Below are 62,763 nucleotides of genomic sequence, written 5' to 3' on the forward strand. Positions count from 1 at the left end.
CAGGTCGACTTACAGGTCTGATCGGTGTGGGATTAAGCTTATTTATCTTGCATTTATTTGCACAAAAACATGCGTTCTTCTTGTTTGCGTTAATTCTCAGTCGTCCAGGTATGATCCACGGCAAAAGAAAGATTCAACATTTCGCTTTTGTCACTTTTGTCCCAATTTTTCGTTTGCCGTGGCTCATACCTGGACGTTTTAGGGATCACACAAACAAGAAGAACGCATGTTTTTGGAGTAATACACCTGTGGATGAATAAACGCAAGATAGATAAGCTTAATGCCACACCGTAGAACAAAACAATAACATCTCCATGGGGAATCCTCTACCAGAAAAGTCACATACCGTACCTTTAACTTCTTGGATTTGTTCATCAAAGCTGCATATTTACAGCAGATCCAATAAATAATGCAATATACAATTTTAATTAGCATTAACAAATCATTTTTCTATGTTAAGTGATGTGTTTAGATGCAAATTTACATCCCATAGCGTCTGTAGCTTCTCTTCTTCTTCTCTTTTCGCCTTTTACCTTGTACCGTACACACAGTAACATTCAAAGAGCGCTCATTTGCACATTGCCACTTTGCCTAATCATCCACAAATAATGACCCTGACTGAAGATGTGGGGTCTTGCACTACACTCACTGGCCCACTTGCCCACACGACTGCATGTCCCTTCTCTCTGTCTAAATGCCACACAATTATGAGTGGCTTCAGGTTTGGCAGTAAAAGACGGCTAGGGGTTGTTGAGCGCTGTGAGAATGCCTGCGTGTGTGTGTGTGTGAACAGAGAAGTCATCTTATTTACCCACCTTGGTGTTAGGGGTGGCCATCGTCCGCCCAGCTAAATGCCATGCAAATGCTGCCGCCGCCGTCAAGCTGCCAATCACCCCGTTGTTGGCATTCACGGCATGGCGCTGGAGCATTTACAACGCCTGTGATCTTTATTAAATGAGAAATAACCCTACCCTGTCCAAAGTCGCCTGCCCTCCTCCTCCCCCCCCTCACAAAACTCCCCAAGGAAAAACACGATGGAGTGAAGACATGGTATTGTGTCAAAGGGAAGATAAAGAAAACAAAGGGGTGCAATGTGTGTGTGTGTGTGTGTGTGTGTGTGTGTGCGTGTAGGGGTGTGTGTGTGTATGTGTGGGGGTGTGCGTGTGTGTGTGACTCCCAGAGAACAGGCTCATTATGATGATGTGATTTGCTTGAATGGCAGCAGTGGCTCTCGTCACTAATACCAGCTCCCCTGAGCCACCAAACAGCGCTTTATTAAACTTTATGAAAGGCTTAGCTGTCCAATTTATGAGCCTGCCTGCTGAGGACATGTGCGCACGGAGACACAGGGAACGCCACCGTGGAACATCACATGAGAGAAAACTTTTACCCATGGCACTACTTTCTGTCGCAGCCACAAACAAAAGTGGCAAATGTTATTGTTGGACAGGATCAAACAGCGGAGTGATGTTTGTGTTTTGTAATTGAGAAATGGGCAGATTATTGAACGCGGGATGATAAAATAATCTGTTTTAAATCAATCAAGGCAGTTTTATCCATCAAAAATGACAACAAGTGAGAGGTTTTTGTTTGTTGCTTTTGTCATATCAATAGCAAAAAGCAGAAAAGTCATTAGAATACTTCAATTAGCTAAGTTTTTAGTCCTTGAGCAAGACACTAACCCTAAATATAAAGAGCTTTGAGTGCCCAGTGGAGGTAGAAAAGCTTGGTATAAATTATCGTTTACTATTCACCCAGATATCGTGTATTATTTTTAAATGACACAATAATAACAATGCATTAATTCAGGGGAAGTCAAAGGGCTTTATAGCTGATCAAGGACACGCAGATGGAGAACACATAACATATTTACACACTGGTCTAGGGCTGTTTAATACGAAATTTACAAAATCAAATCAAAAATCAAATTAAAAATCAACATGTTTCCCTCACGTTGCTCAAGATTTTTCACATTAATTTGAATATTAATTTACCAAACACAAGAGAAACTGTTAATAATCACCTCCAAAGTCTGAACTCTGCTCCACATGCTTTTTCCCGACAAAGGACAGTCTGTAGACCTCTCCACTCAAAAGACCCGAGCGGATCACTGACCATTAGACACGACTGAACCTGAAACTTGATTAAAACTCAGTTAATTGCTCAACCTTATCCTGGTCCCCTGTTATGGAGGAAATGTGCATGAAGTAGAGGGACAGTTAATGGGATTCATAGAACAACCATGCACAAGAATCGCACTACAACCCGTCTTTGCAGCTAATGGACAGTTTTCAATGGTTTTGACCCATACCAGTGGACACAGCCAGAATAGTTGCGCTAAGGCTGTTGATGTTATTTGTGTAAACGCGCTGATTAGATTGCCTATGGAGCTGTGGGCCCCTTACTCACATCTCCTTCCTGGTGACAAAAAGCCTCATTAACTCCACTGTCTTTGCTGACATTCTGTTATCACACAGCCGCAGACGTGCACGCAGATAAACACATGCATTTAATATTCACTAAAGTGTTTGTGTTGGCAGCGGGACAGGCAGGCAAACGCGCCTCTCTCTCTCCTCTCTCTGTTCTCTCTCTGTTTCTCTCTCTTTCTCACACACACACACACATATACACATACACAGATCCCTCAGCAGCAATTAGTCCTGCCCCACAAGAGCTGCATCCCTTATCACACTTAGGCTAAGGTGCAAATTAAATTTACCTTAATGCGCTGTGGGCTGTCACTGAGAACATGTCAGGGCTACGCGGAGACAAAGGCAGGTGCACGCTCACACTCTACATGCAAAACTCATTTCAGGCCGCCTGCTGTGAAAGGATCATCTCATTATGAAACCTGCAAAGTTCAAATCCACTCTGTGCTTTGACAAGTAGGAAATCACTCAGAACACCTATAATAACCCCACAAACCTGAGAGCGTATTCTACTGGAAGTGGTAGATTTCAGTGTTCTGACGTAGGGGGAGTAATTAGATGGAGTATAGGCAAGAACACGGCACAGAATACTAGGTTTACGTTAAATGTTTCTTATGGGAATTTCAACGTACACGACTTTATAGCGTCTAGTGAATGAAATGTGATTCTTGACAAACAGAGCTGCAAAATGTATACATGAGGAGCATAGTCTTAGTGCTGTAAATGAAATGACTGTCAGGATACTGTACTGGGAAAGTGTTTAGGATTTGTCTGAACTTGCTTTGCATCACCACAAGGGGTCAGTAAAAATGCAAAACACAGAACATATTTACACACGTGTCACTTAGACCACTATAGCTCTTTTTTTAACCATAAAAATCATGTTAAAGGAGGTATCAGCATGTACTTTTGCCCCTTTTCACACAGCTACCTCTATTTTACAAATCCATCCTTATTTTTCCATTGATGCATCAAATAAGTGTGTAATACCAGTTTAAGTAGAAGAAAAATATAAAAACGAATGTACTTTTGAGGAACTTTTATGCAAGTAAACAATGAAAAAACTATCTGGCCAGATCGTAAACACTTTAAATTACAGATATGAACAATAATCAACATTTATACAAAAGATTATGCAGATTGTACTTAGGGTTAGGTTTTTACAGCTCTTCCTATAAAAAATGTCAGGCGTTTTTGCAGCTAAGACACTGATATTTTTTGGAAAGTCTACTAAAGAATATCTGAAGTTCTGCAGCTTCTGAGTTTGTATCTTTGGTAAAATAAGTAACATATTTAAAGAGGCCCATGGAAAGTCCACAACCGCAAATCTATCACGACCAAAAACAGCTAAGAATAGTTGGGATTTTGCTTTATTTTACTTGCTTTATCGTCCATCCATCCATTTTTTTCCTCTTATCTAGGGCCAGGTTGCAGGGGCAGCAGTCTAAGCAGGGACTCCCAGACTTCCCTCACCTCAGACATGTCCTCCAGCTCCTCCGGTGGGACCCCAAAGCGTTGTTATTGTTTACTAGTCTAATAATGTTGGTACAAACTTCAACATGTGGCTCCTTAAAAGAATAGCTTGTCATTGTTAACTTTGCCAGAGATCGTTGCTGGAATTACACTGTTTTAATGACTTGTTTCTTCTGTTTCCATCGGCCCGTGGAGGTGGATGGAGCTTTTCCTGCATCGCTTTCGACGAACAGAGTCTATAGGGCACGGCGGTCATGACATTAAAGCCTCTGCTGTTCTATAATCAGTGTGAAACTCGCTGTATTCTCCATGATGTTACAACTGAAGATATGTAGGCCTCTGCCAGCTAATTAATCTGAGCGATCTTATCTAAACCAAGTCTAGTTAGCGCTGATTAACCAGTGAGATGTGTGTTAACCCTTTTCCTGGATGCATCGCTGTAGATCGGCCTATAGGTGCACGTCAAAATGGCTCCTCCACCTCAGAGAAAAACTGATTGAATAAGTGAGCAATGGCAAAATGACAATGTAACACTTAAATCAATGGCACTCGGCTGCTAATGAATGACAAGGCTAATTGCGGGAACGGCTTGTAGCGCTCTGGTTTAGATAAATACTCCGACATGTGAAGTGCTTTAATTATCCCCGGCGTGTTTGTGCCTGAGCGCTGCTTCACTCGAGATGGCTGCTGCCGCCGAGCTGAACGAGACAAGCTAATTAAGAGTGATTTCCCCGCTCCCCACTCATTAATAACACAACAGCAATTAAGAGCAGCTAGCAGAACACGGTGCATTAGGTGCTAACAAGATTAGCCTCATGGAGCAATGGGTTTATCACTGAGACACACACGCAGCAGCAGCAGCTATCTAAGAACAGGCACAGATGAGAGGAGGCTTTTATTGAATGGGAGAGGTATGAGAAGGTGTTGGACATGGAGAGATGGTGCGAATATAAGGAGAAACCTAAGCTACTTCAATAAGTTTTGTAAAGGGTGGGGTAGGCGAACTTCAAAGTAGATTCTCTGCTAAGTTACACAAAGTGCTCAACTATTGAAGATGAAGATACACTGCCTCTGTCCTTGATGTACTGAAGGCTTCCACATTCATCCTTTTAGATTAAAGTTACACCTCTAGTCTCTTTGGTAACAGGCAACAGTGAATTGCATTTAGGCTCAATATGTAAGTTAAAGCACTTCTAAAGCACTTATCTACATTATATATGTGTTTTATTGTACGCAGTAAGCTTATTTTATCAGGGCAGAGGTAATCTCATTTTTTTAATTTATGTTTTTTTTTTTTTTAATCTTTGGTTTGCAGGAATCTTTACCTATACCCTGTCCCTGTCCTTATCTTTACCTACTGATCCATAGACAGTCAGTACATAAACTGGAATTGGAGCAGGGCCTAGTATTTGTGGATTTCTTAAATGTTAGTCTACATCCATTGGCCCTTTTAAAATGAAAACAGATTAGTGCTGTTCCTGGAGGAGCTTAACTTCAGTTCAGCAGTCCCTCCTTTTTGAGAGGGCAGCGTTTTGTATCTATAGGAACAGTCTGAGCTAATGCAAAGTGCATGTGTGAAATAGCCTGTATAAGAGATGTCAGTCACACTGACTTTGCGTTGCTGCTGCTGCAGCATGGAGCTCTTGACAGGAGACTCAATCAGGCACACTAAAGCCTGCCTCTGCCTCCTCTGCCGCTGCCACACGACTTTTGTGTCGCTTAATCTCCACTGCAGGATGTAGAGGAGCCATTTGATATTGTCTTCCCTGGTGTTTTTCATTATCGCCGTCTTACTGCCGTCTTCTGGTGGCATTACCCCGACATTACTGGGCTCGGCAGCCCCCGGATTCACCGCACAATCCAGACGCAACTTCCCATCTTGTCTGAAACCCCTCTCACATTTGAAATCCCCTTCGCCTCTGCGGATCTGTGCATACCACTTTCTCTTTTATGCCTCTGGGGACTGTACACAGTGTGGTCAGCTACAGGAGGAAGACGCAGTGTAGTTTTGACTTAATTACGATGTATGACAGGAAGACACTAAACCAAAATGACCCTGACTGTGGACGGGTCAGCGCTGACCAGTACTGACACTGTGTCCTTGGGAAAGACACTTGACTTGTCTTTGCACATGTGACTGGCAGCTGTGACTATGTGAGTTTACATCCACTGAGTGTTGACATGCATCTATGGTGTGAAAGTATCTTCAATATCTTCAATATCCTAAATGTGTTAAGGTATTTCACACAAATAAAGGCTTTCTTTTTTATTGTTTTGTAAGTATCCAGTGTGAACATTGTCTTTTTAAGAGAAAAAACACACAAAGTGAATGATTTCACAGTCATACCTATGCCTGCAGAGACTTTTCCGTGCACTAAAGGCCTGGTTCAGAGCGCGTGTCAGAGGTTAGACACACGATCGAGTATAAAAGCAGCATGGCTCCCCATTGAAACTGACCATGTGCAACCGGCAGCTTTTACCAAGTGATCCCTGATATAAAGAGATGTGCGTCCTCTCGCTCCATGTCGCTCAGAGCGTCTGACTCTGGCAGAGGAGACTCAGCACACAGACCAACAGCTCCCGCCCCTGGGATGTACAGTCAACACTGCTGTTCCGACTCTTCATATTGATATTTGCTAACAGCCAAAATTACTTTTTTGGGAAGATCCACCTGGGACGTTGTATAAAATAATAACTTCTGGATCAGGTTAACTTCTTGTGGCCTTCCTGCTTTTCCTTTATTATATTTCAAAATGAAGTTGCGTTACAAGCTGCTTATTGAGACCTTTTGTGTCTAACTCTGTGATCAGATGTGCACGGCTTCATGGGAAGTAATTACGCTGAACTATTGTGCATCACTCCATCTTTACTACAGGTTCACTAAACACTCAAGTACTCAAGAAATACTCAAAAGTACCACATGAAATAATCTACTTAAGTAAAAATATTAAAGTACCCGTTTCAAAATGTACTAAAAGTAAAAAGTAAAAGTATTCTGCGCAGATTTTGAGATCTAATGAAGCTTCAAATGTGGTGATTGTGACAAAGATTTGTGCCGAATTTTGTTCAACAGAAACTGAATCGATTTTTTTATTTTTTTTTGTATGTTTTTCTTGAAACTACAAATGTGTTAAAAAAAACAAAACCTTAAGCCTTTTCAGCAGGTCCAATACAAATACTTTCACTTTTCAGTCCTGTTCAAAAATATTGTGGAGTAGAAAGAAAGTACAGATACTGCTCTCAAATGTAGTAAAGTAAAAAGTATCCGCTTTAAAATGTACTTAAGTACAGATACCTAAAATGTATACTCAAGTACAGTACGTTACTACTTTTACTTTATTTTCCACCTCTGATGAAGACTTTTCCATTTAATAACATTTTTTTTCTACACTATCAATTGGCAGCATTTTTGCCACTACACACACACACACACACACACACCCCTACACACCCCCACACACCCCTTTACACTGCACACACACATTTACAGACACACACACACATTTACACTGCACACACACACATTTACAGGCTCACACACATTTACAGGCACACACACATTTACAGGTATACACACATTTACAGGCACACACACATTTACAGGCACACACATATTTACACTACACACGCACATTTACAGACACGCACATTTACAGACACGCACATTTACAGACACGCACATTTACAGACACGCACATTTACAGACACGCACATTTACACTGCACACACACATTTATAGGCACACACACATTTACAGGCACACACACATTTACAGACACACACACACATTTACAGACACACACACATTTACACTGCACACACACACATTTACAGGCTCACACACATTTACAGGCACACACACATTTACAGGTACACACACATTTACAGGTACACACACATTTACAGGCACACGCACATTTACACTACACACGCACATTTACAGACACGCACACATTTACACTGCACACACACATTTACAGACACGCACACATTTACACTGCACACACACATTTACAGGCACACACATTTACAGACACACACATTTACAGACACACCCCTTTACACACACACACACACACACACACCCACACACACATTTACACTGCACACACACATTTACAGACACATACACATTTACACTGCACACACATTTACACTGCACACACACCCACACACATTTACACTGCACACCCCCCCACACACACACCATGCACACACGCACACACCCCTTTACACTGCACACACATTTACAGACACACACACATTTACAGGCACACACACATTTATAGACACACGCACATTTACAGACACACACATTTACACTGCATACACACACATTTTCAGACGCATACACATTTACAGACACATACACATTTACACTGCACACACATTTACACTGCACACACACCCACACACATTTACACTGCACCCCCCCACACACCATGCACACACACTGCACACACACACCTATTTACACTGCACACACACATATTTACAGACACACACACGTTTACACTGCACACACATTTACAGACACACCCCTTTACACTGTACACACATTTACACTGCACACACACATTTACAGACACATACACATTTACACTGCACACACATTTACACTGCACACACACCCACACACATTTACACTGCACACCCCCCCACACACACACCATGCACACACGCACACACCCCTTTACACTGCACACACATTTACAGACACACACACATTTACAGGCACACACACATTTATAGACACACGCACATTTACAGACACACACATTTACACTGCATACACACACATTTTCAGACGCATACACATTTACAGACACATACACATTTACACTGCACACACATTTACACTGCACACACACCCACACACATTTACACTGCACCCCCCCACACACCATGCACACACACTGCACACACACACCTATTTACACTGCACACACACATATTTACAGACACACACACGTTTACACTGCACACACATTTACAGACACACCCCTTTACACTGTACACACATTTACACTGCACACACACACCTATTTAGACTGCACACACACACATTTACAGACACACACACATTTACACTGCACACACATTTACAGACACACACACATTTACATTTACACTGCACACATACACGTTTACACTGCACACATACACATTTACAGACACACACACACACCCCTTTACACTGCACACATTTACAGACACACACACCCCTTTACACTGCACACACACATTTACAGACACACAGAGAATCCCAAAGTGTGATCTACATTTCCCCCTAGTGGCTGTTGGCTGGTATTACATGTACAGTTATAATATCTCATGTGTCATTATGAGTCTGTTTGTGGTGGAAGCGGCTGGTTTCCACAGCTGGTTTGGTCTTTGTTTGGTTTTACACATATCTCTATGGTACATTTTGATTTTAGAAATGTCAAATGAACCATGGACTTGAGCTGTGATGGGCAGTGTCACAGTTTAGTTTAAGAAACTTTCAAATTAATGTGCAACAATGTAAAATAAACTCACATCATGCAATTATTTAGTCAACTTATGTTTACTGGAATGTAATTACACATGTGGAATTTAATATGTACATTAATATTTTGTCTTTTTCACACTGACAGACTTATTTAAGACATCACCTGCATCAGTCCATTGTCGACTGAAGGAGCTTCAATGGACCCGACAAGGATCTATTACTTAAGAAAAAAAGGCAAAGTTCTGTCCATTCTACATCAGAAAAGCCACTGTTTGCAGCCATAATGTGGGTTTACATGTGCTCCTTCTGAAACTCCTTCATGTAAGTGGCCAGAGCTTCAGTGTCCTCCAGAGTGACCGCGTTGTAAAGGGACGCACGGATTCCCCCAACTGACCTGCAGAACATAAGAGAAGACATGAACTATAGAGCAAACATATCAAAGGAGTCATTTTTAGACATTTTTTATTGATTTCAGACACATCAATGTTCCTCAGGGGATAGAAAATATCTAATACATTTACAAAGTACACATTTTAAATCGAATAAAACATTTAATTCGGAGAAAATCATGTCCGACCTGTGTCCTTTCAGCGAGATCATTCCACGTTTTGCTGCTCCATCAAGAAACTTCTTTTCCAAAGCCTCATCTCCTTCCTCTGTCCTCAAGCGAAATGGTATATTCATTCTACTTCTGCAGGACTGATCCACGGGGCACCTGGTAAAACACGGGCCATTTAGATTCATCTCTTTTGGTGACAGCTTTAATGATGTCGACCTACACGTAGAAACCATCTGAATTGTTGATTATGTCGTAGATCAACGAGGACTTCTGATTGTTGAGGTTTTTCATGGCGACGCTGCCTCCGTAGTTTTTGATCCACTCCAGAACCAGACACATGATGTAGATGCTGCAGATGAATGAAAAGAAGTCTCTGTGTAAATGCACGGCACGTTTTAAGATTTAAATATTTCAAATAATGACAAAATAGTACAAAATATTACAACGAAACAACAGTTAAGTCAAGGTCATTGGGCGGAAAGTGTCATACAGTGGTACAATATTTATATTTTTAGGACAAATCATATAAAATGGGGCAATATGGATTTTTTTGTCTTGCTGTTGCGGCTGATAAGTGCTATTTGCCAGTTTTTATCCACAAAAAAAGAGTTGTAGTTAAGTTCACAGCTAATGCCACTGTATATCGAAATATTACGATATACACGAAGATATACTGTAAATTTCGGACTATAAGCCGCTACTTTTTTCCCCACACTTTGAACCCTGCGGCTTATACAACAGTGCTAATTTATAGATTTTTACTGCCTAACGGCCACTGGGGGTCACTCTAACAGTAAATGCATAAGTGAAACATGGGGAAAGATTATGAACTGATGCTTTTCAGACACAATTTTAAAAAAGAAAAAAAAAGAAAGAAAAAAGCGTTTCCTAAATTAAAAAAACAAACAAAAACCCTTCAGTGTACCATCTTCCTGTGTAAATATCACAACACAAAAACCTGCGGCTTATATTCAGGTGCGGCTTATATATGTACAAAATTGATTTTCTTTTCAAATTTAGCTGGTGCGGCTTATATTCAGGTGCGCTCTATAGTCCAAAATTTACGGTAATCGCCCACCCTTAGAAAAAACTATCATTGTAATAATTTATACTTTTGTTATATTTATACGAGGAGGAGATTTCTGATACCTGAAACATGGCGGCGTGTTGTACAGGGAGTTCATTTCTGCCTGCACCTTATAATCCAGAACAATCGGACACTCTTTCAGGGCATGGCCTAACAAGTCCTCTCTCACAATCACCACCGTCACTCCAGCACAGCCCACATTCTTCTGAGCACCAGCAAATATCAAGCCAAACTGAAGAAGCAAACGGACAGTGAGTCACAACCAAAACAGCGCAACGTATTTGAAAAGGCCAATGTCTTTTAAACTAATCTCTTTATATGTATTCAGGAAGGACAGCTACTATCACATCGACTACAGTCACGTTTCATCAAAGTTTTTTTCATTCCTCCCAGTTTTCGTATTCTTTCGATCATGTGTACGGTATTTGCACAGATTTAATAATAAAGCTCCATCTAATCTTGACAACCTTTAGGGAGTTTATGTGCTTTTCCTTTACAAACATGATATTTCTTTCTATCACTGACCTTTGACACGTCCACTGGTCTGGACAGAAAGTTGGAGGACATGTCGCTCACAAGAACAACCCCGTTTGTCTCTGGGATGAAGTTGTACTCCACTCCGTGCACGGTCTCGTTGCAGCAGTAGTAAACATAAGACGCAGAGGGGTTCAGGGTCCAGCTGCTTGGGTCTGGGATTTCTGTGGACAAGGAGAACATCATGTTTCAGATTAGATCATAATTTTATACTTGGCATTACTTTATTTGGTTTGTGGCCACTGTGGGAAACATTCTTTTGGTGTTTTCTTCACTCTCGATAAAGTTGTTGATGATGATACAGTTAAAGTCGCAGTGTCACATCCTATTAATTAATGAACTAATTTAAATAATTACGAGTAAACAGATTTCTCCAGCCCGTGACCCACTTCTGTAACACTGCAGAGAATAGCTTCTGACAGGGCTAGTCTGAGTCGTCCATGTGGAAGGCTCTGAATGCCGGTCTTTACGAGGGGGTGGCCCCTTTGTGTAAGTTATGTAACCCACAAACTGGATCCCAAATCCCACAGAGGCCTAACGGGCAGAGAACGGTGCACTCACTTGTGTAGCTGTCGAGTTTTGGGTGGACAATGTTCACTTTTCCATACTTCTCTGCTTCTTTCGCAGCTTTAGCCGACCACGTGCCAGTCACAAGGTAATCAGCACATCTGTCTTCTTTTAGGCCAATGAGATTAAGAGGCACGGCGCTGAACTGACCCGAGCCACCCCCCTGCAGAAACATCACTTTGTAGTTGTCTGGGATATTTCTGTGGACACAAAGTCAAAGAGGATTGAGGGAATAAATAAAAGAAAACTACTGTATCCAAAATGTTTCTTTGTTTAGCACAAATAATAACTCACAGCAATTCTCGCATCAGACTCTCCGTTTTATTCAGGATTTTGCCGAAGTCTGAAGATCGATGACTCATCTCTGCAATGAAGAAAAGCTGTTTATATTCCCTTATATTGTTATGTGGGGTCATTTTTTATAACTATACGAGTAGAAGAGAAGTACTGGATGAATCATGAGGGAACAAATACAAAGTTATAGGTTCCTACTACTTACCCAGAACACTAATCCCAAGACTGTTGTAACTGAGAAGCTCCTTTTGTGCTTGAAGCAGAACCTACAAGAAATATTCATGACTTTAAACGTAAATGTATTATGTAGATTTGTGTTTTCAGGTACCAGCAGTAATTAAACAAAATTAAGAACTGCATCATACCAGTGCCACAGTTTGAGAAACAGAGAAATAATCCAAGACCAAACAAACTACATAATGCAAATACTATAAAGCCATGTGCGCCCTCTAGCGGCTGCTTCTGTAATTGCACACATTTCCACTTGAATGAATGAGGCTGATGCAACTCAACATTGTATTTTCAACCATCTGGAGCTGTGCCATGTTCACACTCTATGCTCTTTTCAACCTAGTGACATATAATGAAGTATGCATTCATAAAATCACCAATATTGTACAAAATAATGCGAATCCCAAGCCACAAAACTACATTGTCTCAGGCAAATAAATGTAGTTCTATTACAAAACGCCTTATGATGATTGTTTTCACATTAAACACAAAAATGCACAAGGTGCATTTCTAAAATATCTCACGACTGCGACCATAAACCTGTAGCAGATGAAATGATAAATAAGAACAAGTTTGATTTGTTTTCTCTAATGCACAAATAGGCTAAGGATGGCTAATATTCAAAGCATAAATCAAACACAGGTGTGGCTCACGGATTGAGGAAGTTTTGCAGGTCCAGCACCGAAGTTGATGGTTGATTTCTGCTCCATGATGAAAAAGGACGTGTCTGTGCGCGGGTTTGGTCAGTGATGCTGCTGCTGCTCGGACAGTGCAGGAGACAGTGGACACAGAAGCGTCTTCTCTGCAGCGTGGGGGCGTGAACGGCGCGTGCGGAGTGACGCATTCACGTACAACTTGTAAATTTTGCTCAACTATGTCCAAATCTCGATGAGCGAAGATGTCCCTGCACTTATTTCACTCTCGGTACATTTATAGAGATATACAAAGCCTTAAAAAAACTACATTTGGGATTTTAGTAGGGTATATTTGGCCATTTAAATGTATTTTTGCAATGTGTATATAGCTACTTTTCCAGCTCTCTTTAAAGTAGCATTAGTTCCAGGATGTTTCACTGGGTTTTAATTGGCTGCAGTCACATGCATTGTTGGATTCCTAATTTCATTGGGTAAAATGCATCTCTCCCAACACACTTGTGACCAGTTATTTTAAACCAGTTCACTTCACACAATCCATCAAATAAAAGTTAAGTTAAACCTGCACATAACTGATTTTTAAACTGGTTTGGACTGTAGGAAACATCATGTATTGGACTTGGGGACATTTACTGTATTTTTCTCCTAATGTTAATGATAAACTGTTTGTCTTATAATGTAACTGTAATGAAATGTGTGTTTTAATGTGTGTTCACCTGCACAGGGACCAAACATGGAAAGCAGCAGCAGCTAAATCTGATACAAATCATCTTTTCTTTTGTAAGACTGATGAATTTGTACATGAAAGAATAAAGAAAGTTGTTCGAATAGGGACAGCATAGCATAAAACTTTTTGACCTTGGATTTAGTACGCATGTAGGCCTATACTACAAATACTAATTAATGAGAGCATGTTACAGTTTAGACAGAAATAGACAAAATTATGGCACTAAATTAATCAATCCATGGCCTGATTGCATTGTCGATTATTTAGTCTCTAATATTTATTTTTTGAGTGTCCATGTGGTTACAATGAAGGTCACTAACACAAAACTGCAACTTCTTCGGCGTGCCCAGATAAAGCTTCCTCTGAAGGTCGACCAAGTCTTCAAAGAACCAGTCAGTGGTTGGCCCTGAGGATGTTATTGAGTAATGTTATGTAGTATTAGATCAGAGAGTATGACAGAGTAGTGCTGACTTGAAATCACACGTCTGAACTAACCTGTTTTCCAGCCCACGTGTGATGTTTGCTGTTTCCGTGTCTCTTCACCAAAACCTAGAATATGTGGCTCTGTCTGGTGTTTTAAAATGTGATTCCTCGACATTGCTGTACATTTCTGGTATGGAAGAAAGACTGCGTTTGTGTGGGTTGCATTCTGCCTCAGTGGCCTAGAGTCCACAGGAGCTAAGCAGGCAGACAGACTTTCTCTCAGGTAGTCTGGTCTCTCAAAGTGCCGATATATCAACTCACTAAAACACTCAGGGAGGGCTGCTCTGCTTCTTATAGAACATTTGGGGTATGGACTACACTGTATGTCCTTAAAATGAGTAAAGGTTATGCATGGGAGCTTTTTGCAGGCTGCACTTTTGGCACACAATAGAGACTCATTCTTAGCCAGAATCTTCAGCAACTCTGAAACCTGCAAATATTTGATTATAGTAAGTTTGTAGCAATAGCACTTAGATTTCTTTATCACATACCAGTAAGATCACAGTGGGTAGATACAGGAAAGAAAAGTACAACTAAATACATATCTGAACATTTACCTTCAGTTCAAAAGACTCTCTGCTCTTAAGATCTCCGTTCATGTGTAGCTGCTCCATAAACCTCCACTATAGCCACAGTTAAAATATTAACACATTGAGAGGAATGTTGTTGATTCAGTCATGTGACCACAAAGCACAACTGACTTGCTGTGCCCCATTTCTAATAAAAATACATTACCATAGTAACAAAGTCATATTTTTAAAATGATTTGAACATAATTAACACAATATAAATAACTCAACATTGTTCTTTATTAGTAGGCTCGTTCATATGTATACAGGCATATTGCACAGTTAGTGAACTCCAGTACACAGTAAATACTATACGATTGCAATGTTGAGAAAAGCAAGAAAAACCTGTTTTCTGTAAGAGGCATTCACGTTTTTGTGCGTGTTTTTTGAGCGTTTAATTTGTGGTTCAACATTAAATATTTACATAAATTGATAAATAAACACGATTTCTAGTCTATACACACGGGTAAAGCATTTCTAAGAAAGCCATGTCTGCATACTGTAGGTACAAGGTTTGGTGATTTCTCACGAGTTTTAGGGATCATCTATTGAATCCTCTGTGACACCGTTTTTAATATGTCTGTATAATTTATATAGGTATAAATGTATAAAATATAATCACCCAGGACAGCATGAGACAGCAGTGGTCCAATGAAGATTCTGCATGTCCCGGAATGAAAAAAATTCGCATCTGAGTGGTTAAAAAAAGATTCATGGCTGCATCTGAAACAAACTGTAGCAAAAACGTAGGCACATCCAAGTCTTACAAATTTCCTTACAGCGGTCAGAAGTCTTTAAATGTGACAAGCGTGGAAGGAAAGTGCTCGGGCAGGGAATATTGACTATGATCATATGTTAAAGCTCTCTCCACAGCCACAAGTGCCCTTAATGTTTGGATTGTTGAAGACAAATTCACTAGAGAGCTTAGACTCCACAAAATCCATCTCAGTTCCCAGAAGTGTCAGCTGAGCCTTCTTTTCTATAAAAACACAAACACCTAGAAGAAAGAGACAAGACAATTAGACATATTCTATTTGTTTTTGATTGGTAATGAACAACTTACCATCCTGGATCACCTCCTCATCAGATTTCTCCTTGTCCTTGGTGTATTCAAGAGTGTAGGTGAGACCGTTACAACCACGTGTTCTCACTCCCACTTTTAAACCAATCTGAAATAAGCATTGAGATCATTCTTAATACTTACGAGTCTCATCAAATTGGCCTTTTTTATTCCGTTATATTCAGAAATATACTTTAAGGACAATCACCCAGTTACTTTAGTAACCTTTACTTACATATTCCGGTTTGTGCTGCAACAACAACCTGATCTGGTTCACAGCGGCAGGGGTCTAAGGGGAAAATATGTGATATCACTGTACAGTAAAACGAGATTTAACAAACAAACTCAAATAGTAGTTTATTTTTGTTAAGGTAAAATGAGCCACACGACCTAGACCATGTTTAGTAATAAAAATGTATTTAATGTTCTCCAGTGTAACATAGAAACATCATCATCGCATTTGCAAATAAAAAAAGTCATTAAGCTAAGTAATTAGATTTGGGACTAGACTTTATAGAACTATCTTCATGCACGTTGTCATGTAAACATCATGTAAACATCATGTACACATCATGTACACATCATGTAAACATCAGTGTCAACGTAAACATCAGTGTCAACGTAAACATCTCTGTCAAAGGCGGGGACAGTTGTCCTCCGCCCTGACAGTTGTCTCTCAGTAAACGCGATAAGAGCTTCAGTCAGGCTCTAAATGTCTGCGCATTTGTAACAGACCTGGAGCTTCGGGTGAAATCCTGTTTTGTAACGACATTGGCCGTTAAGTAACATTAGCATGTTAGCCTAGCCTTGACTGTACATTTATAAGCTAACCTAGCCGCGGGTATTTATCTTGACATATTTGAAGCTCCATTTATTAGCCTGATATTTTCGCATGCTCAGTGTTTTAAGGCATTCTCCTGCATGTCTCACCAGGGTCAGAGCAGCTCTCGTCGGCAGGATCTTTCTTTTGCTGACCGCTCGGACGGTCGCTCTCACCACGGACGCAGACATGTTGATTCCTAAACCATAACAATCTACCACGCATGCGCATAATACAGAAGGCCGCGCCCCCTGTGAGCGCCCCAAGCCACGATTGGCCAAACATAATGATTGACAGCCAGTGCAACCAATAAAATAAACCTAATTTCCCCATTGACTTTAGATATACCATGAAAATCTACTGCCTCAAGAGCCTCACACTGCTCACATGCGCTGGGATTTTTGTTAATTCGTAAAATTGTAAAACGATACAATATAAAAATATCAAGAGTAACATATAAAATGGCATAAAAGTAAAAAAGTAACACGCATGTGGGTTTGTGATGTGAATTTATTTGATTTCAACACAAAACTAAACCTTTGCTCAAAAATAAGAAAAAAAAATACTTTGCATTTTAAGATGGTCACATTAAAAGGTTTAAAATAATTCTAAAAACAAATCAAAACATTTGCATAAAATCTTGACATTTAGCCAGAAGGACTTTTTTTTAAAGAAAATTTACCAGGTCTTTCAGACATAAGCAGCAACAAAATTCAAGAGTATGAACCCTGAAAGTGCAGCTATAATTATGTGACAAAAGCAAGAACATTAACAATAAATACTGTTGTTTTTTTTTTTATTAACTGAGATCTCCTCTAGTTTGAACACACTGACTTGCACTAGACTACACCATCCCAAACATGTAACTACTTCTGTAGCCATATTACTCTTCTACAACACATATTTGGAGACAGTTGATGGCACCTTTTTAAAAATTGGTAAATAAAATTAAAACTACATAAAAGTCATCATTGAAAGCCTATAAAGCTAGTAGCTACTAGACAGATGAGGTCAGTGCCCATGAAGTAAAAACAACTGTAAAAGAAAGTAAACAATTGTTTTGCCATTGTTGAAGTACCCCGTCACTTAGTAAAAAAAAAAAAAATTAGGGCAATCTACTAGCCTGACAGAAAATCCTTTATATAGAATCTGGCCAGTCACAATCATGTTATAAATTGAGAAATAAAACTGAATAAATAAAGGATTAACTGGCAGTGTATTTTAACAGTACATTGGGTGAATCTATAATGGCTCGTTTCAATAAAAAAAAAACAAAAAAAAAACAACAACTTTAAAAAGCTCATTAAATGAGCATTTTAGGGGAAACAAAAACATGAATAAAAGGCCCTACTTGGCTTCAAGTCAAGGAGTCCTGGCTTTGGCTTTTAAAGGGCTTCTGAGCCTGAAGGTTGAGCAAGTGACGTGTGCAGCAACAGTCTCAGAGCTACATCTTCATTCCTCTTGATTCTTCTTGGGACCAAACTGACCCATATTTCGACAGGCTAAACTACCTGAAATACCAAACAACAGTTGAAATTTCAACTTAAAATTTCATACTAAAAAAGGGAGAAAGTTTTAAATTATGCATTTATGTGAAAGTCTGGTGAAAGTCATGATTTAGCAATAAATATTAGTCCTAAATTTACCTGCATGGGGACTTAAAATAAGTCGTTTCTCTTCTTTCATGGGGTTACTCTGTGAAAGACAATATAATTTAGTAACAGATTCAAGTAAACACATACTACATAATTGGAATCATGACCTACAGCTTTATCCCTTCCTCTCCGTGCTCCCAAGTGTCCAGAAGGTGCAGGAAAACCATCCAGCCTCATATTTCCTAACAAATGTGAAATCCTAACTTAGCCAATGTGTCACATTTTACAGTTAATTGTGGGAATACTGCCCAATTCTACAGACTTATCAAACAGATGTAAGGAGCATTACCTGCAGGACCTCTGTACAGGTGACAGTCCTTTTTCATGTGTGTGTTTGAGCCACAAAGAAAGCAACAGCGAGGTTCCAGAGGGTCTCTTTTTCTCCACTGCTCACTCGGATTTTTCACTTGATCCAGAGTGTCGTCTCGCTGAGCATCAGCCCCCCTTTCAGAATCTTGTCTGTGGCGTGACCTGACAATAAATTAGGTTATGATTTTGTAATACCAATAGAAAAGAAGAACATTAAAACCACGTCAAAAGATGCAATAACCTACTTTCTTCGCATTGGACAGTCTTTCATAAAGTGCCCAATCTTCCCACATATTCTGCAACACCGGTCATTAGGAGCCACCTCACCTTCTGTGAGCACGTCGGGGTCAAAAAAATATTCCTAGAACAAGTTGCATTCTTAACATTTGTAAGCGTTTTTTATGCATTTTTAAGTTGTCCATGTCGCTTGTTACCAACCATTGTAGAAGGGTACTGAACAGGAAAGGCCGTGACAGGAGTGCCAAACACTTTTCTGCTGTTAATGAAAGCCTTCATGATGAAGTTGATCACTGTTAACATGTGGAAAGAAGTGTTACAAGACAGCATAGAAGAGAAACATGAAATGCATGTGTGCAAAAGGTGAGGCTTGAATTCATACACACTTTTTCTAGAAAGTCCAGCACCCAGATTATGGTTCAGGTCAAATGGATCTGTCAAGAAAAAAAGATTAATCTATACCAAAAAATAACTGAATGCATAGGATCAAATGACCAATGTCATGTTAAATCTAAGAATAACCTTCAATGGCAATTAATTTAGATGTCCACTGTTTATTGAAGGTAGTGAGGCGAGCATGCTGTCGAATACAGACAACATGTTCTCTGAAATCAAAGTCCTCTGTGTAGAACTGAAGCAAACCCAACCACAGCTGTCCCACACTCTCCCTGTTCTTTCCATAGTGTGGCCAGTGACTTGGCTGCAGAAAGAAGCATTTGTTATCTTTTCTGAGTCATGAGTCATAAGGTCAAAACAGTGACATTGTGAGGAAAATGAATCGATTAACTCACCAATGCTGCCAGGTCGTCAAAAAAGTATACATTCCACCCATCTACAAGTTTCTCTGGCTTCTTTCCATCATACATCTACAAAACACACATTAATTAGTCTATCATGTCATTATTCGAGCGAAACCAACCAGTTGATCTAGGATGAAAACAGGCAGGCCATGTTATAAGTTGTAATGGTTCAAAAATGTGTTTTATTTATGTATAATAAAATAATTGCTGCCAGATCTTTAGCAGGTCAGACTAGCAGACTGTATTCTGTATGTTGCATGACAAATTACCTCTTGCAGGACAGGGATAACGGGTGGATTTCTCTGTTGCAGGTAGAACAGCACCATGAGGGTGTATGCATATGAAGAGAGGCTGCCGCGTGATGCATCCCCAATGTCACACATCTGTAAGGAGGATGTGATTTAAAATTGACCTTCAAAAATCACCTTATAAATTAGGGACACTTACTTTGGCAAAAACCTTCATGACATAACAGAGAATCTTCACTCTTGTGTCAATAGTAGCATAGGATGCCAGCAAGTGAGTGTTGTGCAGGGCCTTCAAAGAAAAATGGTTTAAGCACAAACACTAACTAAAGTAGGATCACATGGGCTTCTGCCTGTCCATCCTACCAGTGTGTTGTATAAGCTGATGTCTCCCTCCAGACCAGTTTGAACATGATAAAACTTGACTATGGGAACCTTTGCAGTAGTAATGGGTAGGATGTTTTTAAGACCTAGAGAGTAGGTACATGTTAGAAATTAGAAAAGAACATCTAACTCGTATCAATAAGTGTTTAAAAATGTAAAAATGCTTAAAAGCACATGCAAAATGAGTCATTCCCAACCTGAGTGTTTCTTCAACAGCCTTGCAAGGCTCTCAATTATATTGATGCAGTCATCATCCTTTAAAATAAATACATGGCCAGTTAAGTCTTGAGCACAGAACAATGTTAATAAACATACATACAACAGAGAAATAAGTACCTCTATAGAGTCCCGACCTTCCAGCATCATGCAGATGTCCAAGTCACTCTGTCGAAAACCGAAGCCATTTTTTGATGATCCAAAGAGTTGTAACTTTGTGTCTGTAAGTCAAGTACTTTAGCCAGTTTATTGTGCAAAAAGTTACTTTTATTGTCATGAGAAAAGAAAAAAAAGTTTACCAGGAAAGTGACGCCTGATGAAAGTTTGTAGATCCTGGAGAATGTGATCTCTAACTCTCTCCTCTAGTTCACCTGGAGCAAAGTCATCTGTAGACAAAAAAAAACAAAAAACAAAAACCAGCAACAATTATACATTCTAGGCCAACTGTGCCTCATCCTCGACAAACACATACTCACTGTAGCACTGCTCACAAACTTTGTCAAGGACCCTCAGAAAGTCTGGCGTCATTGGAGGCAATGGGTCAAGTTCCACCTTCTTGAAATCTTCAGGACAGTCTTTCTTGAGATGGCCGTCACGTTTGCACAAGGCACAAACGACAATGTGGGACTAAGGAGGATCCACAGACAATTAACTTTCAAGTTTGAAATTTTGGCACAGAAATCCTTGAAAACCTCACCTTGCCTCTTGTGAAAGCTTGTTTAGTGAACCTGTAGGATAGGCTCCCATGTTTTTCACCTGTATCTTCTAGTTTATCCAGTTTTATAGAATCTTCAAGGGGTTCTTCTACTTTGTCCATAAAACCTGATGTGTACAGGTCAGGCCCCTCATCGTCTGATAAAACCTCCTCCCCTGAGATTTCATCAAGTGGAAACAGCTCCTCATCTTCTGTGGTTAAACTGTCCATGTGTCGTCTGATCTGTGCGTCCACCTCTTCAGCCTCCCCACCCTCCTCTTCCTCCTCTTCAGACAGACTTTCTTTTCTCAAGTCTGCTTTTTCTGTGTCTTTTTCAGATTCACTGTCTTCAAGTTCTTCTTCAATAATGCAGTCGGAGTCATCTGGACCAGTTTCTTCATTTTTAGATTGGTTTAATGATTGAGGCTCAATAATAAGCTTATTTACATCAGGCAGACAAAACTCATCCTTACCGTGCTTTCCTTTCAACTTGTGACCCATAGCTGGTGTATTGGGAACAAGTGCAAAGTACTTGTATGTAGTTTTGAGGCAGTGCACAATGTAGTCATGAAATTGCTGGCTGTTAACTGAGCGGGCCACGTTCCTTTTTACTGCAAATGGGTCTAAAATTTGCACACAAAAAAACAAAAAACAAAACAAAAATCATAATCTTCTGTTATAAACCCAAGGAGACAACATGTGACGTCTGAAAGTAAAAGGTTATAAACATCATACCTTCAACAGCAATGCGTTTTTTTGGCCAGTCCTTCATCTCTCTGGATAGCACTGCACGAGTACGCACACTGATTACATAATCCTCCATTTTAAACTCCAGAGAATAAAAACGAAGCATCTCCACCCACAGAAGGCCGACTTCTACAGGAGGGTGAGGATGCTGAAGCCCCAGAGGAACCTGTTCACAAAATTCAGTCTGTGTGTAAAGGGCATAGATTTTCAGTGAACCAAATATTTTACATTTATTGTTACCTTCCCATTTAAACTGGATTTGTCTGAAGATTCTTTAGAAGAGGAGGGAGAATAAACCCAGTGTATATGTCCATCATCTACATGTGTCAGACTGAAGTCTTTCAGTCTGCTGAGTGAGAACACCTTAATCTACAGAATGATTAAAGCATGCACAGTAAAGAACAGTTACATTTTCTAACATATGAATGTCTGTATCATAAGTGTAGAGGTTATGCAGATAACATCACAACCTTTGGAACTTTATTAGTAAGTGGCAAGATTACATGAGTATCAGTTGTGGGTAATGACAAATTCTTCTGTAAAAGCTTAAAACCCATCTAAAATATGAAAGAGCTGCTACAGCTTGATAACAAATATAAAAGTCTACAAGTCTGCTAAATATTTTGATTGTACTGGACATCTAAAATAAAAATAAAGTAAACAGTAGTAGAAACAGTTAACTAAACAGAGAAAGTGCAGGCTACGCTCGCAGTCATCACTCACAGACTTTGGGATCTGACACTGTTGAACTGATTACCTTTCTCGGTTTAAGTAACATGTTTCTGAGCCTGTGTGTTGATGAAATAATTGTGGGCCGAAAACAATTGCTCCTTGGGCAAAAATTTGGCAATAAAAAGCAAAGGAACACATTTTGTACGTTAAGCTGCGCATAGTTCTGCCTCAGTGCCAGTCAGAATGTTGAGAAGCATTTTTAATAAAATAATGTTAATGCATAACCTCTATTGAAAAGGGGAGCAAGCAAAAAACTGCACACATTCCCCAAATAAGGTCAAGGTTACCTCTTGGTTCAGGTAAGTCGGCAGGAGAGCCTGTTTACGCTGCTGTAAAAAGTAGACAACCATAAGGGCAAACGCATAAGACGGAAGTCCTCCTTCTTCTGGACGGTCGATCTGACAAATCTAATTAAAGAACAACAATCAAATAAAGAACTAAAGCAGCATAACTGGTCATTTCATAAAGCAGAGAATTACCTGAGCCCAGCGTCTGAGGCCCAAAACAAGAGGGAGAAGGAGGGGCTCCTGGTGCACAAGGGCTGAGAGGTATGAGGTAGTTTGAAAAGCGTTTTCATTTCCTGCACTCACTTTGCAGATGAGACCGCTATGCAAGTAAAAAAATATATACATTTTGTTTTTTTTATGCACTCTTGGCTACAAAAACATGTTGTACAATGCTATTTGCTTGTAGAGAAAACAATCCAGAAAATAAGGTTGCTAGATAAACTTCTTTACCTCTTTTTCTCTTTGCAAACAACAACAGGAACCCTGGCATGAAAGTCTGCCTCCAATTCATCATAGAGTGCTGGAAGAAAAGTATTTTGTTTTATAAAATAAAAATTAAATATTATGAATAAAGAAAATATTTGAAAAGCTAAAACCCTTACAGCTAACAGAAAGACATTCTTTGACCAAGAATAAGACATTTGGCTGAGTCATCTGTGAAAAAAAGGTTTGATAGAACATTCAGAGCTCTCAAAAATGTTCAGTGCAATTGAGCAGTACCTCTGGTGGAAACTGAATATCAATGTTGACATCAGATTTCGTGAAACCAAATTTGGTACAAGAGGATCCATACAGCCTCAAGGTAATTCCTAAACAGAAAATACATAATGTAAACATTTTTTACTGAAAGTTCCAATGCATATGCAACTTACCAGACATAACAGAGAGGAGAAGGTCTTGCATGACAGAAACGGCTTGCTGTCTTGCCTCCACATCTTGGTCAGTCATCCCATGTTCACGGACCACCTCGTCTAGAGCAGCGTTTATCGCACTGACCTGCTCTGAACTGGGAGGTGAAATTACTGTTAACAGTTCCTGCTCTTGTCGTTCCTGAAGACCAGAAAGAAGCAGTTAGTCTTGCACATTGGAATTAGCACACTCATCCAAACAATCAGCAACATGTGCTTTAAGTAATACAAAATATGTACCTTAGATTTTTTCTTGTGACGTCTGTCCTTAAAAATATGCTTATAGGCATCTGCTACAGAGTCCAAAAAAATGTCACACAAAGAACACGTGTAAACTGCATTGGGATGGCTGTTGGGAGGCTGAAAAAAATGTGCAGAAAAAAAAGAGCAAAATAGAAATAAATTCATCAAAAATTTCCAAAACAACTCAACATTTACAAAATGAATACATTTTGCATTAACATTTACGTCATTCAAGTATTCAAAAAGTTTTCAAACCTTTCTCAAAGGGTTTATCCCATCCCGTTTAAGACGCCTTTCTGCCTGCCGAATACTGCGTTCCGCTTTGGTTGAGGGCCTTTCATTTACAGCTTCACTATTATTTTCAGAGGGTGTGTTTCTGTTTCGATTTCTTCTCTTTCCTTTGACAAATACATGAGCTTGAGATTTGGTTATGCTTTTATTATACTGTGTTACTACAAGATGACATTTGGTTGCCTTTGGTTAAATGATGGAAAAAAAAAAGTCAATAGTGGGGTCTACCTGATTTGTGAACACTCCCATCATTGGCCTCCATGTCCTCTCTGGGACTTTCTGAAAGAGGTCTTGTCCTCCAGTTTTGTGGCTCCAAGCGGTCCCTTTTGTGATTTGCCTGACTCCCTCCGCAGGTGTCCGGACTAGAGGCCCACCTGAGGTCGTCTCTCAGGGATGGACTGTGCCCACCTCGGAAACCTCCTGGGGACGAACCTTGGAAGTTCTGCCTCCCCCTTTTCGAAGTACCTCTGAACTCGCTCTGGTTGTTCCTTCCTTGGTGCCCACCCTCTGGTCTGAAGTTCTGTCCTCTGCCCTGGTCGTGGGTCCTGTCCCAACCACCCTGCCAGTTTTGGTGAGGTCTGCCTGGGTTGTCCATGTTTTACCTTAACTTAAGGAAGACATATTATGCAACCCCAATATTGATAAAGACAAATAATAATTAGATAAATTGACTCCATTGACACCAGTGAGGAAGTATACTGAAATATAATAGAAAGTGTGACCATACTCTCATGTTGTCAGATTAAAACATTTTCCATTAGGCCCATTTAGTTTTTAATAGCGGCAGATGGTCTCTTTGGAAAGAGTTACCTTGTGGAGATAAAACTGAAACCTGTCATCAACTTCTAAATATGATCACTGGATCACAAACTTTGGACCTTGTCTCAGACGTTTGTTATCGGTCTATTCAGACCTGACGTTTAGAAAAGCTCAGGACCTGGAGTGTCAACATCTCTCTGTTTTAAACGGGTTTTGGAACAAACATTTGTTAGAGATCGTCAGGTAAAGAGAATGTTTACATCCCGAGGACAGACCAGGCAAACTTGGTCGACTTTTGTTCCTGTTAGCTCCTGGCTAATCCATGCAGCAGCTAGTTCCAGCTGCTAGCAGCTAGCATGACTGCTCTGTTCATTATTTAGCTCATCTAACGTTTCTGCTGTTTAGAGCATCAAAGTCTTTCGCTGCCCCCCATAACTCATGTGAAACTGTAGTTAAATACCTTGTGCGTTTCTTTAGAGGGCATGCTTTAAAGTCACGCTCAGGACTGACTTGGCATGTTGTTGTCTTGCTCAAAACCATGAGAGAAACTGTCTGTTATGTAGCGTCACTGAGGAGGCCCCGCCCACTCTGCGTCACTGAGGAAGCCCCGCCTACCGTGCGCTCCATGCGCCACGCTTTACTTATAACTTAAAAATAATAAAAATAATTTAATAAGTTTGTTTCAGACTAGTCTCTAAATATAACTGCTCTCTAATGTTTAGAAAGTCGTTTTAAAAAATAACAAAGCGTTGCCATCTACCCTGATCCAAATGTTCTGTTCTGGCGGTGCGTTTCTGCGCACAATCTGCTCCGAGGCGCATCCTGTCTGCGTGACCACGTTGCTCAGGGCAACAGGGTCTGCCCCATACAGTCTATGGCTCACTGCAGACGCGGGGAAGACCCCGGGAAAGTGCCGTCATCTGTGATGAGATGAAATCACTTCACTCCACTCTCAGTTACAAGTCACTCAAGCGCAGTCAGGGGCAGACATGGTTTCATTCTTGCCTTTAGATCCTCAAAATGTGCACAAACGAAGATGGGCTGACGGAACATCATTGTTACCACACACGAGCCGTCACAGAAAGCAGAAACTTGCGTGCAAACTGAACGACTCCGGGTTTGAGGACGAGTTATCGTTGTCTCCAGTTCCTCCAGACCAGACTGAAGTGCTCCCCCTGCGCTCAAGGACAGAGCCCCAGTCAGGGCAGCTGTCCTGGTACCATCAGTATGGAGACACTGGATACAAGATCCAAAAGGAAAGAGAAACTCACTTCCAGCCCTGCAAGAGTCTCGCGCGCCAGCCACAGGTAAGGCTGTTTTTCGAGTGTAATCTAGACTAATTGTTCATTTTCATGTGTTCTTCTTGCAGTTGAACGCAGAAGCTCGGTGCAAGCTCGTCAGCTGGCTTATTCCTGTGCACCAACACTTGAGCCTGTCCTTTGAGTGTCTGTGTCTGACCGTAAATATTATGGACAGGTTCCTTGCATCCACCCCAGTGGCTGCAGACTGCTTTCAACTACTGGGAGTCACTGCACTTCTTCTTGCCAGTAAACAGGTTTGTGGATGTCTGGTCTGATTCTTATTGTGATTATGTTTGCCTATTTACATGCTTGTTTTTCACACATAGGTTGAAGTGTGCTCTCCAAGAATCAGTGATCTGTTGTCCTTGTGTTGTGATGCCTTCACCAAGGAGCAACTGTGTAACCTGGAGTGTTTAATACTCGTTAATCTAAACTTCCGACTCTGTGCACCAACTCTGGCATTTTTTTTAGACTGTTACGTGAACCTTAAGAGTGGAAAGGCAGCTGCTACACTGGAGAAGAACTGTGACACTATAAGGACCAACCACTGCAATAAACTGGCCCAAAAACTGTGTGAGTTAAGCCTGGCAGACTATGCTTTTAACAAATATCCTGCATCTCTCACAGCCAGATGTTCACTGCAGATGGCCACTGAAATAGTACAAGCAGCTCAACAACCACTGCGTTCACTGGGAAAGGAGTGTGACGGCTTTGTGAATGAGCCAGACAGTGGTTCAGCAGATAGTGACTGGTCTAACAGCAGAGTGGGAGGTGATCTGACGGAAAGCAATGAATATAGTTTGATTCAAGAGTGTACAAACAACCTCAGATTACTAGCCACGCTAAACCAGGAGGCACTGACAGAGGTGTAATCCCTTCCAAGCAGTTATTTTCCACGTAAAGGAGTTTGTATTATTATTTTTCATGATTACACAGAATACCTCATTCATAATGAAGTTTGTACAGTTGTAGTAATATATTTTGAAACCCCTTTTAAGGTTGTGAAGTTAAAGTGTTTTTGCTGAATGTTATAATGTCGTAACGGTGCGGATAGGACCAAAGGATGCAGACCAGAGCAGTTTTAACAGTGTTTATTTACAGCGGTGAAAATGCAGTCTTTAAACAGGTCACAAGAGCAGGTACAGGAACCGGGGAGCGGGAGACGGGTCAGGCGGGTGCGGTGCAGGTAGAGGCGGGCAGGACAGGACCAGGACGGGGATAGAAGCAGGTGCGGTACCAGGGCAGGCGGATCAGACGAAGACCAGAGCGGGGAGCGGGTGACAAACCAGAGACCAGGACCGGACAGGAGACGAGACGAGCAGGAGACGAGACGAGCAGGAGACGAGACGAGCAGGAGACGAGACGAGCAGGAGACAAGACGAGCTGGAAGCGATACCGGGACTGGAACGTGGCGGCAGGAGCTGGGCGAGTAGAGGCAGGAATCTGGAGGGTGCATAAATCCAAATGAGCATTTGCCGGAAAGTACCATATAACAAAGCTTAGCAAGAAACATTCACGTTTTACACGCGGACGGTCTGGCACCGAGTGTAGACTGCCAAGCCTTCTTGTACTCAGCAGCAGGTGGTGGTGATTAGGCTGATGCACCCCAGGTGTGCACGGGAGGAGTCAGGCACTCCACCCAGCTCCAGACACACAGGTAGGGGAGGGGGAGAGAGCACGGGAGGACAGGGAAACTGACATCATGACAGTACCCCCCCCCTAAGGTCCACCTCCTGGTGGACCCCCAGGCTTGTCAGGATGAGCGCGGTGAAAGTCTCTCACCATGTCGGGATCCAGAATGCGTGCCCTGGGCACCCAGGATCGCTCCTCCGGACCGTAACCCTCCCAATCGACGAGGTACTGGAGGCCCCTACCACGGCGACGAACGTCAATCAGGCGGCGGACGGTGAACGCCGGGTGGCCGTCAATGACTCGGGCGGGCGGTGGGGGATCGGCCGGAGGGCACAGGTCGCTGGTCCGGACTGGTTTAACCTGGGAGACGTGAAAGGTCGGATGAATCCGGAGAGACGGGGGTAACTGGAGGCGCACCGCCGATGGATTTATGATCCTCATGATCTTAAACGGTCCCAGGAATCGGGGGGACAGCTTACGGGAGTCCGTCTTCAGCGGGACCGTCTTGGCGGAGAGCCAAACCATCTGGCCAGGTTGGTATACGGGCGCCGGGACACGGTGGCGATCGGCCGTCGCCTTAGTGCGCGCTCCAGCCCGAAGAAGGGCCGCCCTGGCCTTCTTCCAGATCCGGCGACAGCGCTGGAGATGGCGCTGAACAGACGGGACGGCGAGGTCCCTCTCCTCCGTGGGAAAGAGAGGGGGTTGATATCCCAGCGATGCCTCGAAGGGGGACATACCAGTGGCGGAACTCACGAGGGAGTTGTGAGCGTACTCTATCCAGGGTAGGTGAGTACTCCAGGTCGCGGGGTTGGCGGAGGCTGTGCACCGTAGGGCCGACTCCAGGTCTTGGTTGGCCCGCTCCGTCTGCCCATTAGATTGTGGATGGAACCCGGACGTGAGGCTAACCGTGGCCCCCAAACTGTCGCAGAAAGACCGCCATACCTGAGAGGTGAATTGGGTCCCTCTGTCGGACACGATGTCCACCGGGATGCCGTGGAGTCGGAAGACATGACTGGTCAGCTGGTCGGCAGTTTCTTTGGCTGTGGGGAGCTTAGGCAGGGCAACGAAATGGGCGGCCTTGGAGAAGCGGTCCACAATGGTGAGAACCACCGTGTTCCCCTGGGAAGGGGGAAGGCCCGTCACGAAGTCCAAGGCGATGTGGGACCAAGGGCGACGAGGAACTGGGAGAGGATGCAAGAGACCAGAAGGGGGTGAGTGGGAGGCCTTGGCCCGAGCACATACCTGGCAGGCGGCGACATAAGCCCGGGTGTCTGTGTCCATCGTGGGCCACCAGAAGCGTCTCCTGAGGAGGGAGAGAGAGCGACCGGCACCAGGATGGCAGGCGAAACGGGAGGCATGGACCCACTGGAGCACCTGAGACCGGACAGAATCGGGAACAAACAGTTTATCTGGAGGGCCGTTACCTGGGTCGGGGTCGTTGGTCTGGGCCTCTCGGACGGTGTCCTCGATATCCCAATGGACCGCGGCCACCACACACGAGGAGGGGATAATTGTTTCTGCGGTGACCGGGCTATCCTCCAGGGCGAACTGGCGGGAGAGGGCATCTGGTTTGACGTTCCGAGATCCGGGGCGGTAGGTGAGGAGAAAGTTGAAGCGGCTGAAGAAGAGGGACCAACGAGCTTGACGGGGATTGAGGCGCCTGGCGGACTGGATGTACTCCAAGTTTTTATGGTCGGTCCAGACGATGAATGGTTGCTCCGCCCCTTCGAGCCAGTGGCGCCACTCCTCCAAGGCCAGCTTTACGGCAAGGAGCTCCCGATCCCCCACATCATAATTGACCTCGGCCGAGGACAATCGCCGGGAAAAGAAGGCGCAGGGACAGAGGCGGTTGTGGGGGTCGAACCTCTGCGAAAGCACGGCCCCCACTCCCGAGTCGGAGGCGTCGACCTCCACGATGAATTGCCGTGAAGGGTCGGGCTGGTGCAGGATGGGAGCGGAGGTAAATAGTCTCTTAAGCTTCTCGAAGGCTGTCTGCGCCTCAGGAGACCAGGCAAACGGCAAAGCAGGAGAGGTGAGTTTAGTTAAGGGCGAGATAACCCTACTAAAATCCCGGATGAAACGTCTATAAAAATTGGCAAAGCCGATAAATCTCTGGAGCTGTCTCCGGCTGGTAGGAACGGGCCACTCAGTGACAGCCTGGATCTTTTCAGGGTCAGCTCTTACTTGGCCCCGCCCCACAATGAAGCCCAAAAAGCTGACCTCCTCTGCGTGAAACTCGCATTTCTCAGCTTTCACGAACAGTTTATTCTCGAGGAGGCGCTGGAGAACCTGGCGAACGTGCTGATGATGCTCCTGGGGGGACCGCGAGAAAATCAAGATGTCATCCAAGTAAACAAAGACGAATCGGTTAAGGAAATCACGGAGCACATCGTTGATGAGGGCTTGGAATACGGCAGGGGCGTTGGTGAGACCGAAGGGCATAACCAAGTATTCGAAATGTCCCAGGGGTGTCTTGAAGGCCGTCTTCCATTCGTCTCCCTCCCTGATGCGCACCAGGTGGTACGCATTCCGCAAATCCAACTTTGAGAAGATGGTCGCACCGTGGAGGGGCGTAAATGCCGAGTCCAGTAAGGGAAGCGGGTATTTATTCTTTACGGTTATATTGTTCAGACCCCGGTAATCAATGCAAGGCCGCAGGGATTTGTCCTTCTTAGCCACAAAGAAGAACCCCGCTCCCACGGGTGAAGTGGACGGGCGGATGATTCCGGCAGCCAGGGACCCACGGATATAGTCCTCCATTGACTCGCGTTCAGGTTTAGACAGGTTATATAGCCTGCTAGATGGTAGTGGGGCACCCGGCAGGAGGTCAATGGCGCAGTCATATGGACGGTGGGGCGGTAAAGAGAGGGCCTTGCTCTTGCTAAAAACCTCCCCCAGGTCGTGATATTCAGCAGGCACCGAGGACAGATTGGGGGTGTCTGGGGACGGATCAGCGACAGGAACGGACCTCCCGGCCGGAGGGAGGGCGGACCGAAGGCACTTGGCGTGGCAATCGGGACTCCAGCCCGAAACTCCGCCCCTGGCCCAATCGAAAACAGGGTTGTGGGCGCGTAGCCAGGGGTAACCAAGGACCAGAGGAGAAGCGGAGGAGGACAGGACATGAAACTGACGGTTCTCTTGGTGGTTGCCGGACAGAATCACGGTGACAGGTTCTGTGATGTGAGTGATGTGCCCCAGAAAACGTCCATTGAGCCCCTGGGCATTTAAGGGGCGTTCGAGGGGCTCCAGGTAGACCCCGAGCTGCTCCGCGACTTGGGCATCAATAAAGTCCCTCTCAGCCCCGGAGTCGATAAGGGCGGAAACGCATAAGGTCTCTGTGCGAACGCACAGGGTGGCGCTGAGCCGCAGTCTATTAGAAGAGTCCAGGATGTGTTGCTCGCCCACCAGTACTCCCAGTGCTACTGGTGGGCCCCCCCTTTTGGCCGAACTGGGCAAGTGACCACATAATGTCCGCGCTCACCGCAGTAGAGGCAAGCCCCGGCCAGACGACGCCTCCGTTGACGCTCCTCGGTCGACACAAGGGTCCTGTCGAGTTGCATGGGCTCATCCGGCGGGGGCGGGGCAGCGCGTGGCTCCGGCGGGACCGGTGACCGGCGTCTCTCTCGGCGACGAGCCCGTAGGCGGTTGTCTATACGGTGAGTGAGGGAGATGAGGGTCCGCAGGTCGGGGGGTTCGTCCCGGGAAACCAATTCATCTTTCAAAGTCTCGTTCAGGCCCCGCACAAACACAGCCCGCAGCGCGCTGTCCGTCCAGTCCAGCTCCGCCGCATGTGTCCAGAATTCAATGGAATAATCCGCTACCGTCCTGGAGCCCTGGCTGAGAGTCAATAACCGGGAGGCAGCATTGTCCTGGTAGTGCGGGTGGTCAAACACCAGCTTAAACGTGGACACAAATTCATTAAAATCCAGGCTATCCACAGACGTCTTCATTAGGCGCGCCTCTGCCCACTGGAGAGCTCTGCCCCGGAGTAATCCACATATATATCGGATCTTGGTGGCCCCCGAGCTGAAACGAGAAGGGCATTGCTGGAACATGAACTCGCACTGGAACAGGAATCCGCGACAGAGGTGAGGTTGTCCAGCATACGGCTCCGGATCCGTGCCTCTCGGCTCCGGGAGGCATGGTGGCGCTCCAGCTGCAGCAGGCGGGGTGACGAGGAGCGCGGCCACCTGGTGGTTAAGCTGTGCCACCTGCTGGGACAATGTCTGATTTAGCTCCAATAGAGTTCGAATGGATTGTTCGTGCTGACCCAGCACCGCCTCGGGGTGAGAGTGCGTGAGGCGGCGCATCTGGTCCGGATCTGAGCCTGCTTGGTCCATAGTGGCCAGACCGTTCTGTCGTAACGGTGCGGATAGGACCAAAGGATGCAGACCAGAGCAGTTTTAACAGTGTTTATTTACAGCGGTGAAAATGCAGTCTTTAAACAGGTCACAAGAGCAGGTACAGGAACCGGGGAGCGGGAGACGGGTCAGGCGGGTGCGGTGCAGGTAGAGGCGGGCAGGACAGGACCAGGACGGGGATAGAAGCAGGTGCGGTACCAGGGCAGGCGGATCAGACGAAGACCAGAGCGGGGAGCGGGTGACAAACCAGAGACCAGGACCGGACAGGAGACGAGACGAGCAGGAGACGAGACGAGCAGGAGACGAGACGAGCAGGAGACGAGACGAGCAGGAGACAAGACGAGCTGGAAGCGATACCGGGACTGGAACGTGGCGGCAGGAGCTGGGCGAGTAGAGGCAGGAATCTGGAGGGTGCATAAATCCAAATGAGCATTTGCCGGAAAGTACCATATAACAAAGCTTAGCAAGAAACATTCACGTTTTACACGCGGACGGTCTGGCACCGAGTGTAGACTGCCAAGCCTTCTTGTACTCAGCAGCAGGTGGTGGTGATTAGGCTGATGCACCCCAGGTGTGCACGGGAGGAGTCAGGCACTCCACCCAGCTCCAGACACACAGGTAGGGGAGGGGGAGAGAGCACGGGAGGACAGGGAAACTGACATCATGACATATAATGACTTGTCAATAAATGAATAACAAAACTGAACATTTTGATGTTGGAATCTTATTACGCCTTTTCTTTCTTTATCTTTATTTATGCAGGTAATTTAATGTTATTATCACTTCAGACACATATAGGATAGACTTTCAGTAATATAAAAAATGAAAAAGTACTTGCATGACTTTAACTATTTGTGTTCACACTGTGCAGAAATTCAGTTGTTAGTTAATACTGTGATACTGTAAGCAAAATAATACAAAATTAACATTTCTATCACAACAAATCAATGAGTTGTTGACAGAAAGCTGAGGGTGACTAACTGTGGTGCATGTGGTGCATGTGGTGTATGTGGTGTATGTGGTGTATGTGGTGCATGTGGTGTATGTAGTGTATGTGGTGTATGTGGTGCATGGGGCCCTGTGGTGCATGGGGCCCTGTGGTGGTGTGGTGCATGGGGCCCTGTGGTGGTGTGGTGCATGGGGGCATTAAAGGTCACGACATAGACCTTCTGCAAACAACCAGCTCTATATCAGCTCAAGTCATTGTGGTTGTTTACGTGGCGCTACATTTGTTTGTAGCAGTTAATCCGCGCCAACAAAACCTGGTCAATAGAAGGACAGTGTGTGATGATCCATTACGCGTGGCAGCTCGACCTGTGACACAGAGTGACCACACAGGTGCGTCCAGCGTCAAGGGCCAACGAGACTGACTTTTGTTTGTTACTAATGGAGCATTAGTCACGAGTGTTTACTGGGCTGTCGTCTGTAATTGCCCTTTTCCTTTTCCACTTTGTGTCAATGCCACGTAATTGAAAGAATCGTGTTGGAATAAACTGGAACAAATTCATGAGATTACATTTCTCCACATCCCGTCTGTCCTACTGCGTATCTCAAATGTATTACAATATTATAAAATACATTATTAAGATGATCTCATTTCAGTACCCGGGTAAAGTGGGGAATAACCACAGAAGGACACTTCACGTCTCGTGCTGAGCGCGTTAAAGCTCTGACCCACAGCTGCTGTGTGGCGCCTTTACGCGCGGTGCCACTTCACACTTTGGGACGGTTGGTCTGCATCAGTTTGATCTCTGAGGACGCAGTCACTCCCTGGAGACAGCACCACGTGTCTGATTGGACCAAAACCATGCAGACGCGGCACAAACCGGGGGAAAGTCCTGTATATTTACGCAAAAGTGTCGTTTCTCTGTTCATCAACAAGATGCAAAAAGACAGGATGGTGTTTGATCTTTGTCCCAGTCAGAATGTCAAGGGAGGACGTAAGGTGGAGACAGCAAAAAGACTATATTCATTCGTGCAAAGTCTTTAATGGCAGTGCATGTATTTATTGTATATTTCTTTCTTCTTTCATTCATTCTAAAGGGACAGTTGGTTGTGCCCGTGGTGCCCAGAAGCAGCAGCCCAGTCACTGTGTACGTGGAGTTCCCGTGCGTCGTAGAACACGGTGGGTTATGGGGTATGGTGCATTACACTGTAGTTATGGTAAAACTCTTATGTGATTGTCATTAGCCAGTAATATTTATTGAATGTGTGCATGATTTGTTGTGTATTTTAGCCTTTTCCACTATTGCTTGGGATGATTTTGAAGAGAGCTCATCTGTGGAGACGCAGGACATCAGCCCTGCCTGTAGGGTAACACTGATTTATTTTGTTATTTTCCACAAAATGGAAATTTACATAAATCTGGGCATGATGAGAATGGAGTGTGAAACAGTGCATCCTTCCAAGTCTGTTAATGTTTAACAGTTTGTGCTGGAATCCTGCACCAATCCCGTTGTAGTAAACTGATGTCCTCCTGCTAAAAGGCAGAGCTCAGAGTTTAACTCAAGACACAAAAGAGTTCTACAGTTACACTTTTTACAATGAGCAGTACTGGTCATTTCACCACAATGACATATAATTCTTTATATTATTATCCATGGTGGAGTTTTCAGGTGAATAGCTGGTTCACAATCTGAAGATTTCATAAATGTTTGTTTATTTAAATTATTATTATTATTATTATTATTGTTGTTTTTTGTCTGACAGGCTACAGATTGTGATTCTGAAGATCATGTTCTGGATTATGTGCAGGAGTTCAGAGCAGGTAAGTCCCTCTACACCAGTGTTTCAGACACTGCTCATGTACACTGTTTTAACAGAGTTATGTATCTTCAGATTCTCCTGGGGACAGCAACCTGTCTCCGGCTGAACTTGTGCCTTTCCATGGCTGTGTAATTCCACCACTCACTCCTCAGTCAGACTTCTTTTCAGAGGACAGTGGGTTTATTCATGATGAAGCCAATGTCCCAGCACAGAACATAGAGACCTGGGAGGAAATGTCTCAGTATCGTGGCTTTGTGCTCGGATGCTCCGCTGACCAGAACCACAAGGTAACTTTTTATGGATTTTGCTGCTTACTTATATTTATAATTTGTAGTAATTTTTATGTCAGAAAAAATATTTTTTTGGTGTTTGTAGCTCCACAAGATACATGAGAATAAACAAGGAGAGACTGAAGAATATAAAGAAAGAAACTGTCACTTGAAGCAACTGGCGAGTCGTGCCAAACATTTGGCTGCAGTATTAGAGGTAAGTCATTCATTTTATTCACAGATTTTTATGTGTAATAAGATGTTCACTAATGTCTGTGTTTTTATCTTTTAAGAAACTAACGACTGTCAGTGAACCAAACTTGAGAAAAGCTGTAATGCCACATGAGGACCACCCCCCTGCCCTGAGTCCATGTAAGAGGCAGCGTCTGGATGAGGGCTATGAGACAGAGACAGACTTAGTGGACGACATGCTGAGGGACATCAGCACTCGCTGTGACGCAATGCTCCACAGAGCTGCAATCACAGGCACAAGGCAGAGTGAAGACAACAGCATCCGCACATTTGGCTCTTTCTCAGGACTACAGACCTGCTTTTCAAACACCAGTGAAAAGACTGAGGCAGAGAAGGGCTCTTCATTTAAAGTCTCTGTCAGAGAACATGGCACCATCAAAACACAGGTGTTTGCTCACGGACATGCGTTTACAACAAGGACTCAGAGAGGAGGATACTGCTTTCGATGGGTTCCTAATCAAAGCTGAATTTATAGTATTTTCAAAAATCCTCATGTATTGATTTGTCTAAATTAAGCTCATTAAAACATATTTATTGGTTGAGCTAAACGTCTGTGTAAATCATAGTGACTCAGTGATCCACAGTGATGTGTAAGTAAATGATTACTTCATGTTTTCCTCTGGTAGCACTGATTGACTCATCAGTCAGAGCTGATGCTCAACAAAGGAAGTGACACTGCCAAAGCTGCTGTTTACACTTGTTTACATATGTCAGGACAGAGCGATAAAGGATGATATCTGTGATGTATTTCTCCGATTACTGCTCCAAATGTAACACAATAAACAGAAAAACAGATGAGTGATGATGAGTTTGTTTGTTTTTTTTTTCCTTTTAACTATTGATGTATATTTAGGTGAAGTTCAAAAGAACAAATGTGTTTGTGGAACACAGTGACCCTGTGAACTTTAGGCTGTAGGATTTCTCTGGCATTGTCCCTTCTGAGTGTTTGTGTGGTCTACACAAAGACAGAATAGACTATAATGAATCACATCCTTTATATCCTCATTTAAACTAAATCAGGATATGAAAATGGAAACACTATGTACAATCATATTTTAAATAACAATCATTTTACATGCAACATTATCAGCATTTTTGTATGTATAAAACAATAAGACAAATGCATGAAAAGGTACTTCTTGTACATCATTATCAAAACAATATTCATGAAAGTGTATCTACAATTTTATTATAAATCAAGTACCGTGCACAGGAGAGATGCTGTTTTCTGCTCCAAAACTTGAAAATACAAAACCATTACAAAAGCATCAAACACATGGATGAGATTTTCATTCACACCTGATGTTTGCCTCTTTGCAGTTCTGACTAGGGCTGTTCAAATATAGTACTTTGGTAAGGAAAAAAGTTGATAAAAAGTAAAAGCACCACTCAAAAAAAAAATCTGTAAAAATTGAATCAAAAACTGCCAAAGAAAGATTTTTCTTTCAATAAGTTTTAATGCCTCGTGTCCAGAGAGAGCACAATAGAATGTTACCTGTAAAGAACAAAAATGAACAGAAACAGTCCCACTACAGAACATGATCATCACTTTGCTCAGCACAAACACAGATTCAGGTGTTATGGGTGACCTTGTGAGGGGTGAAGTCTTTACGCCCCCTGAGGAGAAGCTGCTGTGGACAGGGGACAATGTTGAACCTCGGGTCAGGCACCTGTTCAAACTTCACAAACTCTGACCTGTTTGTTTTGCACCAGTGAAGGAAACTCTTTGGCCGAGGCTCATTGGGCCGATGTGAACTCTGATTTAATCAGTCTTTGTATAAGTCTCAAGTAATGTGCCAGGAACAATTCTTTTACTCAAATCTAGTTTTGTGTTTTAAGGAAAGAAATATTTAGGCCAATGGTTCTCAAACTGTGGTAGGTGTGCCACTGGTACAGGAGCGCCCCCTGGTGGTACTACACTGATGTGTAAACATATAGACAGGGCTACAGAGATTATTTACCCTAAAATATGCTCATAAAAATAGTATTCTTGCTTGAACAAAAGTCAAAGGATGCTGCATGTCCTCACCCAAACAGACACGGGACAATCAGCTCAGGGACACCCAGAGACACCCAGAGGAGACACCCAGGAAAGACACCCAGTGAGAGACACCCAGGAAAGACACCCAGAAGAGACACCCAGAACAGACACCCAGGAAAGACACCCAGTGAGAAAGACCCAGTGAGAGACACCCAGTGAGAGACACCCAGGAAAGACGCCCAGTGAGAGACATCCAGAACAGACACTCGGAGACACCCAGACTAGACACTCAGAAGACCTAGTCCTTTAGTCACAGGCCAAAGACACAGAGGCTGAAGATTGGTTTAAACTCGTTGTGACATGCACACTTCAGATTCTGCCCAAACACAGGGCGCGGAGGACAGGACAGAGGACAGTTTCCTTTTAACGACCCAAAAGTAAAGCCAAGGTGAGACACAGTCACAAAGGACAGTTGCTGGTCACATTATACTTTAGTGTTTGGGTCTGGACTCCCCGTGTCCGCGGGTCTTTGCGCACACTCTGGCGCACTCTGCTCTGCGCAGATGCACAGATGCGCACAGATGGAGGTGGCACAGATGGAGGTGGCAGGTGGAGAGTCTGCAGCTCCACGCGCGCCGTTCAGGCCTCAGAGCGCGAGGCTCCATCATTAAGACTGAGCAGCGCGCGAAGGAGAGACTCAAGCCCGCACAAGTACAGACTGAAGTAAACTGAAGTACACACTGAAGTATACACTGAAGTACAGACTGAAGTATACACTGAAGTACAGACTGAAGTATAAACTGAAGTATAAACTGAAGTATAAACTGAAGTATAAACTGAAATACAGACTGAAGTATAAACTGAAGTATAAACTGAAATACAGACTGAAGTATAAACTGAAGTATAAACTGAAGTACAAACTGAAGTATAAACTGATGTATAAACTGAAGTATAAACTGAAGTACACACTGATGTATAAACTGAAGTATAAACTGAAGTACAAACTGAAGTCTGTGGGCGATTAAACAACCGGGGAAAGTAAAGTCATATATTTAAGAACTATAGAAAAAGCCAAATTATTACTAAACTAATTCACTTTAAAAGCTCGTCTCTTTGTCCGCAGCCTGCTGGTCTCCCTGGAGATGGTGTTTTTCCTGAAATGTTCCTCATTAAGACATTCAATGTATCTCTCTTGCATTTATTAAAATATAGTTTAAAATAGTTTTTATTGCTCAAAATACTTGAATCTGGCTCGTGACTTTCCTGGTGGCGCCTGCTCTTCTCCATGATAAATATAGACCAATGGTTTAATGCTACACTGTGGAATATTCCAGGTAACCACAGAGACAAGAAGAGCTGAAAAGTTTTTCTTGTCTCACCACAGAGACAAGAAGAGCTGAAAAGTTGCATGGTGCACCTTTAATTGTAATCAAGTAAATTCAGTTTAATTGAGTGAAACATCCAGGTCTCGTCTTTAGACAAAAGCTGCGCCTCAGAGTCTGAGTAAACTGACCTGTCCTTGGTCCAAATCATAAAAACCTCCGCGCGTTCCTCTTGAAACTTTACCGCGTTAGGTTTGTGTGCGCGGAGTCTCCAAGAGACACAGAGACGCACAGAGACCCGCGGGTCCGACTCTGCAGGACGCACCCCCTCACGCACCAGCACAGCGCGCGCTTCCCGCTCCTGTGTGCGCGTGCCTGCAGTATTTAGGACCTGCCCAAGAGTCCAAGAGTCCACAGGTGAGACCACAGAGGGGACATGACACACTGCAGAGAGGAGGTGAGCCTACAGAGAGGACATGAGACACTGCAGAGAGGAGGTCAGACTAGAGAGGACATGAGACACTGCAGAGAGGAGGTGAGACTACAGAGAGGACATGAGACACTGCAGAGAGGAGGTCAGACTACAGAGAGGACATGAGACACTGCAGAGAGGAGAGCCCACAGAGAGGACATGAGACACTGCAGAGAGGAGGTGAGACCACAGAGAGGACATGAGACACTGCAGAGAGGAGGTGAGACCACAGAGAGGACATGAGACACTGCAGAGAGGAGGTGAGACCACAGAGAGGACATGAGACACTGCAGAGAGGAGGTGAGACTACAGAGAGGACATGAGACACTGCAGAGAGGAGGTGAGACTACAGAGAGGACATGAGACACTGCAGAGAGGAGGTGAGACTACAGAGAGGACATGAGACATGAGACACTGCAGAGAGGAGGTGAGGTGTGTCCTCAAACAGTAGGTGACAAAGCAGACATGCTGCCAGGCAACTTCATGACTCTAAACATACTGTGAAGTAGAACACAAAAGCCTGTGTGTTTCTACACTCGTATTTAATTTTATTTTTGGAAATTTTAATTGGATGTAAAGTTGTTGTTTTTTTTCAGGTCGACCAGAGAAGACACCTGTCAGAGTCTGTGTGCAGCAGACACAGTAGTTTTAAGGTAAGAGGAGCATGATACAGGCTTTTGTCAGATTTGGGGCCCGTCCTAAAGCCTTGTGTGAACGGGCCCGTACTGAAGCCTCGAGTGACTGGGCCCGTCCTGAAGCCTGGTGTGACTGGGCTGGTGGGGACACTGAGGCCGTGCTCTGTTGTGGCTGTGGATTGTGATTAACGTCTGTCAGCTGCACTCTTCACTTTGGACTGAGACAACTGTTTACAGCTGCACCTGTGAATGCGAGTGTCTATTTCACTATGTAAATGAAGTATTTGTGTGAACCGTGTGCGTCTGGCTTGGTGGCAGTGTAATGTTAGCTGACTGGACCTTTTTCAGCTCACACTGCAGTGCTGCCTTAACAGCTGCTCGTCCTCTGTGTAATATCATGAAAAACTTAAACTCTTCCAGATGCTCACACAGGGTACGACATTGTAATTGTTTTTTTTCATAGCGTGGAGTTTGTGGATGGGTGGGAGGCAGTGTCTTGTTAGCTGGTTTAATCTCTGAATACACCAGCTTACGTGCTGCTGCCCGCTAACTGTCCACACAACCGTCACCACAACAGTCAGCTGTGTGTGAGCAACCAACACATGTCCTGGATACATAAGTCATTTATCAACAAAACTTTACCACGAAACAGGTACAAACCCACTTTACAAAAATATCAACTGTATTAGTTTATTATTAACAGGTCCACTCAACATTATAAACATCACTTTGGTTGAAATGTTTCAGTTAAAGTTATTCTTTAAAAAATACAAGTCTTGGTCATTTTTCTGTTGCAAATGTTGATGCTTTCAGTCACTTCAGGATGTTGCAGACAGACTGTCACCTTTTTAATGATGCAGGGGTTAGAAGAAGACATGATCCTCACAACAAATGAGTTTCCTCTTGTCAGAACAGACACGTTTGAGTCTGCAACACTGTCATAGCTCAACTCTCTTCTTTAAGATGATTTCTCGTACCATCGCTCTCGCATCCTCACGCACACTTTCCACAGATTCAGTGTTCCTCCAGAATCGCACCACTTTTCCCTCTGTGTTCACAAGAAACTTCCAGAAATTCCACTTTACAGTTTTCTGCACAGAATCTGAAAAATAAGATTCAGTCAAACAATCAGTGAATCAGTGAAGTGAATAAAAACAATTATTTAAAACATAAAAAATTAAGATGAGACGTGAGATCTTATGTAGCAACAAGTAACAGTCTCCCTAACATTCTCATTCAGCAGGCTTGCCTCTCCACAGATCAGACCTGAAACTTGACATGATGCTGTGACTTAGTCTTGATATTAAAGTGTGACGCTAACATCAGATTGTCAGTTTATTTACGATTTGTTGCCACGTGTCCCTGTCAAATAAACAATAAAAAATGAAACATCGCCTGCTGTCTCCATGGAGATTGATACAGTTAAAGCCATACTGGGATAATAAAGGAAAATTTAGGGTGAAGCAACAACAAATCCACAGCGACATGAAGTAGAGTACATTCAAAAAGTAAATGTACGAGGGTTTTTTTTGTGTCCATGTTCCATAAGAGTGACCGTTTAAACCTGAAAACAGTGGAAGAAGAGCATTTCTCCACACTCCACTTACACAATATTCTGCTTTATGATCAAACTATAAACTATGACAAACATTTAACAAAATATAGTCTATTTTGCAGCATTTGTAGTGCGCAATTATCCGTGCAATACTAGTGTTTTTGACCAACTTGTAACAATAAATCCATTTTGATATATAACGAAAGTGTGAGATTAAAAAGACTTTTCTCTCACACATGTTTAATCCTGTTGTGTATGTGCAGTCCTGTGTAATCCTGTTGTGTATGTGCAGTAATGTTTAATCCTGTTGTGTTTGTGCATTTTACCTGTGAGGAATCTGAAGGCTGGGTCTGCCTCTGTGCCCAGTAGTTTGATTTTGCTGAAAAATGGAAACGTGACTCCATACGTGGACTTGGCATAAGCTTCGATGTCTCTGCTGGTCCCGGGCTCAGTGTCTCCAAACTGTCCACAGGGGAAGGCCAACACGTTAAAGTGAGAGGTGCCCAGCTCTCTGTGCAGCTCCTGTAGAAATCTGTAGTTTGCCTCTGTGTCGTCGCTGAAACTCGCCACGTTTACAACTAGAGAAACCTGTGCGTGCAAGAATATAACATCAGATCTGACTTTAAAACACAGATGTATCAGATAAATGTGCACATAAGAGCGCCCTGGGGAGACTCTAGAGTTTGTTTGGCTGAAGTTGTTGCGCATTAGTCTGAGAGCTGCGGACTTACTTTTCCTCGATACTTCTCCAGAGAAAACGTCCTCCCCTTTGCGTCTCTAACGTCGAAAGAATAAAAGTCTTTTGGTTTTCTGTGCTTCACCAGTTGAGTCTGCAAAAGAAACAGACATCCTACCCCCACGGTCATACTCAGAAGCACCGTCAAACGCTTGGCTCTCGGGCTGGAGGACTTCACAGGGTAACCCCCTAAAGCCTCCATGTTGGAGGGGGAAAAACTCAGTGAGGAGGGGCCCCGCTCCAGATGCGCACAGACGCACAGACGCACTGGAGGAGAACGTCACATGTGGATTTTAAAAGAACAAATCAAAACAGACACAGGCCACAGTTTTATACAATAATAATTAAGCTTCTAATAGCCAATAAGTAGATTAATATAAAATCCAAGAACCATTTATTTCACAAACATTGTTGTAGTTACATTAGTTTTGTTTAATTGTGTGTTTTTTATATTTATTCGTGTTAACATGTGTCTATTTGTCTTTCAGGAGCAGAATGGCGGATGTTCTATGGCTTACAAAATGTTCAGCAGACGGATTATTCAGAGGAACAAGACAGGAGCTCCAGCTGCCAGCACCCCTTTGTCCAGCAGGGGGCAGAAAAACACCAGCCTGTTGGACACTGTGCGTCAGAGGCTGTGGATTGACTCTCCACCCAGACACCACCCGGACACAGGTCAAAGTGAGGCTGAAGGTATTTATTTATCACATAATTAACATGTACACACATGTTTCATCTGTTCAGTCATAAATAGATGCAAAACAAACAGTGCAACAACCATAAAGCTCATTTCATTCTGTCTGTTTTTTGACACTATAATATAATGCAACTTAAAGTGAGGCCATTCAAGTGTTCAGAATACAGTACTCTGATAGTTACAAATACATTTTGAATGCAGGTGTTCAGTATACTTCCCAACAAATACAAATACAAATACCATTCAGATAACAGTATATAAATTTACTGTGTTCTCTTCAGCACAACCAGGAGTTATATCCCAACTCAAGAGAGCAGCGATCACACCACGTCCCACCCCCTCCCACAGACCGTCTCACAAGGACAATGCAGCGGAGCCGGTTTGTTTCAGAAACCTTAATATCTGTTCTGATTGTTCAGTCCTGAACTGAAGTCCTGTCAAAGTAGGTACATACAGTACAGTACATGTATGAGGGGTTCAGACAATATCACAAGAGTCGACAGGTTTATATCATTACATGGAGTGGGAGGGCAAATTATTGGAAGGGTTTTGTTGAAATAAAAGTTCAAGGGCCTGTCTCTATAGATTATCAGGTGGATGGTGTGTGGATTTTCAGTTTGGATACTTGCAAAAAACAGAGTAATCAATATGAAAAACTGTTTTTTGACCTGCATCAGGGATCGTGGCCTTGTCATGTTCCAGTACCTGAAATCTACAAACTAGAAAAAATGTATGAAAACTTGTGTGTGTGAATGTTGAAAATGAAACCATAATAACTGTATAAAATCAATGTGTGGCTTTTTCCAGATGATGGAGTGGATGCCTGTTGGTGAATACAATGCAGAAAACTACTATTGTGGTATAAAGTCTTTTGCTTGTACATACTTGAGATACATGCAATGAGTATCAGGTACACAGTTCAATAAAATGTGCTCTGAGAACTAAATCTTGATTTGAAAGTCTATGTAAAGTGCACAATATCAGTCAGAATCTAAGCACAATATCACTCAGAATCTAAGCACAATATCAGTCAGAACGTCAGAGCTGCGTCTTTGCTCTTGGGCTGGTGGATCTAAAGGCTATTTTTAGTTTACAAGCCTGGCTGTAAAACCTTTCTTAAACAGAGTATCTTAATGTTAACAATGTGCCATATTTACTCTTCTAGGTTCTTCAGACGATCTGCAGCCATTTTCAGTTTTGAACTCACAGTCAGAGTCACAAATGATGTTGGCTGCACCGTCACTACTGGACGATTACTGTAAGACAATGAGCTTCTTTACCAACATAAACTCTTATTTCAATGTGTTTCATGTTTTTTATATAGATTTTTTTCTCGCAGACTCTAATCTTCTGGACTGCAGTTGTCATGGTGTGGTCGCTTTAGCTCTTGGATCCTCTGTTTACCTTTGGAACTCAGAGACCTGTGCTGTAGTGGGGCGTCTGGCTCCAAACCGCTCAGCGGGACAGGCCAGTCCACACAGCCAGACAGTACTGTCTTTATGCTGGAGCAGAGACGGCCGGAGGCTCTGCATTGGGAACAGAAGAGGTGATATCGAGGTAAAATGTTGTGAAGAAAAAACATCATTCGTTCTGCTTGTGGTTTGAATAACGTTGTGAGGGGAAATCGCAAAGCTTAAATTGTCAGTTGTGGTTTTTATGTTTGACTTCAGTTGTGGGATGTGGAATATGGTTTGAGTATGAAACATGTGTCATCTCATCGGTCCGCGGTCAGAGCTCTTTCCTGGAAGCACAACTTACTCAGCAGGTGGGCTTACCTTCCTGTATTGTTTTTCAAATGAGATTAAAGTAAATTAATCATATTGTATTTAGGAATATCACATTTTTGTCTTATAATCACTGTGAGAAAAAAGAAACACACAATTTCACATTCATATTTATTGACAGCATGACCAAAGCTTGTTAAATCCTTAATTCAGTTTCATTCAAATGTTAAATAGAGCTTTCACACTGTACAATTATGACCTCAATAACGACAATAAACAAATCATATTGCAGTGGTTCAGACCTGGGACATATCCATCATTACGACACTCGGATAGCGGCCCAGGTGGGAACTGTCACTCAGCAGGGAGCGGTGTGCAGTCTGCAGTGGTCTGACAACGACCAACTGGCCAGTGGGTCCACAGAGGGGCTGCTTCACATTTGGGACAGCCACATTAACTCACAATTACAAAAACCTATCACTACAATGAGACAGCTCACTTCTGTAAAGGTCAGTGGAGCATCAGCCGTTCATGAGTTACAACTTCCTGTTTAAGGGATGTAATATTTTGTTCTGAATTGTTAATTGCACGTTTTTCGTAACTCTGAAACTCATAGATTATAGACAAAAAATGCATGATGTAACGTTCTTTATCTGTGAGTAATAAGCTTTAGTCATAGGAGACCAAACTATTGTGCAAACTATTGTAACTCAGTCATTAATCTGCTCTATGATGGTTTGTGCTTTTATTTTATTCTTTCTAGGCAATGCATTGGTGTCCATGGCAGAAAAACACAATTGCCACTGGAGGGGGATGGAAAGATGGAGAAGTGAGGATTTGGGACACTAAATTTGGGACCTGTGTGACCTCTGTCCAGACAAACTCACAGGTTTAACTTTTGTCTCACATTGGAATATAAAAGTGTAAGCGCTAGTCTGATTTGTGCACATGATTTCAGATCTGTTGTGTGAGATGGTCAGAAGAGAAGAAAAGGCTGGTGACAGGGCATGGTGTTCCCCATCACCGCATCTCATCTTGGGTCTGGGATAGTCCTGATCTTATCATGACTCACCAGCTCTCAGGTGAGTGAAGAATAAAACAATATCCACCTAACTATAATGTGGGTTTAAAGAACAATATCTTCATCTCTTCGCTGAACTATTATACCCTTCAGATATAATTAACACAGCGTAATGAATAAATTGAACCATTCAGAATCTACTATAATTTTCTAGACAAGAATATTTCTACACTGCACACCTTCTTAAAAGAGCAGTCTGTAGCCTGCACTTTTACATATATCACAACTGAAACTGGGTCGCCTGTGCCTTAATTTATATATAGATGTTTTTCTCATTCTTAGTAGGCAAGACAAGTTTATTTATAAAGCACAATCCGTACACAAAGTCATTCAAAGTGCTCTACCAAATAAGAAAGACATTAAAATCGCAATATAACAAATCAAAACATAAATAATCATCATTAAATTAACATTAAAAGAGAAGAGTGCAGAATAAAATCCTTTCAGTCACATGCAGCTAAACAGAACAGTTTGAGTCTGGATTTAAACTTTGTCAAAGTCGAGGTCTGAGTCACATCTTCAGGAAGAATGTTCCAGGTTTTAACTGCACAAAACTGAAATGCTGATTGTCCATGTTTAGTCTCGGGACCAGCAGGAGGCCGGAGAGACTTTAAAGCAGAGCTGCTTTAAAGTTTATTCTCTGAGCACAGGACTTATGTGCTTGTACTTCCTGGTTCTAGTCCTGACCCGAGCAGCAGTGTTCTGGATGTTCTGTTCTGTCTTAAGGCTCGTTTGGAGAGGCCAGTGAGCAGGACGTTACAGTCGTCTAACCTACTGGACACAAATGCATGGATTGCATGCATTGACATACCTTCGATTTTTGCAGTGTTTTTAGGTGGTAAAAAGCTGCAGATGTTATTGATTTGATGGGGCTGTTAAAGTTCACGTCTGAGTCTGTTACTACCCCTAGATTTCTCGCCTGATTTGAAGGTTTTAGAGAGAGAAACTGGAGGTGGCTACTGACACTTTGTCTATGTTTCTGTGACTTGAGTCTTGTCTGAGTTTTTATCTGGAGAAAGTTGTTTTTCCTCCACACACTGATCTGTTGGATGCAGTGAGTGAATCCACTGGTTCATATTCACCTGCTGCAGTGAAACATAGATCTGAATGTCATCTGCAGAGTTGTGTTAAGACACATTGTTGCTGCGTATTAACTGGCCTAACGACAGCATGTAGAGTCTGAACAACAGGGGTCCCAGGATTGACCCCTGGGGTACCCCACAGGTCAGGGACATTTTATCTGAGACACATTTTCCAATTTCAACAAAGTACTCCATGTTTTCTAGATAAGACTTTAACCAGTTTAGTGCCGCACCACAGATGCCCTCCCAGTCCTTTAGTCTCTCTAAGAGGATCCCATGATCCACAAGGTAGCGCTCAGATCTAACAGGATCAAGACTGAGACCTGGTGGATGTCATTTGTCACCTTGATAAGAGCAGTCTCAGTGCTGTGGGTCTAAAACATCAAAGATGTTGTTCATTTGGAGAAAGTTAATAAGCTGTTGGTAAACAACTTTTTCAAGGACTTTGCCTAAAAACGGCATATTTGAGATTGGTCACTAATTGTTCAACATTGTGACATCAAGACTGCTCTTCGTTAGTAGAGGCTTGATAACCGCAGTTTTCAAAGCTCAATCCTCCAGACTGTAGTGAGGATAGAGACTATATGGACAGACCCTGCCTCATGTGAGAGCTCAGAGCCTCCAGGTATAAGGAGATATAAGGAACAGTGTGATTGTGATGGATATAAACGCCTCAAATTCTGCCCCTTTATTCAGGTGTCTCTAGTAAGTTCTAAATACATGCTGTTAAAATAAATGTCGTTGCCACTCGAGGCATCAGTGCTAGTTTGAAGCTAAATTAGCAAAAAATGGCTATGAACAGTTGACAGTGGTATTAAAACACAATGTACACAGTCAGGGGCAAGAAATCATTGAGCAAATCATTTTTTGTAAAAGACACAATAATAATATCTCCAAATTCATAAATACTACTCAAGTGTTACCATAAATTACTATGGAATATTAAATCAATGTGAGTTTTGCTACTTTCATTTCAGGTCATACAAAACGAGTCCTGCATCTGGCCTTCAACAAAGATGCTTCTCAGATGTTCACAGCTGGAGCAGATCAGTCAGTTCAAGTCTGGGAGATGTAAATATGAGATTATGTGTCAGTTTGTCTGTCTCTATCACAGAACTGCACAAAAGAAGTGAGAGGAAGCCACTGAGTTTTGTTGTAGGCAGTGAAGTTTCCACTCTGCTTTAAAGAAACCACAAACTATGAAAGTCCTGTTTGCATGTGCAAGAAAACACACATTGTGAAATTGCCTGTGTGGTTTTGTATTTTGTAAAAATATAAAATAAATGTGAAGTAATTACAAGCATAAGACCATGGGAGAACAGTCGCATGTAGAGAAAGCAGCTTGTGGTGACATTCGGCAACACTTCTTTAGTTTTGCAAGGATGTGAACTGACCATATTATTTATGAAAATGTTTCTTGTGGTGATGGTCCTCGATTTGCAACAAGACCCTGGTGCATGTGATGTGTCTTTTTCTCAGAACTGACATGTGAAGGTCAGACCTCCACACCCCAAATGTTGAAGTATAACAAAACAAAAGAAAAAAGTGTTTGAGTGCTCATATTAACAGCTAAACAGAACCAAAACACTGATTCCCCATGTTAATTCCCGATTCCACAGTGTGTGAGTTATATTTCTATAACATATGAGAAAAAGAGCAATGAAATATGTACCACTGAAAATGAAATCGTGCCATTGTGTGAATACGAGAATAAAGAATGTGTATTGTACTGTAATACAGTTTACTGCTTCGCCTGCGTCTGCATCCAGATCTGATTTAAGGAATTGAGGAAGTGGTAAATCATTAGCAGCAATATCACACTCAACAACCACGGCTAAAAATAACTCAGGAGAAGATGGACCTTTTGTGCTATTTATAGAACAACCTTTAAAACCTCAATCTCAGATCAGAAAGTCAACACAGTCCAGCAAGACCTGACTCAGTCCACTTCTCTCCATCAGATCCTCATTGTGTCCGTGTTCACATACAGTTCCATTAATACTGCAGGTCTCTGCAGCCACTGTCTAAAGAGCCACATGCAGCACTGGGTTGAGTAAAAAAATATTAGGAAAAAATAATGTTTTAGGGTATGTTTATTTATTCTTGTATTTTTTGTTGCACATTAAAGAGTATTTATTTAACAGAGGACTCTGGGGAAACTCTGGGGCTGAGGCCTAATATTTAAAAGTCTTTAAAAAGTTCATCTTGTTTACTATTGAGCTCTCATCTGTACAAATCCTGTGCATATGTTTCAAAGGAAGCCCAAGTTTGGGAAAAATAAAGATTGTTTTAAAGGTTGCTGACTGAATAAAGTAAATATTAAACATAAAATGCCCCAGAATGCATGAAATTATAGAATAGAATAGAATAGAATAGAATAGAATAGAATAGAATAGAATAGAATAGAATAGAATAGAATAGAATAGAATAGAATAGAATAGAATAGATCTTTATTGTCATTGCAACATGCCACATGTACAACGAAAATTATATCATCATCATCATCATCATCAAACATGTTAAAACATTGTTTAAACATTTTAAGCATCAAACAAGCATCATTTATATTTACTTTAATCATCTTGTTGCTTGTATTGAAATAATACTTGTGGCTCTTTCTGATTTTTTGTTGGTTTCTTTTGCAGAGTTTGCAGATTTTAATTCAGGGTTTCTAATCTTAGCTACTACATTTAGACTCCTTTTAGAACGGGTTTCTCATATTCCTCAAAATACAAGAATTAAGAGTAATTTAATCCTATTTTGAGCACACGGAACATTTGGATTCGCTTGGATCTCTGTAGATATACAGAGAGGAGCAAATCAGTTTAAATGAAGCTGAATAACAGAAAGAAACGCTTCAAGGTCAATTCAAATTCATACTGAGCTAAAATGCGCAGTACGGCAAGTCCAGTGACACTATCTCGACTTAAAACACGTAAGAGTCCACTAATGACATCAGCAGGTGGGGGTTTTTGAGGTTGGTGTTATAGTGTTAACTTTGACCGTTCTAAGACTGTAATGGATAATGATAAACCAAGTGGCACTGGCAGGTGAACAACTCCAGTCTCCGCCCACTCAGCCCGACTTGCATCACTGCATTGAGTACGTCAGCTGTCACAGTATAAATGCCCATGGGAGGTGGATACAGAAGGAATCTGGGAGTTCTGGGAATAAGTATAACTAGTCTGAGGTGGGGAAGCAACAACAACATGACATATTCAAGCAACATGAAGGATTTTTTTGAGAAATGCTTTTTGCAGAAGCTGGCCGTGCTAGGTAAATATTTATTTTATTTGGCTTTCAGTTTTAAACCTTCACTTGCTCAAGAAGAGAATCACATCCATCTGTTATTTTATAGCATGTAAAATGAGTTGCACTTTAAACATAAGACAAATGGAACAGCCTCTGTTCACTTTCTTTTACAATCATTTGCACCTGTAGATAGTTTAACAGCACATTCCAGTTTAACCAGCTCAACATTTTAAGCTTTACCCCCCGCTTCATGTCATAGGTTCTGTATTGCTGCTCTGAGTACATGCAGTGGCCTCTCTGATCCCTTTGTTCTCTGTTCACCCGCCAGTGTTGTGCTTGGCTGTAACAGGTGATGCAGCACGTTACTTCCTGGTTAAAAGGTCTATGTCCTGGGACCAATCCCGGGCATTTTGCCAGAGACATTTTGTAGACCTGGCTGTCATGAACACTGAAAGGGAGTACTGGCATGTCTACAATGAAACAGATGGAGAGAAAGTGAGCTTCTGGATCGGTCTGCTGCGCACTAAAGGCCATAACTGGACTTGGGTGGATGGGGGAAGTTTACACTATGAACAGTGGCTGAACAACAATTTAGCCCCCTGTGGAAGCTTTGAAGCAATGTTAACACAACCCAAAAAGATGTGCCCCCGATACTGTCACGAGTCTCATGCATCTGTCTGTCAGGGTAAGAGCTGATTATAAATAATAATCATTCTCAATGATGCTTAATTGTAAAGCTTTTGTGCTGTTTTTTCTTAGGGCCCTTGATGGTGGGACCACAGAATGTGTCCTGGGTGTCATACTTACACAGTGTCTCTTTGAGCTGGAATGTGTCTGCTTTCATGCAGAGAACTGATCACAGTTACACAGTGACTACATGTTCCAGAGACTGCAGTACCTCCACTCACCACTACACCAGGGGCGATGGCTCCATCACTGTCCACATCTCCAACCTCACCTCAGCCACCCACTACTCCTTTGAGATCATCGCTTCTGTTACCAGACCTGACAACAGAACAGGGAGGATACACACCCTTCTGTCAGACTCCACGACTTTACACATTCACACAGGTGGGACCTTTTGCAATTCCTTTGTGTGTTTTCATATAATTAAATGTGTATTAACTCTCTTTTTCTGTTACAGAAAACGTTATTCTAAATATTATTGTGAAGTGGACCAAAGTTCTATTTTTGGCTCCTCCACTCTGGGCTCTTTACTTTATATGTAAAAAAGGTAAGTGTGAAATGCGTTCATGGCCCTGTATGAGCCCCACATAATGATATGTTTTTATTTAATCTTAGGAGAAAGGAAGGAGTTGGATCAGGACGAGTCGCTCATGGAGATGTCAACAGAGGAAACAGTGTTTTCAATAAAAACACTGTTGTTGGCTGAACAACTGACTGAAAAATAATGATGCTCAGTTTGTAGAGCGTTCACCCTCTAGTCAAAAGGTGTGCAGTTTGTTCCAGTGCATACTGCCCGTGTGTTATCCTGCCCCATGAGCGTGTGCACTGCTGCGTGTGTCAGTAATGTGAGACAGGGTTGGCCTCGTGAACAGTTATGCAAATTCTGATGGTGAAAAACAAATGAGAAGATGGTGATGTGCCTTTGTTGAAGTCATCAGCTCTGGAGACTTCACTATTGAACAAAGTCTGTATTTTCTCTATGATTTAACTGTCACATGGTATTTCACACACGAGTGGGTCATATAATGTGAAATGAACCATGTTTTACTAAACTCACGGTTCTACTTTGACTTGTGGTTAAACTGCACCTCTGAAAGACTCAGTAAGTGGAGAGCTGTAATTTCTGTAGAGATGCCCATGGCAAGAAGGTCCTGGATTTGAGTCCAGAGTGACACAAGGCCTTTCTGTGAGGAGTTTGCATGTTCTCCCGATGCTTGCATATGATTCCATCTGGTGCTATGGTCACAATCCCAATTTACAAGCAATGTCTCCATGCTACAATGTGAAACATGAATGTCTCATCATGGACTATATTTACTGTCTGCCAAGGAAGTTCCACTTTCTCCTTGTAAAGTATAAAAACATGTCATCTTAGGCATGATGTAATGTGGTGTTTGATAGAAAATAAATACATTAATTCCCCAATATCACCAGTGACTTTAGACTAGATTCTTCAGCTCCTCATTTCCAGAGCAAAAACATGTGACTTCTCACAAATACACATGTGGACAAAAATGTTGGTACCCATTGGTTAATGAAAGAAAAACTCACAATGGTCACATAAATTACTTGAATCTGACAAAAGTAATAATAAATAAAAATTCTATGAAATTGAACCACTGAAAGTCAGACATTGCTTTTCAACCATGTTTCAACAGAATTATTAAAAAAAAAAAAAAAACAAATGAAACAGGTCTGGACAAAAATGATGGTTCCCTTAACATAATATTTTGTTGCACAACCTTTTGAGGCAATCACTGCAATCAATTTCTGTAACCATCAATGAGACTTCTGCACCTCTCAGCAGGTTTTTTGGCCCACTCCTCATAACCAAACTGCTCCAGTTCTCTCAGGTTTGAAGGGTTTTATTTTTTCAATGTTTAACCAGGTGGGTCAATTGAGAACAACTTCTCATTTACAACGACGACCTGGATAGGCAGCTTCAGTGAAACACATAAAACACAGACACAATTCACAAATCAAAAAATAAAACATTAAAAGGGGAGGGTAGAATAGTATGTGTAAGGGTGCCTTTTCCAGATGGCATGTTGCAGCTTCTTCCAAAGATGTTCAATAGGATTTAGGTCAGGGCTCATAGAAGGCCACTTTAGAATAGTCCGGTGTTTTCCTCTTAGCCATTCTTGGGTGTTTTTAGCTGTGTGTTTTGGGTCGTTGTCCTGTTGCAAGACCCATGACCTGCAACTGAGACCAAGCTTTCTCACACTGGCCAGCACATTTCTCTCTAGAATCCCTTGATAGTCTTGAGATTTTATTGTACCCTGCACAGAATCAAGACACCCTGTGCCAGATGCAGCAAAGCCCCAGAACATAACAGAGCCTTCTCCATGTTTCACAGTAGGGACAGTGTTCTTTTCTTGATATGCTTCATTTTTCTGTTTGTGAACATAGAGCTGATGTGCCTTGGCAAAAAGTTCCATTTTTGTCTCATCTGTCCATAGGACATTCTCCCAGAAGCTTTGTGGCTTCTCAACATGTAGTTTGGTAAATTCCAATCTGGCTTTTTTATGATTTGTTTTCAACAATGGTGTCCTCCTTGGTCGTCTTCTTTAAGTTGACTTTGGCTCAAACAATGACGGATGGTGCGATCTGACACTGATGTTCCTTGAGCTTGAAGTTCACCTTTAATCTCTTTAGAAGTTTTTCTGGGCTCTTTTGTCACCATTCATATTCTTTGTCTCTTTGATTTGTCATCAATTTTCCTTCTGAGGCCACGTCCAGGGAGGTTGGCTACAGTCCCATGGATCTTAAATTTCTGAATAATATGTGCAACTGTAGTCACAGGAACATCAAGCTGCTTGGACATGGTCTTATAACCTTTACCTTTAACATGCTTGTCTATAATTTTCTTTCTAATCTCCTGAGACAACTCTTTCCTTTGCTTCCTCTGGTCCATGTTGAGTGTGGTGCACACCATGTCACCAAACAGCACAGTGATGACCTGTAGCCCTATACACAGGCCCTCTGTGTACTCTGACTGAGTACACGAGTGTAGACACCTGTGATGCTAATTGGTGGACACACCTTGTACTAACATGTTCCTTTAGTCACATTATTTTTTTTTAATAATTCTATTGAAGCATGGTTGAAAAGCAATGTCTGACTTTCATTGGTTAAATTCCATAGAATTATTTATTATTATTACTTTTATTATTACTTTTGTTAGATTCAAGTTATTTCTGTGACCATTGTGAGTTTTTCTTTCATTAACCGAAGGGTACCAATAATTTTGTCCACGTCTGTAACTTTGCATTTCTTTGATATGACGGCTCTGAATCAGCTTGAACCATATGAACCTACACGGACCCCATCACTCGCCCAGAGCAAACCACTGCCCCTCTCCACCACAGCTGATGGGACAGAGAAAGTAGAAACACAAGCCACAGATACTTCAGGTGAATAAAGGTTCACTGACAATTCTACTGAATCATGCTCTGAACAAGTCACATCTTGGAATGTGTGAAACTAAGTTATCTATTTTGAAAGTTCATACTCAAATGTATTTTAATGGGTTTAGATGAGACTTGAGATGAGATTTATTCAGATTTATTTAAGACATACATACAGCTGTCAATCACGTGTCCAGGCTCCACCATCAGTTCATCCCCTCACTCTGTATATTTCACTGCATATGTAGGCGGAGTAAAGGGGTCAGTTCCTCTTTAAAACAGAAGCTCAATCGATCGGCTCTTATTTCTTCACTTCAAAGCTTTAAGGAGATGACAAAATGAACCTTTCCTGTGTATTTCTGGTCTGTGCTTCGTGTCTGGTCTGGACTAGTGAGTAATAGTTATTCTTGTATTTGTTAAGTGATGTTTAGAGCAATATTTATGCTGCTTAATGTTTCACAGGTGATGGAGCTGAGATTATCAACGGTAAAGAAGTGGCCCCTCACTCAATGCCCTACATGGCTCTGCTGGCTGCCAAGAATGGCGTTTGTGGAGGAACACTGATTCATCCAAACTGGGTCCTCACTGCTGCGCACTGTTACAAGTACTCATTTAAACCAATGACAAAAAAGTAAAAAACTAAGTAAATTGTAATTTAACTAAATTAACCCATGCAATTTCAGTGAAACTGATAAAATCGAAATAGCATACCTGGGTGTGCACAACATCAAAAAACCAGAATATTCATGGCAAATCATGAAAGTGAAGGACTTCATTATAGATCCATACTACGACCCAAGGAGCTCAATGACCTCATGCTGATAAAGGTATCTGACCAGTGCAATGTGTCTAATCTTTATACACACTAACTTGCTACTATATTCTTGTATTTCTCTCTTATCAGCTTAAGGAGGCTGTGAAGGAGACCAAGACTGTGAAAGTGCTGCCTCTGCCTAAAAGTGTGGAGGACCCAGCGCCTGGCAGCACCTGTCTGGTCGCAGGATGGGGGGATACTGTTTTCAATGCTAGCAAAGGTTCAGATGTTCTGATGGCTGTCAATGTGACTGTGATTGACCGGGCCAAGTGTAACTCGAAGGAGTACTACAACTTCAACCCCATTATCACCAGAGGACACATATGTGCCGGCTCAGATGGGGAGAATGTCGCAGACTCCTGCCAAGTGAGAACACTTTAAACTGTTTTTATATGACATTTTTTCTAAGAAATATTAAAAGCACTGACTGTTCTAAGTTCAAGTACAACAGCAGTGGACATTGTCACATGTGGTTTGTGTTGCAGGGAGATTCTGGAGGACCACTGCTCTGCACAGGAAATCTAGTTGGTGTTACTTCCTTTGGAGTAGAATGTGGAATCATCCATAAGCCTGGAGTTTACGCCTTTCTCAACGAAAAACAACATGAGTGGATCAGAAAATATATTAAATAGCCTAAAATCTGATTTTTCTTCCATTGCTGTAATTATTTCTCTTAAATATTGCATTTAAAATAATAACTGTGAGATTGAAATACCATCACCAAATTGCCTGTGAATCTGCATTAATGTCGACATTAGCACATATACAGCACTTTGTAACGTCTCATTATTGCTCTTCTTTTTGCTCTTCAATGAAGTATCTCGGTCACTGCTGAGGACATGAGACACTTAACACGTTTATCACTAGATGGTGCTCAGTGGTCAGTGTTTTAGATCATGACCAAAAGTTCAGCCTTGGTTCATATTGTCTAATAATTTAACCAACACTTCCCCATTTCTTTAGGCCTGAACTCATTTAAAAGTGAGCAGCATTTCCTTTTCTTTGTGTTTATTTAGAACTGCACTCATCAGTTCTAGTCAGGATTTCTGAACCATGTGTGTCTTTACTGACAAGACTTTGGAGGGTTTAAAACTCAGGGGTCACAGTCAGATTTACAAAATAAAGACAGGTTAGATTCTGAATTAAAAACACAGACATGAAAAACAATTTAAATGATTTTATTTACAAAGTTTAGGTCAAAATGAAGATGAAGTTAACCAAGACAAATTTAAAAAAGTATATTTATAACAAATTTAAGAAGAAGTTGAAATTCAAATTTTCCACCTTTTTTATTACCCAAGAATTAAAAAAGAACTGTTTAAAATAAAATAAAAAAGACAAGCTAGCTGGGGCTTCCTGTGGTGAGCAGACTGTCCAGGGAGTGTCCAGGGAGTGTCCAGGGAGTGTCCAGGGAGTGTCCAGGGGGTCACCACGTTCTCCTCAGTGGAAACAGCAGACGACACATGAGAGAGCCCAACCACCAGGAGGAACCATATTCATTATTATTTATTTATTTTGCACTCATATAACAATAAAAAGGATACAGTGTAGAAAAACAGGTGCAGGTAGAGGCAAAAAGCTCAAAAGGGCTTCTATTAAAACCTCCACCTTATGAATAATTGAACATTGGTGCTTTGCATTGGGTAAAAAAATATATTTATGCAACTAAAAAAGTGAATTAACATATGGATTAAAATTCATTAAAACATCCAACAACTGAAAGATTATTAAACTGTCGTAACGGTGCGGATAGGACCAAAGGATGCAGACCAGAGCAGTTTTAACAGTGTTTATTTACAGCGGTGAAAATGCAGTCTTTAAACAGGTCACAAGAGCAGGTACAGGAACCGGGGAGCGGGAGACGGGTCAGGCGGGTGCGGTGCAGGTAGAGGCGGGCAGGACAGGACCAGGACGGGGATAGAAGCAGGTGCGGTACCAGGGCAGGCGGATCAGACGAAGACCAGAGCGGGGAGCGGGTGACAAACCAGAGACCAGGACCGGACAGGAGACGAGACGAGCAGGAGACGAGACGAGCAGGAGACGAGACGAGCAGGAGACGAGACGAGCAGGAGACAAGACGAGCTGGAAGCGATACCGGGACTGGAACGTGGCGGCAGGAGCTGGGCGAGTAGAGGCAGGAATCTGGAGGGTGCATAAATCCAAATGAGCATTTGCCGGAAAGTACCATATAACAAAGCTTAGCAAGAAACATTCACGTTTTACACGCGGACGGTCTGGCACCGAGTGTAGACTGCCAAGCCTTCTTGTACTCAGCAGCAGGTGGTGGTGATTAGGCTGATGCACCCCAGGTGTGCACGGGAGGAGTCAGGCACTCCACCCAGCTCCAGACACACAGGTAGGGGAGGGGGAGAGAGCACGGGAGGACAGGGAAACTGACATCATGACAGTACCCCCCCCCTAAGGTCCACCTCCTGGTGGACCCCCAGGCTTGTCAGGATGAGCGCGGTGGAAGTCTCTCACCATGTCGGGGTCCAGAATGCGTGCCCTGGGCACCCAGGATCGCTCCTCCGGACCGTAACCCTCCCAATCGACGAGGTACTGGAGGCCCCTACCACGGCGACGAACGTCAATCAGGCGGCGGACGGTGAACGCCGGGTGGCCGTCAATGACTCGGGCGGGCGGTGGGGGATCGGCCGGAGGGCACAGGTCGCTGGTCCGGACTGGTTTAACCTGGGAGACGTGAAAGGTCGGATGAATCCGGAGAGACGGGGGTAACTGGAGGCGCACCGCCGATGGATTTATGATCCTCATGATCTTAAACGGTCCCAGGAATCGGGGGGACAGCTTACGGGAGTCCGTCTTCAGCGGGACCGTCTTGGCGGAGAGCCAAACCATCTGGCCAGGTTGGTATACGGGCGCCGGGACACGGTGGCGATCGGCCGTCGCCTTAGTGCGCGCTCCAGCCCGAAGAAGGGCCGCCCTGGCCTTCTTCCAGATCCGGCGACAGCGCTGGAGATGGCGCTGAACAGACGGGACGGCGAGGTCCCTCTCCTCCGTGGGAAAGAGAGGGGGTTGATATCCCAGCGATGCCTCGAAGGGGGACATACCAGTGGCGGAACTCACGAGGGAGTTGTGAGCATACTCTATCCAGGGCAGGTGAGTACTCCAGGTCGCGGGGTTGGCGGAGGCTGTGCACCGTAGGGCCGACTCCAGGTCTTGGTTGGCCCGCTCCGTCTGCCCATTAGATTGTGGATGGAACCCGGACGTGAGGCTAACCGTGGCCCCCAAACCGTCGCAGAAAGACCGCCATACCTGAGAGGTGAATTGGGTCCCTCTGTCGGACACGATGTCCACCGGGATGCCGTGGAGTCGGAAGACATGACTGGTCAGCTGGTCGGCAGTTTCTTTGGCTGTGGGGAGCTTAGGCAGGGCAACGAAATGGGCGGCCTTGGAGAAGCGGTCCACAATGGTGAGAACCACCGTGTTCCCCTGGGAAGGGGGAAGGCCCGTCACGAAGTCCAAGGCGATGTGGGACCAAGGGCGACGAGGAACTGGGAGAGGATGCAAGAGACCAGAAGGGGGTGAGTGGGAGGCCTTGGCCCGAGCACATACCTGGCAGGCGGCGACATAAGCCCGGGTGTCTGTGTCCATCGTGGGCCACCAGAAGCGTCTCCTGAGGAGGGAGAGAGAGCGACCGGCACCAGGATGGCAGGCGAAACGGGAGGCATGGACCCACTGGAGCACCTGAGACCGGACAGAATCGGGAACAAACAGTTTACCTGGAGGGCCGTTACCTGGGTCGGGGTCGTTGGTCTGGGCCTCTCGGACGGTGTCCTCGATATCCCAATGGACCGCGGCCACCACACACGAGGAGGGAATAATTGTTTCTGCGGTGACCGGGCTATCCTCCAGGGCGAACTGGCGGGAGAGGGCATCGGGTTTGACGTTCCGAGATCCGGGGCGGTAGGTGAGGAGAAAGTTGAAGCGGCTGAAGAAGAGGGACCAACGAGCTTGACGGGGATTGAGGCGCCTGGCGGACTGGATGTACTCCAAGTTTTTATGGTCGGTCCAGACGATGAATGGTTGCTCCGCCCCTTCGAGCCAGTGGCGCCACTCCTCCAAGGCCAGCTTTACGGCAAGGAGCTCCCGATCCCCCACGTCATAATTGACCTCGGCCGAGGACAATCGCCGGGAAAAGAAGGCGCAGGGACAGAGGCGGTTGTGGGGGTCGAACCTCTGCGAAAGCACGGCCCCCACTCCCGAGTCGGAGGCGTCGACCTCCACGATGAATTGCCGTGAAGGGTCGGGCTGGTGCAGGATGGGAGCGGAGGTAAATAGTCTCTTAAGCTTCTCGAAGGCTGTCTGCGCCTCAGGAGACCAGGCAAACTGCAAAGCAGGAGAGGTGAGTTTAGTTAAGGGCGAGATAACCCTACTAAAATCCCGGATGAAACGTCTATAAAAATTGGCAAAGCCGATAAATCTCTGGAGCTGTCTCCGGCTGGTAGGAACGGGCCACTCAGTGACAGCCTGGATCTTTTCAGGGTCAGCTCTTACTTGGCCCCGCCCCACAATGAAGCCCAAAAAGCTGACCTCCTCTGCGTGAAACTCGCATTTCTCAGCTTTCACGAACAGTTTATTCTCGAGGAGGCGCTGGAGAACCTGGCGAACGTGCTGATGATGCTCCTGGGGGGACCGCGAGAAAATCAAGATGTCATCCAAGTAAACAAAGACGAATCGGTTAAGGAAATCACGGAGCACATCGTTGATGAGGGCTTGGAATACGGCAGGGGCGTTGGTGAGACCGAAGGGCATAACCAAGTATTCGAAATGTCCCAGGGGTGTCTTGAAGGCCGTCTTCCATTCGTCTCCCTCCCTGATGCGCACCAGGTGGTACGCATTCCGCAAATCCAACTTTGAGAAGATGGTCGCACCGTGGAGGGGCGTAAATGCCGAGTCCAGTAAGGGAAGCGGGTATTTATTCTTTACAGTTATATTGTTCAGACCCCGGTAATCAATGCAAGGCCGCAGGGATTTGTCCTTCTTAGCCACAAAGAAGAACCCCGCTCCCACGGGTGAAGTGGACGGGCGGATGATTCCGGCAGCCAGGGACCCACGGATATAGTCCTCCATTGACTCGCGTTCAGGTTTAGACAGGTTATATAGCCTGCTAGATGGTAGTGGGGCACCCGGCAGGAGGTCAATGGCGCAGTCATATGGACGGTGGGGCGGTAAAGAGAGGGCCTTGCTCTTGCTAAAAACCTCCCCCAGGTCGTGATATTCAGCAGGCACCGAGGACAGATTGGGGGTGTCTGGGGACGGATCAGCGACAGGAACGGACCTCCCGGCCGGAGGGAGGGCGGACCGAAGGCACTTGGCGTGGCAATCGGGACTCCAGCCCGAAACTCCGCCCCTGGCCCAATCGAAAACAGGGTTGTGGGCGCGTAGCCAGGGGTAACCAAGGACCAGAGGAGAAGCGGAGGAGGGCAGGACATGAAACTGACGGTTCTCTTGGTGGTTGCCGGACAGAATCACGGTGACAGGTTCTGTGATGTGAGTGATGTGCCCCAGAAAACGTCCATTGAGCCCCTGGGCATTTAAGGGGCGTTCGAGGGGCTCCAGGTAGACCCCGAGCTGCTCCGCGACTTGGGCATCAATAAAGTCCCTCTCAGCCCCGGAGTCGATAAGGGCGGAAACGCATAAGGTCTCTGTGCGAACGCACAGGGTGGCGCTGAGCCGCAGTCTATTAGAAGAGTCCAGGATGTGTTGCTCGCCCACCAGTACTCCCAGTGCTACTGGTGGGCCCCCCCTTTTGGCCGAACTGGGCAAGTGACCACATAATGTCCGCGCTCACCGCAGTAGAGGCAAGCCCCGGCCAGACGACGCCTCCGTTGACGCTCCTCGGCCGACACAAGGGTCCTGTCGAGTTGCATGGGCTCATCCGGCGGGGGCGGGGCAGCGCGTGGCTCCGGCGGGACCGGTGACCGGCGTCTCTCTCGGCGACGAGCCCGTAGGCGGTTGTCTATACGGTGAGTGAGGGAGATGAGGGTCCGCAGGTCGGGGGGTTCGTCCCGGGAAACCAATTCATCTTTCAGAGTCTCGTTCAGGCCCCGCACAAACACAGCCCGCAGCGCGCTGTCCGTCCAGTCCAGCTCCGCCGCATGTGTCCAGAATTCAATGGAATAATCCGCTACCGTCCTGGAGCCCTGGCTGAGAGTCAATAACCGGGAGGCAGCATTGTCCTGGTAGTGCGGGTGGTCAAACACCAGCTTAAACGTGGACACAAATTCATTAAAATCCAGGCTATCCACAGACGTCTTCATTAGGCGCGCCTCTGCCCACTGGAGAGCTCTGCCCCGGAGTAATCCACATATATATCGGATCTTGGTGGCCCCCGAGCTGAAACGAGAAGGGCATTGCTGGAACATGAACTCGCACTGGAACAGGAATCCGCGACAGAGGTGAGGTTGTCCAGCATACGGCTCCGGATCCGTGCCTCTCGGCTCCGGGAGGCGTGGCGGCGCTCCGGCTGCAGCAGGCGGGGTGACGAGGAGCGCGGCCACCTGGTGGTTAAGCTGTGCCACCTGCTGGGACAATGTCTGATTTAGCTCCAATAGAGTTCGAATGGATTGTTCATGCTGACCCAGCACCGCCTCGGGGTGAGAGTGCGTGAGGCGGCGCGTCTGGTCCGGATCTGAGCCTGCTTGGTCCATAGTGGCCAGACCGTTCTGTCGTAACGGTGCGGATAGGACCAAAGGATGCAGACCAGAGCAGTTTTAACAGTGTTTATTTACAGCGGTGAAAATGCAGTCTTTAAACAGGTCACAAGAGCAGGTACAGGAACCGGGGAGCGGGAGACGGGTCAGGCGGGTGCGGTGCAGGTAGAGGCGGGCAGGACAGGACCAGGACGGGGATAGAAGCAGGTGCGGTACCAGGGCAGGCGGATCAGACGAAGACCAGAGCGGGGAGCGGGTGACAAACCAGAGACCAGGACCGGACAGGAGACGAGACGAGCAGGAGACGAGACGAGCAGGAGACGAGACGAGCAGGAGACGAGACGAGCAGGAGACAAGACGAGCTGGAAGCGATACCGGGACTGGAACGTGGCGGCAGGAGCTGGGCGAGTAGAGGCAGGAATCTGGAGGGTGCATAAATCCAAATGAGCATTTGCCGGAAAGTACCATATAACAAAGCTTAGCAAGAAACATTCACGTTTTACACGCGGACGGTCTGGCACCGAGTGTAGACTGCCAAGCCTTCTTGTACTCAGCAGCAGGTGGTGGTGATTAGGCTGA

The 62,763-nt window shown here is 43.8% G+C and overlaps 8 protein-coding genes across 10 annotated transcripts; 4 read left to right on the forward strand and 4 right to left on the reverse strand.

The window, feature by feature from the left end:
- Positions 1 to 9,455: 9,455 nt before the first annotated feature.
- On the reverse strand, positions 9,456 to 15,159 carry psat1 (phosphoserine aminotransferase 1). The gene is made up of 11 exons (XM_033972668.2): positions 15,086 to 15,159; positions 14,541 to 14,958; positions 13,319 to 14,451; positions 12,640 to 12,700; positions 12,435 to 12,504; positions 12,135 to 12,340; positions 11,565 to 11,737; positions 11,102 to 11,271; positions 10,173 to 10,301; positions 9,971 to 10,108; positions 9,456 to 9,787 (listed from the first exon to the last, which is right to left on the reverse strand). The coding sequence occupies exons 3-11, from the start codon at positions 13,373 to 13,375 to the stop codon at positions 9,685 to 9,687; spliced, it is 1,107 nt and encodes a 368-aa protein (XP_033828559.1). The 5' UTR covers positions 13,376 to 14,451; positions 14,541 to 14,958; positions 15,086 to 15,159; the 3' UTR covers positions 9,456 to 9,684.
- A 160-nt stretch (positions 15,160 to 15,319) lies between these two features.
- isca1 (iron-sulfur cluster assembly 1) lies at positions 15,320 to 17,187 on the reverse strand. The gene is made up of 4 exons (XM_033972799.2): positions 17,088 to 17,187; positions 16,393 to 16,446; positions 16,161 to 16,266; positions 15,320 to 16,094 (listed from the first exon to the last, which is right to left on the reverse strand). Exons 1-4 carry the CDS (start codon positions 17,166 to 17,168, stop codon positions 15,946 to 15,948), a joined length of 390 nt encoding a protein of 129 aa, XP_033828690.1. The 5' UTR covers positions 17,169 to 17,187; the 3' UTR covers positions 15,320 to 15,945.
- Positions 17,188 to 17,469: 282 nt separating this feature from the next.
- On the reverse strand, positions 17,470 to 26,058 carry tut7 (terminal uridylyl transferase 7). 3 transcript variants are annotated; one of them, XM_033972341.2, is made up of 29 exons: positions 25,945 to 26,058; positions 24,954 to 25,332; positions 24,690 to 24,832; positions 24,432 to 24,551; positions 24,156 to 24,333; positions 24,004 to 24,092; positions 23,886 to 23,937; positions 23,734 to 23,803; positions 23,476 to 23,602; positions 23,284 to 23,403; positions 22,505 to 22,633; positions 22,253 to 22,430; positions 21,521 to 22,140; positions 21,300 to 21,450; positions 21,123 to 21,209; positions 20,944 to 21,044; positions 20,805 to 20,862; positions 20,590 to 20,693; positions 20,426 to 20,515; positions 20,248 to 20,361; positions 19,970 to 20,044; positions 19,701 to 19,878; positions 19,565 to 19,612; positions 19,380 to 19,471; positions 19,187 to 19,302; positions 18,922 to 19,103; positions 18,744 to 18,814; positions 18,624 to 18,672; positions 17,470 to 18,488 (listed from the first exon to the last, which is right to left on the reverse strand). In XM_033972341.2, the coding sequence occupies exons 2-29, from the start codon at positions 25,318 to 25,320 to the stop codon at positions 18,430 to 18,432; spliced, it is 3,768 nt and encodes a 1,255-aa protein (XP_033828232.1). In that variant the 5' UTR covers positions 25,321 to 25,332; positions 25,945 to 26,058; the 3' UTR covers positions 17,470 to 18,429. The 3 variants fall into 3 exon arrangements, with proteins under 3 accessions (XP_033828232.1, XP_033828233.1, XP_055080089.1); XM_033972342.2 differs by having other exon boundaries at positions 17,476 to 18,488; positions 24,954 to 25,327; positions 25,945 to 26,052; XM_055224114.1 differs by lacking the exons at positions 17,470 to 18,488; positions 18,624 to 18,672; positions 18,744 to 18,814 and having other exon boundaries at positions 18,971 to 19,103; positions 19,187 to 19,271; positions 25,945 to 26,052.
- A 415-nt stretch (positions 26,059 to 26,473) lies between these two features.
- LOC117376052 (cyclin-O protein B) lies at positions 26,474 to 27,657 on the forward strand. The gene is made up of 3 exons (XM_033972457.1): positions 26,474 to 26,791; positions 26,854 to 27,039; positions 27,112 to 27,657. The coding sequence occupies exons 1-3, from the start codon at positions 26,474 to 26,476 to the stop codon at positions 27,655 to 27,657; spliced, it is 1,050 nt and encodes a 349-aa protein (XP_033828348.1).
- A 7,046-nt stretch (positions 27,658 to 34,703) lies between these two features.
- On the forward strand, positions 34,704 to 36,532 carry mcidas (multiciliate differentiation and DNA synthesis associated cell cycle protein). The gene is made up of 7 exons (XM_033972458.1): positions 34,704 to 34,718; positions 34,822 to 34,903; positions 35,015 to 35,091; positions 35,488 to 35,545; positions 35,617 to 35,831; positions 35,920 to 36,030; positions 36,107 to 36,532. The coding sequence occupies exons 1-7, from the start codon at positions 34,704 to 34,706 to the stop codon at positions 36,530 to 36,532; spliced, it is 984 nt and encodes a 327-aa protein (XP_033828349.1).
- A 4,651-nt stretch (positions 36,533 to 41,183) lies between these two features.
- On the reverse strand, positions 41,184 to 42,975 carry gpx8 (glutathione peroxidase 8 (putative)). The gene is made up of 3 exons (XM_033973079.2): positions 42,762 to 42,975; positions 42,357 to 42,618; positions 41,184 to 41,577 (listed from the first exon to the last, which is right to left on the reverse strand). Exons 1-3 carry the CDS (start codon positions 42,966 to 42,968, stop codon positions 41,414 to 41,416), a joined length of 633 nt encoding a protein of 210 aa, XP_033828970.1. The 5' UTR covers positions 42,969 to 42,975; the 3' UTR covers positions 41,184 to 41,413.
- Positions 42,976 to 43,287: 312 nt separating this feature from the next.
- Positions 43,288 to 48,425, forward strand: LOC117376055 (cell division cycle protein 20 homolog B-like). The gene is made up of 10 exons (XM_033972459.2): positions 43,288 to 43,459; positions 43,745 to 43,842; positions 44,271 to 44,322; positions 44,629 to 44,721; positions 44,803 to 45,020; positions 45,134 to 45,228; positions 45,480 to 45,696; positions 45,951 to 46,076; positions 46,146 to 46,269; positions 48,328 to 48,425. The coding sequence occupies exons 1-10, from the start codon at positions 43,288 to 43,290 to the stop codon at positions 48,423 to 48,425; spliced, it is 1,293 nt and encodes a 430-aa protein (XP_033828350.2).
- A 2,141-nt stretch (positions 48,426 to 50,566) lies between these two features.
- Positions 50,567 to 56,142, forward strand: LOC117376562 (transmembrane protease serine 11C-like). The gene is given in 8 exon segments (XM_055224130.1): positions 50,567 to 50,626; positions 50,931 to 51,287; positions 51,362 to 51,673; positions 55,159 to 55,300; positions 55,380 to 55,492; positions 55,495 to 55,523; positions 55,601 to 55,876; positions 55,996 to 56,142. Coding segments are annotated over 8 exon segments (1,425 nt in total). The 5' UTR covers positions 50,567 to 50,577.
- The last annotated feature ends 6,621 nt before the right edge of the window (positions 56,143 to 62,763 follow it).

Source organism: Periophthalmus magnuspinnatus, chromosome 9, assembly GCF_009829125.3.
Source record: "Periophthalmus magnuspinnatus isolate fPerMag1 chromosome 9, fPerMag1.2.pri, whole genome shotgun sequence".
Lineage (NCBI taxonomy): Eukaryota > Metazoa > Chordata > Actinopteri > Gobiiformes > Gobiidae > Periophthalmus > Periophthalmus magnuspinnatus.

Excerpts from the sequence above, each read along its gene's own strand:
- psat1 (XM_033972668.2), bottom strand. The coding sequence starts at position 13,375 with ATGGAGCAGAAATCAACCATCAACTTCGGTGCTGGACCTGCAAAACTT. Across the intron at positions 10,109-10,172 it reads AATTCAGATGGTTTCTACGT|GTGCCCCGTGGATCAGTCCT; the intron begins GTAGGTCGACAT and ends GTGTTTTACCAG. Across the intron at positions 9,788-9,970 it reads ATCTCGCTGAAAGGACACAG|GTCAGTTGGGGGAATCCGTG; the intron begins GTCGGACATGAT and ends TATGTTCTGCAG.
- isca1 (XM_033972799.2), bottom strand. The coding sequence starts at position 17,168 with ATGTCTGCGTCCGTGGTGAGAGCGACCGTCCGAGCGGTCAGCAAAAGA. Across the intron at positions 16,447-17,087 it reads CGAGAGCTGCTCTGACCCTG|ACCCCTGCCGCTGTGAACCA; the intron begins GTGAGACATGCA and ends TTTTCCCCTTAG. Across the intron at positions 16,267-16,392 it reads TGCAGCACAAACCGGAATAT|ATTGGTTTAAAAGTGGGAGT; the intron begins GTAAGTAAAGGT and ends TGCTTATTTCAG.
- tut7 (XM_033972341.2), bottom strand. The coding sequence starts at position 25,320 with ATGGACAACCCAGGCAGACCTCACCAAAACTGGCAGGGTGGTTGGGAC. Across the intron at positions 22,634-23,283 it reads CGACTTACCTGAACCAAGAG|ATTAAGGTGTTCTCACTCAG; the intron begins GTAACCTTGACC and ends ATCATTCTGTAG. Across the intron at positions 18,489-18,623 it reads TATTTTAAGTCCCCATGCAG|GTAGTTTAGCCTGTCGAAAT; the intron begins GTAAATTTAGGA and ends TTGGTATTTCAG.
- LOC117376052 (XM_033972457.1), top strand. The coding sequence starts at position 26,474 with ATGGTTTCATTCTTGCCTTTAGATCCTCAAAATGTGCACAAACGAAGA. Across the intron at positions 26,792-26,853 it reads GTCTCGCGCGCCAGCCACAG|TTGAACGCAGAAGCTCGGTG; the intron begins GTAAGGCTGTTT and ends TTCTTCTTGCAG. Across the intron at positions 27,040-27,111 it reads TTCTTCTTGCCAGTAAACAG|GTTGAAGTGTGCTCTCCAAG; the intron begins GTTTGTGGATGT and ends TTTCACACATAG.
- mcidas (XM_033972458.1), top strand. Across the intron at positions 35,092-35,487 it reads ACATCAGCCCTGCCTGTAGG|GCTACAGATTGTGATTCTGA; the intron begins GTAACACTGATT and ends TTTGTCTGACAG. Across the intron at positions 35,546-35,616 it reads TGTGCAGGAGTTCAGAGCAG|ATTCTCCTGGGGACAGCAAC; the intron begins GTAAGTCCCTCT and ends ATGTATCTTCAG.
- gpx8 (XM_033973079.2), bottom strand. The coding sequence starts at position 42,968 with ATGGAGGCTTTAGGGGGTTACCCTGTGAAGTCCTCCAGCCCGAGAGCC. Across the intron at positions 42,619-42,761 it reads TGGAGAAGTATCGAGGAAAA|GTTTCTCTAGTTGTAAACGT; the intron begins GTAAGTCCGCAG and ends TTGCACGCACAG. Across the intron at positions 41,578-42,356 it reads AGCCTTCAGATTCCTCACAG|ATTCTGTGCAGAAAACTGTA; the intron begins GTAAAATGCACA and ends CTTATTTTTCAG.
- LOC117376055 (XM_033972459.2), top strand. The coding sequence starts at position 43,288 with ATGTTCAGCAGACGGATTATTCAGAGGAACAAGACAGGAGCTCCAGCT. Across the intron at positions 45,021-45,133 it reads ACAGAAGAGGTGATATCGAG|TTGTGGGATGTGGAATATGG; the intron begins GTAAAATGTTGT and ends GTTTGACTTCAG. Across the intron at positions 46,270-48,327 it reads CATGACTCACCAGCTCTCAG|GTCATACAAAACGAGTCCTG; the intron begins GTGAGTGAAGAA and ends CTTTCATTTCAG.